General features: G+C 38.1%; 1 protein-coding gene across 1 annotated transcript; it reads left to right on the top strand.

Moving 5' to 3' along the window:
* Positions 1 to 722: 722 nt before the first annotated feature.
* Positions 723 to 59,923, top strand: GABRA2 (gamma-aminobutyric acid type A receptor subunit alpha2; the record flags this gene model as incomplete). Its single annotated transcript, XM_081999160.1, has 9 exons — positions 723 to 1,676; positions 4,256 to 4,371; positions 29,390 to 29,457; positions 40,649 to 40,869; positions 43,249 to 43,331; positions 46,267 to 46,410; positions 47,192 to 47,344; positions 55,369 to 55,571; positions 59,615 to 59,923. Exons 1-9 carry the CDS (start codon positions 1,606 to 1,608, stop codon positions 59,921 to 59,923), a joined length of 1,368 nt encoding a protein of 455 aa, XP_081855286.1. The 5' UTR covers positions 723 to 1,605.
* Positions 59,924 to 72,089: the final 12,166 nt, after the last annotated feature.

A 72,089-nucleotide genomic window follows, 5' to 3' on the forward strand; every position in this document is an offset into this window, starting at 1 on the left:
TGGTATTTAATTATTTCCAAATTAACAATGAAAAACGAGGGTACAGTAAATATAAGCCCTTGTCTTTAATTGTCAAGCCCGTCCTGATCTACTTGCGCTGGAAAAACCTAAAATCGATGGGAATGAACCCTAACAGCGGTCCAGTCACTGCCAAAGCAGGACGGGGGATGAGAAAGGAGGGCAACGCGCTTTAGAAGACCAATACAACCGCCCCTAACGCAATCTGAGCGGAAAGCAGGAAGGTTTGTTTTCTTGTCCGCCTGCACCCTGGGCTCACTTTAAGTGACGGACTTTTCTTCTCTCCGCATTACAATTAGACTGTGCCAATGGGCAAGCGGGGAAACGAATGCTAATGAGGCAGCCCCAGCGCGAGGGTGGGAGCCGGCTACCGGCCCTTCTCCCCCCCCGCGGAGGGGTTGCGCCCAGTCGCGCGCGCACTTGCAGGAGGTGACAGAGAGGCTGAGACGGGCCACGGGAAATGCGGTTTCTGGCTCTGGGGGGCGGCTTCTCGCCCGCTTCGCCGCTCGCGCGCCGGCGAAGTCACCGCGCCCGCCCGCCCGCTCCGCGCCGGCGGTGAGGCCGGGGCCGCCGTTCGGCCGGCTGACTCGCATCTCACGGGCACTCCGCCTCCGCCCCCGCCGGGCAGCCCCGCGCCCGCGGAGCCGGCACGCGCGCCCCCGCCCGCCTCCGCGCACCGGCACGCGCGCTGCCCGCCGCCCCCCGCGCGCCCAGGCACGCGCGCGCGCCCGCCGCTCGGGAAGCAGCTCCGTCCCGGCCGCGCTCGCCGCCGCCGCCCCGCGCTCCCCGCCGCCTCCTGCCCCGCTCGCCGTCGGCGACCTCCCTGCCCCCCCTCCCCGCCCCGGCCGCCCGCTGGTCCCAGGTAGGGTCCCCGGGGGTCCCCGCCCGCCGCGGGCAGCGCGGGCCGGCGGCGTCGCCCCCGGCGGCCGCGGCGTGGTTCCCCACGGCCGTGGGCAGCGCCTGCCCGTGGCGGGGCTCTGCTGCCGTCCGCAACTTGTCGCCCTGCGGGGGCTGCCCGCCCCACGCCCCCCGCGGCGGCGGCTGTCGCCGGCGTTTTGCCGAGCAGCTGTCAAACGTGTTGGGCGCCCGGCGGCGGCGGGGGCGGCTCGCCCGCGGTCCCCGCACCGAGCCCCCGCGAATGGCATGACTTCCCTCCCCCTCCCCCCCCCCGCCCCCGCCGCCCGCCCGCCCGCCCCCCCCGGCTGCGGTGTGCCGTGGTGAGGCGAGGAATGGTTAAACCCCGGTCTTTTTATACATACGTTTTTTGATTTTTTTTTTTTTCCCTTTTGTTCCTTTTCGTCTTGGGGCGCTCAGCTTACGGAAAAGGGAAGCATCTGATGCGTCTGCTCGCATGCCACTTTTGATCATACGTTGCCTCTTTGCACAGAGCAGGATCGTTGGGAAAGATGGAGATACAATAAGTTGCTAGTAGTGAAAAGTGCTGCAGAAATCCGGTGGTTTCCTTTCTCCACTGAAGTGACATATTTTTCCTCGGGTTAAGTTGAAAGCACTGCTTGGCGGAGATTGACTGTAGCTGAAAGTGGGTTTGTGTTTTTCTTGCACGGTTAGGTTTTGCGAAGAGCAGCGATGAAGAGGAAGCTGGCACTCTCCAAGATGCAGTTGGTTCTTCTCGTTTTATTGGTGTGGCTACCAACAAGGTGAGAGGATGTTTAATTTTGTTGTTCAGCTCAAACATGCCTGTTACGATCTGCTGAGGGTACGCTTGTGTGGGAGGTTATAAAAGTATACTATGTAGTAATGTAATAAAAAGATCTTAGCTGTTTGAATGCAGTATTACATAGTTTCCAGAGCAAATGCAGCAGGAGAAGGTAGTCTAGGGACCATATGAGCCTAATCTCTTCTCCTTAAACAGTTTGTGAATTGATGCTTTATTTCACCATTTAAAAAAATAATTCCTTTAAATGCCTTATTGGATCTTAAAGATTTATTGGAGTTACTGTATCACTGTGATTCTGTACCATACAGAACAGTTAAGATGGAGAAATAGATTTTCATGAAGTCAGATAGCAAATCAGTGTCTCTAAAATAATGCTCACATATTTTTTAATACAGGCATGCCTTTTTTTTTTTTTTGGCCTTTTTTTGGTTAGCATAACAGAATTCAAAATAATACTTAAGCTTTAAACCTCTAGGTGGAGATAGCATACAACTTCACAATCATATAAAATAAAAAAAAATAGCCTCATTTATTAATCAACTTTTCTCATGTCATTTAAAGTTCTCCATTTCTAAAGTGACAGCATAAGAGCAAGTGATTTTAATCATGTAATAGTTTTGTGTTGCCCACAGTCCCTAAACATGCAATTAATTTAATTAACCCAGCTTAATTGTAGTTTGTAAGTTCAGTTTACTTGCTTTGGTTATGACTGCAGTAGGTCGTGCCCTAATAAGGTAAGGGTTGTAAGCTACATAATGCAACTTCCCTATGATTTAAAAAGTCTGCATTTATTTTTGCCTATTTCCTGGTGAAAAAAATGTTTCCTGAAACTATGTTTCCTGTTTCACTTTATGCCTAACTATGGTGCAGTATTAGTTGAGTCACAGTGGGCCAGATTCTGCAAACCCTACTCAAGTGAGTAATCTCACTGACGTCAGAGGGACTACATGTGTAATTAAGGAGTTTACGCCCGAGTAAAGTTTGCAGGATTCGACCCTAATTTGATAGAATTGTGTGATCTAATTTTTTAGTGTTATCTTGACTTAAAAAAACTGTTACATCTCAAAAAGAAGCTTAAAAAATGCAGAGGCTTACAGCACAGGAATGCATTTTTAATATAAAAAATGAACCATCTGGTAATTATAATTAAGAAAAAACTCACACGTCAGTAAAATCACACATGACATTTTGGTATGTGCTTTATGAGTTATATGATTTTGGTCGATTCTATGGTTTGTGTAATGGAAAGCACAGACTGCAATGATTTACATTTAAATACTTCCTCCATGCTGTTGAATTGGGGACCAACATAAAGACCTGTCTCTAATAATTTTATAGCTTGCTTTAAAGAAAATGTCACCCAAACCTACTTTCGGTTTGGAGGAGGAAGAAAACATGCTCGTTTTTATGGCATAATTAGTCATTCAGAACGTCTTGATCGGTAGTTCATTTAGAGATGATAAACACCCAAACATTTCGAGTTAAAAATTTAGATGGCTGAAAAAAGTATAAATGATAATGCATGTGGCATATGATGCTTTACTTCCTGGATACTAATATTCTGGTATTAAGTAGGTAAGACTGATGACCTCATGCATTTCACATGCATAGTACTTAAAATTGTTGGCACAGTTAACATTTTGCATGCGTAAGGCTTTCTTGCATGGGAATGTTTCCCTAGTGCAACAAACCCTTTGGTCTGGGTGCCCGGGTATCCGGGAGGACTGTTTGGCACCGCAGCTGGCTGGGCAGCAGATCCATGTTCCAGCCCCTAGTGTTTTCCACAGAGGTATGACCCATAAAGGCTGTAACATCTCTTTCTTCATCGGGGAAGTTTGAAACCATCGATAATCTATAGATTCTTCTTGACATTTCATTTATGAATTTTTTCTGCCCAACTTTTATAAGGTTTGTCTGCACCTAGTGGAGCATCAGATGGTGCTTTTTGTAACAAAACAGCATTTTAGAAACATGAAGGCTATCCTGCAGCTTGCTAGTCAGCATCGTTGTTCCCACCCACCGACTGCTGACATCAGAGGACTCCCTGAGCATGATCGCTGGAGTTTTCCCTCATGTTAGTTCTTCTGGCCATGTACGTTACATGACCATTGGGTGGAAGCATATCCACAGGATTTATCCAGAGTATACTTAGGTGAAGACAGATAGGATAGAGCCAGGAGGAGACAGTTTTGTGTGAGGGAACCCGGGTTTGTCAGTCCGGGAGTGACGTGCCATCGAGGCCCGGGAAGCTCTTTCAGGCTTTTGCACCTGCACAGCCAAATTGTTAGTGGAGCTTGAGGTAGCACTCACGGTGCTGCAGTGTTGACTAGAAGTAGAGGCTACTGGAAAATGACTACCTGGAAATGTTAAATAGTATACCATTGACTCTTATGTATTTGAATGTGTTGTGTATAAATTGTGTATTCGTTCTACTCTTAACTACACCCTTCCTGTTAGCCGGCAGTGAGTTAAATATTCAAGGCTGGCCTGCAAAAACTGCGTGTTGAGTGTACATCAAAACATACCTAGCACTCTCTAAAATGTAAAATGTCCATTTAGATCAGTGCTGGCTGACTCCCTGGAAGACGAAGCTAAGAATAACATCACCATCTTTACAAGAATTCTAGACAGACTTCTGGATGGTTATGATAATCGCCTCAGACCTGGATTAGGAGGTAATAAAAACAATTAAAGATTGATTTTAAAAAATCAGTTTTAATGTTCAGATTTTATGCAGTGATATTCTTCCTTCAGGGTTTTTTCCTTTCCTGACAACTGGTATGTATCTTGATAAATTATTTATAACTCTATATTCACCCAGCTGAATCATTTGAAGTTTGAGGAAGATAACATCTATGAATGGAAAGGAGGCACTTTCACACATTTATCTTAAGTAAAAAGAAAAAAAAAAACCCTGGTGATTTAACATAGTAAAACAGAATGAGAACAAAAATAGCATCTAAAGCTGTTATTCCAGTCAGGGAATTTTGGTTGAGCGAGGAATGCAGGCTTGATTCCCTGCAATGCGATGAGTGTATGTTTTCAGAAATCTGCACAAGTGTTTTGTGTGCCGTGTGTAAACTCTACATTTGAGATTCATTCCTCGTCCCAGTAAATTCAACGTATTTTTGACTTCCTTGGAATTAGGTTTTCACTGGTAATTAGCGTTTTGTTTCTGGGTACCCTGCATGTATTTGGGCATTTGAAAAAAGAAGAAAAAAAGGGAATATTGGAGGACAGAGGTCACTGCACTCTTGTGCCATGACTGTCAGTTATTTTTCAAAATGTCAGCTCACATTTTCATTTTAAAGCTGCATGCCAGGTCATGTAAGTATGTAAGCAAGAAATTTAAATAATTTGTTTGGTGTTGGAAGTATTACTGTGCAAAAAGATCTCTGTTATGGGGAGGGGCAGGATGTTCTGTTTTTGATACAATTTTATCTACTATTATTGTTTATCTGCTATTTATACTATCTAACACAAACATTTATGTATCTAATGTAACACTGTTACTATTATTATTCTTCATAATGGTTTTGTAATTGTAATTTTCAACCTGGAGACTGTTTCAGCTTGCTAAAACTAATTCTAGTGCAAAATTCCTGGGAGCCATTCCTGTTCCTGTTGATTTCAGTAAGATCAGGCCCAAAGCTAGAGACCTGCTCTACCTTCCATGGAAATTACTCTAACAACTCTGATCAAACTAGGAACCGGTTAAAGCGCTCAGTTTTTAGCCAACACTCTTCCATTCTGACCTGTGGCTCTGCTGCTGTTCTGGTTCTGGAGAATCCTGACTTGCATCTGACTGACACAGCATAAAGCGGGAGCTGGCGCTGGCTGGCAACAGCTTTCTCGTTATATATTAATCCTAAGCTGGGATATCTTTTCATTTCCATTGCTGGCCTCTGTACAGCGGAGACTTGTGAAATATAAAATATTTAAGGACTTTTTTCATTTAGATGATCCATAAAATGAGACACACAGCACTGTTGATGTGAGAATTTATATAGTGATGTTTTACATGTAGATTTGATTTCTTTGCTAAATACCTGAACTCAAGAATTTAGACATTGTATAAACATACAATGCCTTGCAGATGACTTGCAGAAACATTTCATATCACAAAGCTTGTGTTTAATTGGCAGGGCTTTTAAAATAATGTTTTTTATTAGAAAAAGAATGAAAAATTGTTTTCTTGTTTACAAAAAGAAACGTGCCATTTAATGACAGGAGTTTGCAGTTCCTTCGCATATGAGGTATTCTTTTTAAAATTTATATTGTTGACAACATGACTTTTAAAAATTATTTTTCTAATGGATTTTTATTTTAGATTTTCCATTAAATCTACTTCAAAATACCTTCCTCTTTTTCTTTGCTAAGCTTCCTAGGTAATTAAAATATACTTTGGGAGCATAAAAATTAAAGAATTAACATCTGTTTGGTATTGGCATACATGGCAATCAACCCATGCAGAACATGTGTGGAATGAAACTGTGTCATGCATATTAAACCGTGATGATTCATGATGCATAAATGTTAATCCGCAAGAATACTTGAGTTGTGGATGGATGGATTCTTATTATTTAAAAGAACACTTGTAAAAGCCAGTTGTGATAATCCATGATATGAAATATAACAAACAATGCTTTTCTACATAATGCTTAGTAATTATGGAGTTTCATATTTCAGGAATTTTGTAGCATTTTATTTCTTTTTCTCTATTAACCTGTACTCTGAAAAGAAAAATGGAAATCATTGATCTTTTTTTTAAACACTATGTGCCTAGTGAGTCTTGATAGTTTCTAAAAGTGTTTTTGCATAGACTACTGCATTTTGATCATGCCACATGTCATTAATTTAATATACTAGTCTGAGTTCTGTTCCACTTGCATTTATATGGATCTGAAATAATTCAGTTGAAACCAGTAGAGCATATACTTTGGCATAGCAGCTTGCATTATCCTGACTGAGATCACAATCTGGCCTAACATGCTACAACAGGAATAGTCCGGGGTCTGAGACGGATTCTTTTAAAGTCTCTGAAAGCAAGAGTTTTTCACCAGCCCACTCCCACCTGTTGTGGAAGACATTTTCAGAGATGTCTTACAGCAAAAATTCAGCTTAAAGAAGTCTTAATCTCAAAAATATTTGTAATAATGGAAAGCGTTTTCTCAACACTGGCATTTTAGCTAGTTATTGACCAACAAAATGGAAACGTATAGGCTCCTTCAAAGACTGTATATAAATTCAACTCAGTAATTGTCTGTTTGGGAATTCGTTCTTGAATTTGGGGATAGCTGTATAATTAATTTTAATTTTTGTTGTGAGTGCTTGCAGTATGTAACTTGATGCTTTACCGATACATCAATACACTGCAGAACTGGGTGCTATTTTCTATAGCCTAAGGCAGCTTTAACTTTTACTGGTGATGCAGCTCTGTCCCCATGGCTGTTGGCTATCGGCTGTCCTAGTAGCTGGGATCCTTGAATGATGTATGAACACTATAGTGATGCAATAGCCTGCAAAATGGATGTGGGCAGGCAAAAGAAGACACTGTACTGTCCCCTGAAGCCAGAGACATCTCATATGACTTAGATAATACCCTGACCTGCTGTGTTGATATGGATAGGCATGAGGGTATTCAAGGGGAGATAAATTTTTCTCTGTACTCATTTTATGCTACGCACAAGATTGCATGAACTTTCAGTTCTGACATGAACTATTTTACCCAAGCATTCCATGACATTTCTCTTTAAATATAAGAATAAATTACAAGTTTGGTTTCAAAACAAATTCCCTATGTCATTAGCACTAATTCGTATGAAATACAGCCATGCAAATGACAAGTCATGACGAGTTTGATTGTTTAAGATTTTCTTCAGAATCATGAAGGTATTTTCTTTTATTTGTTTGCTGTAATGTTTGCAAGACACTTAGGGTAGCACTTTTCCATAAATCCTTTGATTTTTATTAGCATATAGAAAAGGAAATTCCCAAAGCAAAGGTCACTAAAACTAAGCAAGGGACCAAAAGAGAAATCAGATCTTCAGATAATGAGACAACAGAATGGTGAAGCTGAGATACAGTTGCGTTCAAACCTGGAAGTGATTGAATTATCTGTCACCTCTGTCTGCTTTCCTCTACCCCATGGACAGACATGATTAAAGGAAAAAGCAACATAGATTAAGGCAATCTCCTCTTTTAATATGTTGATGTTCTTGTGTATTAGGTGTATCAGCAAAAAAACCATACGTATTTTGCCAAAATGGTAGCTTCTTTTTAAAGATGAAAAAGAGGAAGGAAGGGAGAAGGCATGGAGATGGTGCTAGGATTTTACTATCATGTTGGATACTTCAGTAGTCTTACCATCTCCATAAGCTATTCAAGCCTGCATTGCTTTCTTCATGTTTGAAATTGGGCATTTCCAGCACTTATAGAACTTCTGTCTGTTCTACTCTCCAAAATTTATAAAATATCATTGAATACAAGACTTAGAAAATACAAAATTTAGATCTTGAAAAAAACTACAAAGGGAAGTTTCAAGGACAGAGAACTGGACTTCATAGCCTGAAGGACAGATTTTCAACTGCCATATTGACATTGAAAAGAGCTATGCAAATTTATACAAATTGAGGATCTTTCCACGAACTGTGGTCAGTCCCATCAGCTTCAGGAATGGTATTCTCATTGTAACCAAAGAGGTGAATGTTGGTTATTAAAAAAAACAGAGGAAGACCAGACAGTAGGTAGGTGAAAACAAAATGCCACTGTGGTTCCATTTTGAAGGATCCATCTCTCCTGCAAGGTGACTTTCAGATGTTCTGATTGCTTTAAACAAGAATCTCCATTGCATTTCACTTATATCTATACCAAAACATTTTTTTTCACAAAATTTTGTAAATAAATTGAGCAGAAAAACCAAAGAGAACTGAGAAGGAATATTGATGATTATTGCTATCGGAGAGATAGCGAGCACTTGTGGGTATGATCACTGATCTTTGCAGCACTGGATATATCATTGCATAGAATTGGTGTAGTAACGTACAGTATCAGACTCTGTGATTAAAAGTTGTATCATGTTCTCACCAATATGAGCTAAAGGGGAAAAAACATTTTTTCACAGAAAACTCTTGTGTTTTTTTTTCTCCCTCAGATCAGTAGAGCTATATATATGTGTGTGTGTGTGTTTATCAGAGAGTTGTATGTCTTTAGTTGCCAGGAAACAAGGCCATGATCATATGCTGATAATCTGGAATATGTTAAACATAGGGCAGTATATTTATATATCTCTGTGATTCAGAGTTTTTAATTGTTTCTTTTTTTTGTAGCTGTAGCAGTCCCCTAGCTGGGCATTCAAAACTTAGGGGTGTTTGTCAGTCTCACCACACTTAATACACATTCAGAGTATCCTAAAAGAAGGTCCTTCGACTATTTTTGCTCCAGAATGCTACAGGAAAGCTTTCACCACTGTTTTTAAAGGAAAAAGTGCAGTTTCCCTGCCTAGTTGTGGTTGCTTCCTTAGCCTTTCTCTGCTCCAGTTTCACCTTTTGGAAATGGTAATGTCTCTCTGCCAGTGCTAGTGCAGAGCAGTTCAGAGCAGCACTTGCGTTTTCTGAAAGCCCGCTATCTATGTAGTTATGCTGGGATTCAAAAGAGGAAACTGCTGTGTGCTCTTTCTTGGGAATACCTGTGAGGGTCACATGGAATCTGGCCATAATATTGCTTTCAGAGTCGTCGGTGAGAAACTCATTAATTTAAGTTAGAGTTGTGGATAATGTATATTGGCAAAAAATATTCCTTGTGAAAAGTGGAAAAGCAACAGGGAGAAGAATATGAAAATATCAGTTAATTAGTTATACAGGGCATGCAGATGGTGCTAAAATCCAAGAACAGAACTAACTCTGTAGCTATAAGCATTCTAGGCAATGAACCAGTAGGAAAGTGGAAGGGTAAAAAATTCTCAGAAACTGTTGTGACACTGAAGAACAAACCAGGAAAAATGATGTAGGACAGGATAGTGGCTGAGGAGCTAAACGAAGCTTATTTATTTATTTATTGAAAGTCTGTGGATAAATCAACAATGAAGATATAAAATAAAATTAATGTTACAGCTGTCCAGAGTATGGCCATCGGGAGAAGTGTTGCGCTGTGCAAGGTGGCAAAATGCTATGCTTCACAACAGTTAACAAAAATCTAGGAGCTTTACAGTAAAGTTCATATGCCTATAAAGGAGCTTGTCTGGGAGGATCTCGCAGTTCACTGAACATGTATATTCGGTTCTTTCTTTCTTTCTTTTTTTTTTTTTTTTCCCCCCCTGGCAAAGTATCAGCATTTGCTTCTAAGGCTAGAACTACTGCCGATGACGCCAAGGCTGAATTAAGGCTTTGCTTACTTTTATCTTAGCTACAAGGAAGACGTGTAAGCAGATACTGCAGGTTTCTGTGGAGCTTATTTGAGCTCATTGTAAATGATGGTTTAATTTTTCAGCCAGATTTGATGGGCTAAGGCAAACATCGCCTTTTTTCAGTGGTACATTTATTCTGGGTTATTTAGAAACTGGTTGAAATGCAGTGGCCTTGCTGATATTCAAGGTATTATATTGTTGACTGCTTCCCACTAAGACCTCTTACCATGTTATATAAATCTTGCAACGAGTTTGCTATCTAAAATACAGAGCTGCTTCTCGCTCAGGCTGACTAGTTTTAATAGCAAAGTACCAAAGGACTGCTATATTATAGTTCTAAAATTTTTATTAGCCTTGTGAAATGATACAATTTGGGTAATGCCACCTGAATTGGAAATATAATTATTATTTAAGTGGTCTAACTCTGAAACGTTTTCAGAAATATTTAAGTGCATTAGAAATTCATCAAGGATATCTTTGGGGGATTTTAATGGATTTCATGGATTTTTAGTAGTGGATTTTAACAAGCAAAAAGTGAATTTAAAGTGTAGAAATCAATGTATATGTTGCTTACAATGAAAAAAAGTTAGTCATCCTGTAGCAACAAAGACACATTCTGTAATACAAAACTCATAGTATTCTGGGTTACACCAAAAGGTGTGCTTATAAACAGCACCAGGGAAATCCTTTAATGTTTGCTGCTATGATGTAGCCATGGAATACTCATATATTCTTTGTACAGGAGACACACAGAAAATTATGCTTCAAATCTTTTCTTTAATAAGCTATACCAAAGAAAGAGTGCTAACTAAAGAATGTAAGAAGGAAGCTATAGACATCTCTTATTCAATTGTATAATAACCTCTGCTCTTATTTAATTGTATAAATCGTACTGTTCCAGTATTTAAAGGGTGGCTATGAAGAAGATGGAGACTCTCTTTTTACAAGGAGTCACATGGAAAAGACGAGGGGTAATGGGTACAAGTTAATCCTGGGGACATTCTGACTGGACACAAGAGGAAAATTTTTCACAGTGAGAACAATCAGCCATTGGAATAATCTCCCCAGGGAAGTGGTGGATTCTCCAACATCGGACACTTTCAAGATTTGGCTAGACAGGGTGTGGGGCCATCTTGTCTAGACTGAGCTTTTGCCAAGAAAGATTGGACCAGATGATCTTTGAGGTCCCTTCCAACCTGGTGTTCTATGATTGATGGTTCTAAAGGTATTAAGAAAGTTTTGGTGAAGAACTATTAAACTAGCAGTCAATAAAAGCATTGTCACTCTTTGAATTTTTAGTTTTAGATATATAAGATCCAGTCAGTATTTGGGATACACTGTTCTTCACAAAGCTTGAAAAATGGACCTTAGGAATATGTTTGATTTAAGAAAAAATGGTAGTTACATCCTACTGTGGTATGAGTAGTCATCACTGTTTTAGCGATGTAGATTCCTGCTCATGTGACAACAACCAATATTTAAGGAAATAGCCATGCATAACTTTCTTTTAAGACAAATCATTGGCAAGTTTTTGACATTCTATTTTCAATGGAAACTAAAAACTTGGGATTAAATGGACATGCAGAATTCCTTCAGCTTCTTTGTGTAGAAAAGGTTGGGGTTTTTAAACCCTAGTTCTTGCAGCCTGTAATGGCATATATGTATTTAAATACATTTCCTGTATTTTAGCACCCTATAAATAAGAACTGCCATGAGAGACACCTCTTACTATGCATTTATATTCTGCATAGCACAAAAGGCTTCTACTCCATTCAAGGCCTGATTGTGGTAAAAACAATGTAACAATACTATATTTATTTATGAGACATAATCTAAAATGAAAAAAAAAAAACCCACTACTTTTTTTTCCTCTCCTTAACTTTACTAGGCAAGCTCAGAACTATTAGGCCAATGGTGGTGATTTTCAACACAGTCGCAGAGGTTGCTCAGAGAAGTGCTGGCGTCTCCATCTTTGTGGAGACAGTCAAAATTTGACAGAATATGACCTGGGCAACCTGATCTGTCTTCAGGACATCTGTCTTTGTACCTTCAAAAAGTCTTTTTAAAATTGAAGTATTCTAAGATTCTGTGACTTACAACCAGAAAGACATTGAAATAATGGCTGAAGTTTTCCGTCTTCATTGGCTGCTGTGAAAAAATTAATTTTAGAATGTGAGTTCTGGAAGATACAGTTGAATAAAAACACGTGTAGATGAAAGGTTTAGGCTGCCTATGGACAGCAGAATGCATGGTGTTGTACAACTCTTGAGCTTAATATTCATCAACAATCTACTGTGATGAATAGAAGATTTAGGGTAAATGGGAAAGGTCTGGAAAAATGCAGAGGACATATCCTTTTTTGTGGTCTTTACCTAGGATTTTCTAACATTCAGCAAAAGCTGGGGCTTGGCTAGTAGACAAAAAGGTACTCTAGTGACATTTTCCCACTATCATCATGACCTGGGGTCCTGAAAAAGGGTTAAATATGGGAAAAGACAGTATTTTAAAGGAGAGGCACTGTATTTCATGAATCGTTCCCAGTTTACTTTGTCATCATTAGTTGGGCAATGAATTGAAAAGCTGCTGTGTACCCTAGAGCTCAACACCTCCTCAGGAAGGACCCAGGAACCTTTAAACCCTGCCCTTCTGAAATGTTCTGACTGCAAAAAGTCTTCCTTTTTTCTTCTTCTGTTTTCATAGTTGCCTTTTCCCTTTCTAAATACCTATTTCATACCTTCTTCTAGAAAATGCCCTCTTCTTTTACCAAAATTCCGTTAATTTATTTCACTCCATCTAGATATAGCTTTCCCCAGATCCAAACCAGACATGCCATGTAGATGAAGCTGTTTAATTTTGCCCCCTTTTTTTTTGTGGTATGAAACCCAGACTTGCCTTACCTTCCTCCCAGGTACAGTCACCTACATCCAGCTGCCTGAAAGATTTCCTGTCTAATGAAACTGGATTGGAGAGGTTGAGAATGATGTGAAGGCAGCCTCCTGGGTAGGTAGAAAGCAAAGATCCTTCTCTACTCACAGATTGTATGGCTTTCCTTTTGTGCCAGTACAATTTTGTTGGTGTTGTTGAGTGGTCTGAGATAGATCTGGTGCTTCTGGCAGAATTCCTGACTACATATTCCTGCTTCTGTTTTCTTGGAGTGCCACCATTTTGTGACCATTATTAACAATAACCTTTCCAATGCACAATGTAGTGTGTCCAATTTTTAGAATTAGGAGTGTGGAGAGAGAGAGAGGTATTTCATCAACAAGGATCATGCAGAAGGACATTATAATTGCTTGTACATTAACACTGCATCTGCTTTTTTTTTACGGTGTTTTGGTCTGTATTAATTGTTGGTACTAGTAGCTCTTATTAGTGGCTACTATTAGTATCTAACAGTACCTTCCAAAGACTCGAAGCAACAGATACGAAGTGGAACATAACACTGGTTTTCAATAACCTAGCATTAGGGTAATACAAGACAAGGTGAAAAAACACTGTGAGCAAGAAACAGGGGAAAGGGCAGGAAAGCAGGACAAAAGAAATGGAGAGTGAAGATAAAATTCTGATAGTAAACACTGGCCAATTTTAAACAACTGGCCGATAAAGTCAGCTGATTGATAGTTTTTTTCAAATACCCTTTGGAAACTTGAAAGTAGAATAAAGTAAGCAGTTGTATCGTTATGGTATATGCATGTATTTAAATTTCTGACGTTAATGTTTTTCAACGAGTCATCTGTCTCTGAAAGCAGCTATAGAGGATATATCAGATAATGTTTTGTGTTGCTGTACAATTCACTAGCCTGCTAAATTAAAGCATAAGCAGAAGATTTTGAATTAATACTGTCAAAAGTTTAATAAATTTTAATGATAAGAATCAAAACACTTTAATATGCCAAGGTTAATCTCGAAACACAGTTTTATGTCTGTTTTTTCAGGTTAATGCTTGAATTAAATTAATCACAAACTAAAGGAAGTTTGTTTACCACTGTCATCCTAATAATAGTTTGCTTTATATTGCAGAGTCAGTCAGCACTAGTTTTCTGAAATAGTCTGTACATCGGGAAGGTATGATTCTGTTAACCTTCTGGAAGTGATGTTGCTATTTGGGAACCATTTGTGTGATTACTTCGTAGCACATAGCTCTTGATTTACATTCCGTAATTCCTTGCCATATGTTGAGGGCTATTTAATAATTAAAGCAGTTAACTTTGTGAAAGCAGTATAAATCAATTTCCCTCTTACCTGGGATTACTGTGCACATCGGAGGACATGAAACATTTTAGTAAAGATGTATAGCTGCAGTCAGAGATTGGATTCAGTTGCATCTGACCAAATTACATTTACTTTTTAGGTCCATACATACATATCTGGTCCCGCACATGCATTTTTTGTTGAACCAGTAGAGATCATGCGTCCTAATCAGCAATTTGTTTGGGAAAAACATGGATGCCCCATGTTCCATCTACCTAATCTGTGTTTTTTACAAACTATGAGTTAAGTATCTTGTAATCTTGTAATGTTAAAACTAATAGAATTGATTGCAATCCAAACTCAGTGCCGTGGACCAGTGACCTTCACTATGTTCTGACACATATAGTTCAATAAGAGTCAGTTAAAAACTGATGTATGCTGTAAAACCTGCATGTCCATTATATGTACATCATGGCTTTTCTCACAGCAGTGACACTGAAAATGTATCAGATGACTCAAACTACTTTGAAAAAGGGAAGACTTTTATATTTAAGTAAATACAAAAGGTACATGAGGGTGAAGTACCTGGGAGGTATCCACTATTGGTGATGAAACAGATCCATGTCTCCAAGCTCCAGTACAGTGGTCTGTTTTACAGGTCACATAATTTCTACCATAGGATTGACCTGAGTGGAGAGGTTTATACAGAAGATATATTCCCTGGAGAGATGACTTCCAAACAAGTTGCTTTTTGAAACTCCTAAGTTCTTTTAAAGTGTTTAAAGACTGCTTGTGTTTGTGATCTTTCCTGTGAATGTAGTTTCCTGGAGTTACCTATCTGTGTTTAAAACCTCTTTCTGTTTTAATTTAAAAAATTGCATCTTCTTGATCCCTTAAATACCTGAATGTCAGAAAAGTAATGTATCTTCTGACTGAAAGATTGCCCTGTGGCTAGAAGTTGAGCTCTTGGTCTCCATTGCTTGGTCCTGATTCTGTCATCCAAGAGAGGTAATTGTCTTCCAATACATCCCCTGCTTTTTCTTTCTTGTATCCATTCTCAGTTGTCCTAAGATATTAGGTTCTTCGGATCACTTCTGTCAGGAGAATGGGAGTTCTTAGAGCCATCCTTTTCCATTCTTTCAAGTGTGTGAGCCTTTTGGCACAACACCAGAAGACAGAAAGGGAATGGAGGGGGAAGGAGAGTCTGCATTTATCTTTAAGAATTTATAAGTGGGATGAAGGGACAATTCCTGCCCTGAATACACCAATCTAATGTTCTAGATACTTCCTTCTGACTGAAAACCTAAAGGCTACTGTAGATGCCTTTTTGTTCTCATTATTTGAAGTAATTTATATTTTTCACAATTTATAGACTCATTGAATGAGGAATGATAGTCCCTCTGAATGAGAAGAGGCTGACGAGCAGTTGTAGTGTGGAGTATACAAATGAGGAAAAACAGAAGTCTGAACCTTAGATTCAGTGCTGTGTTGATAAAAACCCTCTGCCATCATGAGTGCATGCCGTGACATTTTCACGGACTGTCCTTACAAGTGTTCGTAGTGTTAATTGAGTACCAAACAGTGAACTTCTTTCTACTAGATCTTTAAATGTGAACTTGGGACTGCGTTGCCTCATGCTGTTTCTGAATAAAAGTGAAAATATTTCATCGTGGAAAAATAAATAATTAAATAAAGATGAGAAGGGAGAAATATAAATGGCTGTTGTTTGAGATAAGGGAATGGTCACATCCTTAATAATGCCTTTCCATCTGCTGAGTGCTAAAAGCTGTCAGAGGATTCTTTATTTTTTTACCAGGCATTTTGACTTTAGTTGACCATAAAAAGAATGAACAGATAATCTTGTTTGCTACTGCCTAATATGCTGGTTTTTTAAATAAACAATTGTTTAAAAATAATATTCTGTGGTAGATACTGTCTGCATTTTCACAAAGCCATAGTATCTGCTTAGAGGAATACGTACTTTAAGAAACTGGATTCTAATTAAACTCACATTAGGCATCATTTCAAAGAAAAAAATGCTGGTTTGTATTTTCTGCCTGTAAAAAAAACTGTTAATTAATATTAAAAGTAGATTCTTGACCCAAATATATAGCTTTTCCACATATAGAAGCCTGATGGGTTCTGAAAGCCAGAGGGGAATTCTCTTGTCACAGGCAACCATAAAAGACAAATTTGAGGCTGCTTAATCCAAGCTCTGGGAGCATCCTGGGAGTATGTCTTAGAGGAGATTCTGGGAAACACTGCTGTGTGTAAAGTAGCTTGGAGACATTCAAGTGACTCAGCCGTGGGACTTTTGAGTGCTACAGTACACTTCTTGTAGGCACTTTACACAGCCTTAAAGACCTTTTTTTTTATTATTAACTAGATAACAGAAGAGTAACTGACAATTCTGTAACATGTTAAAATGAGATTTTAAAAAAGATTGCCCCATTACTGTCCATGTTATTTTTTTCTCATTTGGAGGCTACTTGCTTAAGTTGGGTCAAGCCATGAACTCATTGTTTGTCAGGACTCCTGTTTAGCAAGAAGCTTATTATCCATGACCATGGGTTGTCCTGACAAATAAAAATATGTTAGGAATCAAAAAAAAAAAAGGCAGCTTAGCAGCCAGTCTGATTTCTGCTGTGTCTGAAAACCCCTACCTGTACTCCTCCTTTCCCTGCATTTCAGCAACCGTGGGGATCAGGGAATTGTAAAGAAAAAGTGCCTACCTGCCCTTATGCTCTCTGGGTATTTAGGGTGTTAACATACACATGACCTCCAGCTGATTTTAGTAAGTCCATGCTCGCTTTTTTGAGAATATTAGTCTAGATAAAAATTAATTTCCTGTACTTCATAGTTATTTCACTTGGCTTAAAATAGGAACTGCTGGCTGGTTTGATGGAAGGATTAGAATGCTGTCTAGTTTTTTTGAGAGTGTGTCACAATCTTCTGAAATGCTATTACAGAATTTCATACAGAGTTACCTATTAAAATATATTCAAGTTTCCTGCTGCAAAAAATGCATTCAGAGTGCCCGCTAATACACAGCTCTATTAAATAAAGTCCCTACCTTTTTCTAGCGTTGATTCCTGCCATGTTTGAATGCAAAGTACAAGGCTAGCAAAAGATAAAAGAATTGTAGCTCCATTTTTAATGACTGTACGATCCAGGACTGTAGTAAGCAGGCACTATACATGGGCAGTAAAATGAATCTGTCTGAAAGGATCGTAATTTTCAATGATTTCTTAATTCTGTTGATCTCTAGAGGATCTCCATCAGCTTTTAGAACTTGGGAACATGTGAATTTCATACTTTGCTCTGATAGCAGCAAGTCTGGGGAAGATGCTGACCTGTGGTGACAATGTTTGCATCAGAACAAGCGAGACTGTTCTTCCAGAGCTTCATCCTGGTTTCTGTCAGCTCTGGGGTTCCAACTCTTTTTGTCATGGCTGACCGCAGAGACAGACATTCTCCAAAGGCTTCCTCTGAAGTCATCCATCACCAGGGGAAGACTTTTTCACTGACTTCAGGGCGCTCTGGCATGCTACCCAAATCTTCATTAAATAATTAACAAGGGTAATAAGCACTGTGACAGTCTGTTTTAGCTTAGAAAAAGCACCCAAAGGCTGAAATCCTGTATGTATTATGTATGTATTATCACACTTCCTTGGTCACTCCAGTGTGAGTTCTGTGGCCATTTCATATGTCCTTGGTGGGGAAGGACTTTGACCTCTGATGCTTTTCCAGGAAATTATGAGAATTTGGGTTTTTTTGATGTTTGGAGTGGGGGAAAGTACTGAAGGAGAGCTGCCTCTCATAACTTGTACTTTCACTGGCAAATTGGCATGCTACCAGCATAAGCCAAACTGGCTCCTGAAATCTAACCTGGAGAAAATCTAGGCTGAGTGATCTTGCTTAGAAAAGCACCTGGGAGGCCCAGGTAAGAGGAGATGAACAAGCAAATACACTAGCAACTAAAATCAAGTAAGTCAGGAGCTATGGTGCAATAAAGGCATATCTTAAGAAGTCCAAACTTGGCCACTTCATGACTGTAAAGAGAAACTTGAAGCGGATGCTTTTTTAAAATGATACTGCTCTTATGGGGAGGTGTGTTTTGGAGTACAGGAGGGGTTGGCAGAGTGAGTGTATCAAATGGGATGATTTATAAATGCTGTGACTTGGAATAAAGCACAGTGATTAAACCTGAAATTAGCCTAGAAGGGTAAAGCAGAATTTGACAGGGTGTTCCATGACTCTAAGTAGCGAGGTCATAAAATTCAAACATAAAAAAAGAGAAAGACTTCTGAATATAAGTTTCTAAAATCTGAAAAAAATTCGGTAATTGTTCTGCCTTACCTGCCTGTTATGGTTTCCTATCTAATAGCACAAGCCTCTAAGCAGATTAGATGGAAATATGATTGCATGGGAATAAAAACTTTGCCATCCCTACTTGTGTGATGACACCAATTCAGGTTGGTCCAAATAGTTACTGCTCCACTTTATCAAAGTCTGCTCTCTTCCATTTCCAGACTTGTTTGAGTGTTCGTGTTCTCTTTGTCTTCCCCTGTCTCATTCTTTAGAGAGTGTTGGGGCATTCTGGTTCATTTTAGCTTTATCATGTTCATCCAGTTTATCTAAACATTGCAGTAGTCAATTTATTACTCAGCCTGGTTATTATATACATCCTGATGGAAGCTGTAGTGTCTAAGGGTATAAGGTTTAGTGCTGATGTTTTATTTTTCATTTGAATGTCATGTCATTTTGGTTTGCTGGCAAATGTGTTGTGTGTTAGCTAAGTTCATTTTACCTTAACCCTTTAAGTAACCCCTCTCAGTAAGATCACATTTCTTCCAGCCAAACTCAACTATGTTTTCACTTTCGTGCTTATGTTGAACATTTTGTGCAACTCCAACTAAAAATGACTCACATTTGTTGTTTATTTTAGAGCTGGATGCTTTTTTATTCTTCAATTTTTTTTTTTTTTTGGGTGTGTGAGAGTGTAATGAAAAGGGAACAGATTGAAACTTGGTGGATTTCATGATAGTCTGTCTTTATGGGAACAGACTTCATATTACCCATGTGTTTAGATTGCCCTTTCCAATGATTTCATTCAGTCCTTGTTCTTATTTTCTATATTTTGTTTCTCCCTACATAAATTTTAACATCAAGACTACTGTTTATAATTACTCAATTGTCTCAAATGTCTATACAAACAAAGCATCCATGTTATATTAATATCTTTACAATGAACCTGTAAATTGGAGGAATGATCTGTTTAAAATATAGGAAAAAATCGAGAAAGATGTCTAGATAGTTAATTGCTGTCTTAATCACTTGGCAGTTGATACCTCTGAGACAATTGTCAAAATGTTGCTTGAGGTGCCAAAAGTCTATGAGATTCAACAGTAATGACCGAGAGAATCTACATTTCTCATTTTCCCCATGCAAAGAACCAATTAAGTTATGCACTTCTGCGTTGCTGCGAAATCTCTCTCATGTTTAACTACCAGCAGGATTCAAGCTAGACACTGGTTGATTGGTTGGCTTGATGTGATACGGGCTACACCAGTCAGTACAGTAGCCTTCTCATCAAGGATGAAGCGCATTCTAGCTTAAACATCTTATTTATTCTCTACCTGATTTGGAAAAGGGATCTGAATCCATTTCCAACTCTGTTAACTGGATACAGGCCTTTTGATCATTCTGTGAGAGTGGTTTCTTCCACTAGAGATGTTTCACTGTGTGTAAAATACCTCCATAGGTAGCAGAGCATGGACTGAGACTGATGATTTGTACTGCTGGACTGCAGAGCCATTCACAATCGTTGGCCAGTCAGACCCATACAGACTGAGGGCCGAGATTTGGCAGTGCCTACTTCTCAGGACCCCGTGTTGAGTGGCATTGATTGCTTCGAACATCCAGGTCTCCTGTGTGGAGCATGGGGAAAGCTAGGCATGTTGGCACACCTCAGAAATGGTGTGGGCATAGCTTTCACTGTCTGCAAAAGCAGCTCATAAAGCCAATAGACGGAGTGGGGATCTGTTAAGTTAACTGATTAAAAAATGCTGAAGAGAGGCATGCAGCTGAAGCCTTTTCTTACCAATGCAGGTGAAACATCCAAGTTTGGGTGGGGAAACATTAGCAGTCTCCACTTCATCTGTTCACAGTGGCGTGCCCCCTCTAGAGTTCACGCCTCCTTTCCTGAAAAGAGCCATGAGAGTAGCTGGTAGCCTGGGATGGTGGAAACTTGTGGGAGAGAGAGTGCACCTCTTGTCAAGTGCATGCTGTGATTTAAAGCAGAGACATGAACTCAAGTTGCTGTGTCAGGGTCTGCCTTGACTACAAAGGTGAGTTTTTTAAGCTAGGGCATGCTTCCTCAGTTTTTGGAAGGAATTGTTCTGCTTTGTGTAAATAATTAGATATTGAGCAGAGACTTCAATTTATGTGCTACATCCCATGAGTACTGCTGGGCTGTGGAATCAGTCTTTTGCTTGTTTTCCTGCTTTCTCTCTCAAAGTCTTTCTGGCCCAGTAAATTTGTAATTATTTATAGTTTGAGGAACTTGCTGGGACTTGGTTGAGAGCCAGTTCTTTAAGCTGCTTGGCAGCATCAGGATATTTTTGCCTTAAGGTGGAAATATAAGCAGCCAAGGAATTTTAGGTACTGACAGTGTTAGACAGGAATTTGGGACTAAAGGGGATTCAGACAAATAGAAGTGCAATATTTAGTTATTATGATCTGGACCACAGAGACATTCAGATTAACTTTTATTGATTTAAATGGAAGGATGGAGATTAAATAACTTTCTGGAGCTTGTCCAATATACTTCAAGGGATAATTGGGCACCAAAATCAGTCTTTAGTCCTACCCTTGAGTGACTTTCTTAAACTTGTGTAGGAAGCCTATAATAAAGGTAAAACTGCACCTCAAATGTCACTTGTATCCAAGGCTCTTCATTCATAGGACCCTTTGGAAATATGTTTAATTTTGTTACCTGAAGTAATAAGGTTTGCAAATGAAAGGTCCCTTGGTAGAGACAGAGAAGAAAAAGTAGTAAAGATAATGTTTGCGTATGTGATCTGCATTCTTTTCATTTTGATTGAGAGTTAAACCACAAATCTGTCATATGCATATGAAAATTATCTTAGTAACGTGTAAATGTATCACTCAGCACAGAGAGAACTTAATTTTCTGTTTGCTAGCTGGAAACAGTGCTTTTACAGATTGCACCAGTGTCTTTTACATATAGGACAAATCTGAGTAATTACCCTACTGTGGAGATGTATCACATTATTTGAGTTGCAGATATGCCTTTCATATATTCATTTCATATGCCTTTCAATATACATTTCATTCTGTGCATAATTTGTGGGTAACCTATGCCTAAAAAAGACCTTGACTTGGCTGAAAAAACATCTGAAAATGTTTTCCCAAGTAATAATTTTTTGCTACAGAAGAAAAGGATGTTGCCAGTTAAGCTAAACATTTTTCCAGGTTCATGTATGTTTTCTTAATGGTCAAAAAGTCTCACTCATCTCTAAAGATACACCTACTTTTAACTGAAGTTTTGAATTATAGTAAATTCTCACTCAAGTTGGTATTTTCCTGTTATTTTGGACCTGCTATATTCAATTTCAGAATAACAAATACTACTTTTCTGAAATAAAAAAGCCCAATTCAGGAACGGGCTTATATACAGGACATTCAGTTAGTCTAAATGACTAATGGTATTTGTTTCAGGAGTATGGTATTGCTTTCCAGGGTTGCCCAACTTCATGAGTAGGCCTTTGGAGGGTCTCTGGTAGTCTTTACATGGAGTTGGCTATTTAGTATACGATATAATGTCTGTTAATAGATACAAGCTCTTCAGAGGGAAATCAGCTGGGGTCTGTTAGCCTACTGTCGGTTAATTCCTGTAACTTTCGCAGAATATTTTCTCCAGAATATATTCTCGTTTCAGTCAACACCATGAGAAATCAAGTACAGCACCTGGTTCAGGTCTCATTTACACCAAAGTGAATCAAGAGAGGAACTGTTAACAGTTAACACTTACAGGTATTGTTAGGTCTTACTGGTAAGCTTACTCTACATATGCTTCGTTAAAGATGGAGATTTGAAAGAGAAGTTTACTTACGGCTCATATTAAAAATTGTCTTGCAGATATATCAAGGATAGAGTGAGGCTATTGGAAGTGAAACACTGATGTCAAGGAGGGAGGTGAATTTGTTTCTTCTCGCAGTTGGCTTCAATTTACAAATTGGAAGTGTACTTATGTATGCACATGTGGCTCTGAAACTGGTGTAATGTAATAGTGGATAATGAATGAAGACGCTGAGTAGTTGGATGGATAAAACTGTCACATAAAGTACCAAAACCAAATGTAAAGAAGAACTGGCAGAACAGTATTTTGAAATATCTGCATTCCTATGGATTTTGCTGCTCTTACGGCTCCACGTTGTATAACCTCCTCTGATCCCCATTCCCTGCCAGCCAGAGAGTGTCTTGAGCTGTCAAGAGACACACTAAGTAGCTTGTCAGATAAAGGCAGCATGTTGAATTGGAACAGTGTTTGATGGATTAAGACCCTGGATGTTTCACCTGTGCAATTCCTGACTTGTATTATGAATGACAATTTCAAAGCCTTTGGGCAACATTGCCAAGCATGCCCTTGGAGACCATATTACAATGTCAATTCCAGTTAAATAATTTTTATAGCAAAATAATTAAAGTAACATCAAGCTTTTGACAGCATTTCCACAAAACTCAGAAATCCTCAGTTAAGGCTCCCACAGCACTGCAACTTGACCTCCTTTTTTACTTTTTGTTGACATAATTAAAGAGCAGTATTTTAGTTTCACATTTTTTTGCATGCTGTAGCAGCCCTTCAGTTACAGCCTTGCAGTGTTCTCCTGGGTACTATTTACTCTACATTTAAAATAACGTTTGTAAGAAATTGTTTCATGCTATGCATTAGAACAGTGTATGTATATTTTTAAAGCCCTGTCTTACCAAGAATACTTTTGATGCTTTTGGATTATCTCAGACTGGCTTTTATTTTAGCTGCCCAAACCCTGGATTTTCACTTTTAGTTTTACTGACTGCAAATTCAAATTAATAAAAAAAAGTCCAACCCAATCTACTAACCTGCTTTCTTCTGAAGATAGATTTAACACATTAATGGGTAATATAGGCAGCTTCATGCAAATGCACATCTGAAACCTTGCTGATGGTCCATTCTAAAGACTTTGCAATGATCACACTCCTTTCTTCTCTTTGAGTACACCCTCAGTAATTCTGCAGATGACACCAAGTTGTGTGGGAGTGTTGATGTGCTCGAGGGTAGGAAGGCTCTGCAGAGTGATCTGGACAGGCTGGATCAATGAGCCGAGGCCAACTGTATGAGATTCAACAAGGTGAGGTGCTGGGTCCTGCACTTGGGTCACAACAACACCATGCAACGCTACAGGCTTGGGGAAGAGTGGCTGGAAAGCTGCCTGGTGGAAAGGGACCTTGAGGTGGTGATCAACAGCTGGCTGAACATGAGCCAGCAGTGTGCCCAGGTGGCCAAGAAGGCCAACAGCATCCTGGCCTGTATCAGGAATAGTGTGGCCAGCAGGAGTAGGGAAGTGATTGTGCCCCTGTACTCGGCGCTGGTGAGGCCGCACCTCGAATCCTGTGTTCAGTTTTGGGCCCCTCACTACAAGAAGGATGCTGAGGTGCTGGAGCGTGTCCAGAGAAGGGCAACGAAGATGGTGAGGGGTCTGGAGCACAAGTCTTATGAGGAGCGGCTGAGGGAACTGGGGTTGTTTAGTCTGGAGAAGAGGAGGCTGAGGGGAGACCTTATCGCTCTCTACAACTACCTGAAAGGGGGTTGTGGTGAGGTGGGTGTTGGTCTCTTCTCCCAAGTAACCAGTGATAGGATGAGAGGAAATGGCCTCATGTTGCACCAGGGGAGGTTTAGATTGTATATTGGGAAAAAATTCGTCACTGAAAGGGTTATCAAGCATTGGAATAGGCTGCCCAGGGAAGTGGTGGAGTGACCATCCCTGGAGGTATTTAGAGGATGTGTAGACATGGCACTTAGGGACATGGTTTAGTGGTGGACTCGACAGTGTTGTGTTAATGGTTAGATTCGATGGTCTTAAAGGTTTTTTCCAACCTAAATGATTCTATGATTCTATGATTTTATTATTCTTTTAAACATACGTAGAATGAGCTATGCATGTTTTGGCCCTACTCTCTGCGAAGAAAGGATTGTAGATTATTTTGGTGAGAGGAGAGAAGGAATGAGCAAAACACAGATCATTCTCAAATTTGACAAATATTCAGAAAATTTATTTCAGTAAAGGTAATCCTGCCTCAGAGTTCTGCAGGAAAGGGAGAGTTCTCAGGTGTGTCCAACACTGCATGTCTGGCTACCCCACGTTGCAGACAGTGGAGCCCTGTGTACCCCTTCAGAGATGCAGGCAGCTGAGAAGGGACATTTGAAGGAAAGCAGAAAAGTTTTGAAAACTGCCTGTCAGGCAGCAGTTCAAAGGAAGTAATTAAAAATTGAATTGCCTCTGTGGAAATTTCCAGTTTTGACAAATCAGTAAATGCTGATGAGGAACCTTTTCTTCTGACTTTTCTGACCATCTCCATTACTCAACCTGTGATTGATTTAGACTTCAGCCACTGTAAATTCTCTGCCAAGCAGCCTACTTCAGCTGAGCCAGCTCTTCTACTGAGGAACAAGTCAGCAGGACTTCAGACCATCAGAAAGGATATCCCAGCAGCAGGGGAGCTGGTATAATGGAATGGACAAAGGCACTGATACCAACTCTAGCTAATCTCTGAATTCCTCTACTAATTTTTGATGACCTAATGATGTTGACATTTTCCAGTGTGGATACTTAATGTTGGACAGGTGAAGCCAGATTTGGTAAACACCTGTACTGCACATTACTTACACTTAATATAATCCTTCTGCCCCAGCTTCTCAAGCATGGAAAAATGAAGATAATAAAATTATCATCTTCAGAGAAAGGTTATTATAATTAATGTTTGTAAAATCCTAAATGTAATTAAAGCACACAGTAAACCTTCCAGCTAAGTATAGATAAGGATCTATAAATCTTCTGCCATTTGTTATAATTATTGCTTTTTCTTACTTTTTGATTTTTTTTTTTTTTTGGCATTGATATCATAACAGTTCAAGTAAGGAAAGGGAATCGGAAGAAACCAGTGCTTGAGAACCACGTGAAACATGATCTTAATAGTTATTGCTTTTACTACTTCTATAGGATGGGTTTTTCTTCCTCTGTTTATTCTTAACTTTCTTGACTCTTTTTTTTTTTTTTTGGTCAGTTTACCTTTGGCTTCCATCTTCTGAGAAACTGGCCTAAGCTAAGTCAGATAAGGCTTCTCTTTTAACATTTATGCCCAAGGCAAGTTAGAAACGATGCTGTAATAGCATTTTCTGAATTTCAGAAGACTTCATGAGATGACTGCATCTACCTGCCATATTCTTTGCCTGAGATTTTTTTCCCCTAAAAGAAGCATCAGAAATAGAAACTATATCCTTACCCTTTCCTGTTCCTCTTTCTTTGTTTAATCTTCAAAGGCAGTGATTCAGAATAATTTAAGAGCACACAAGTATAAATGAGTCAGACACCCTTCCTCCCAACAGAGGGTTCTTCTTTAAAAGCTAGACTGTTTTTCGAAAGCACTAGGCCTTCATTGATTTAAGCACTTTTGAAAATCAGGCCTTTTAGTTATGTGTTTACATGTCAATTGAAGAAAAAGATTTTTATAATTCTAGTGGCAAAAATTTGTCCTTAATTTTTCTCAAAAAATAGATGCTAGATTTGTTTTGATGTTTTGTTTTGATGTAAAAAAGGAGGATTCATTTTTTTCTTTTCATAGACACTGATTCTGAAACCCTGAGTTCAAATTTGTAATTTAGAGGAATCTCTATTGTAACGCTATGTAAAATAACAAAGAAGAAACAGGCGCAAGGCTGAGGCTGCTGACACTAACAGATGGTAACAGGAATAATTCAAGATTTATTACATTTCAGCTTCTTTTGTCTTTAAGGACCACTTTCCTTGTATGTAGGGTATGAATAGGAACTTATAAAAGATGAAGAATTTTGAGAGAAAATAGAAGGCAGAAATAAAAACCTGCCAGTTCCTCTTTTGTGTACTTTCCTCTCTCTTTTTTTTCCTGTCGTCTTTTGTTCTCTTTTCTTATCCCTCTATTTCCCTCACTCTTATCTCTTGTAACTTTTCAGCTTCCCTCGTCCCTTTCATACCCTGTTACAACATATTCTTCCTACTCCCTTCACTCCCTGCCGTGGCGTGGCTCTTGCCTGAGGACAAGCAGTTTGGTGGAGTGCCTGCTGTCTGGATGGACCCTCACATTGTGGGAGAGCAACTGGTTGCGTTGAAACTCACTGCTGTCACCATTGCCTGGAGCTATGCTGGTTTAAGGCAGTTTTGGCAAAAAAGAAATAAGGTGCATGATTAATTTGCATCCATACCCATTCCTGAGGCTATCAGCGATGAGTTTGCCTCAGGACTTTTTATATTCACTGAAGTGCTTATCTTAATTATGACAATCTGAAATGAAGTGCTTGCAGTTGAAGAGCTGTCAATAGCAAGCCTCTTCTTCCCATCCATCCCCTCTCCACTCCTCAAGTCTTGATCCTTCACTCCAAGGATTTGAAGTGAGTAATGCACACCAACAAGGGGAATCCACAGGCTGTTGTAATAGCATCCAACAGGAGTTGAACGTGGAACAAACATCCAGAAGTTTCTAGAAATAATATGATGGAATATGGGACTTTTTTTAAAACTAATTTTTTAAATTAATTTTTTTAAATTAAAATTTAAAATGCAAGGCAAGCCTGAAGATTCCATGTCCTGTAGTTTACTATATGCAAATTGTAAAATTATTCCCTGTGTCAAATAATATATCAGATGCAAACAACTGATAGCAATAGGGTTAGGTTACAAAAGGACCATGCTTCCAACCATTTTGGGGTGTATGTGCAGATGAAGATTTGCCAAGTAGCTTTTTTTGCCTATAGTAGGGTTCCTTCAGACTATACCAGTATAATTGCAATTAGCCTTGGTTCTCTGCTGTTGGGATACTCGATTGTCAGTCATATTTTTGTAACACCAGTATTTTTCATGGAACTGTAATTAAGATTTTGTGTTGTCATTGTAGTACAGGCCAAATTTTGCAGTACAGGCCAAATTTCAGTTAGTCCCTGCAGCGCTGTTTTACCCCCTGAAGAGTAGCTCTCTTGTCACTTTTCCATTTCATCTCAGCCTGTGCCAGGTAACCATTTGGAGAGAGTCATCTTTTTTTCTAGAGAGTCTCCCACAGGCAACATGCAGTCACTGGTCTTCTGAACTGTACCTGTGGTTTCTGTATGATATTTCAGCCAGACCCATATTTTATCCATGTTGAATACTCAGAAGAGTGCGGATTCAGAACCTCCTGTCGTCCACTGACTTAAAATTAGTTTGTAAGATGTTTGGAGTAGAAATCAACTCAGCTTGTGTATGGATGCTTCATATGGGATTACAGAAGTCTCTATCACACAAATAAACATCTCTGAGGATGTGCAGGGGAAGTGTGCTTTTTGAACTTTCAGTGTGGCACACGGTAAGAGTCATCCTTTATTTATTTATTTAAAAAGCAGAGACTGTCCTGGAAAGAAGATTCTTTTGGGTAGGAAAGGCTTTACAAAGTGCTGTATTCTAATAATCGTATGTCCAGTGTTCAGCTGAGGAAGGAAATTCAGGTTTCTTTAAAGATGAGAGTGCAGGAATGTGCCTCCCCCGTGCTCCAGAAGTTTTCTGAAAGTACTGTATCACCCCATCTCTGCTTTGGGTGCAGCTACATCCCTTTGAAAATACACTGCTCCCCATGCAGCTGCTCATGGAACAGTCTTGCCTTTGCCTGGTGGCTGGTAGAGTATCTGCCATCATGAGTGAGCAGTGCTGATTTCTCCCAGTGGAGGGCAGTGATTATACCGTTGGCCTCAATGCAACTAAAAGTGAAATCTGCCTATGCCACATATTTATCAAAAGGTAGCTTTTAGGAATATAGAAATTATTTTATTAACTATCCATATTAAATGATGATTAAATATGGAAATCGTGATATAACAGCAGGATCACTCATATAACAGGCAGCTGTATTATTTTTAGGAATGGGAAATTCTAGGGTGAGTCGAATTGCAGCTAGTTATGCTCAGATGTTTCTCTTCCAGCCAGCAACTGACTTTAAGGCAGAGAATTCCTCGTGTTGACTATCTTGAATGCAGACGGTAGTTGGCAACTGCTGTAAGAAATTTCCTGCAAGTGTGAGCTATCCCTCTTAGTGAATATCTTTCCATTTTGAGCCTAATTGAAAACTGAAGATAGAAAACTCAGTGATTATTTTTCCCTGCAGTACAATATTTAATATTCTGATTTCATGGCTGTCTGACTACAATGATTAGGAAGAACATTTTCTTATAGTATTTACAGTACCACAACAATGTATCAGGAGCATCATGTATCAAGGGAAGAAACTATTATGTTAAAATACGTGCCACTTAAAAACATACCCAATTAAAAAGTAGGATGCTGTTGAGTGTTACATTTGGTGTAGTCAATAATTGCTTTGTAAGCTTTTTCTTGTTTTTGGCTTTGAAAAAGCTATTCAGGATGAAGAAAACAGCCTTGAACTAAAAAGGATTTAATAGGAATGATCTGCAACAACAGAGATAATACCTCTGCAACAAAGGCATTTTATGTTTAGAACTGTACTACCATGTTAAGTCCAAGACAGCGTGGTTATTTTTGCTGGTGGAGAAATGGGAAATATGTGTGTAGGTGCGGATGGTTGTGTAGTCCTTTAACTGAAACAAACTATTCAGTGGGACAAACTCTTGTCCAATAACCTTTGTGTTAAGTGGGGTAGAGACCCCCAGTATTTACAACAGCATACTGACTAGAAGTAAATAGAGACAGAAACTGTTTCAAAATGTACCATAATTTTGCACAGAGAGTTTGTACTATAAATTTAAAATATTTGCTTGTTTTTTCTTTTCATATCAGATAGTATTACTGAAGTCTTCACTAACATCTATGTGACCAGTTTTGGACCTGTTTCAGATACTGATATGGTGAGTTTCTGAATCTTTTTTGCATCTATGGTAAATGGTGTAAGATATACAGTATTAACTTCCCTTAAACTTGTATTTTGCTTTCACTTATTGTGGACAAATTGGGAATAATTTCACTGAAGTCAGGAAGTGACAAATCCCAGTGGTTCTAAAGATGGAAATTGGTTTCCTCTTGGATGACACTAGAGTGAAAGGCGTGCTGTAGGAGCACACTTAATCTTGGCAACAGTCTGAGGGACCCAACTGGAGTCAGTCTAAACTGAACGTCTTGAAAGATGTAGCTTCAAAGTTGGGTCTTCAGCACGATTGTGTTGTTCTACAGATCTGTCCTTCATAATTTGCGCTATTTAGTAACCATTTAAAGGAAGTCAGCCACATTAAAAAGAAAAAAACCCTGTCAAAATATTGCTCTGGACTACAGTTTTTCATGAAAACAGCAATGGAGGAAAACAGCAATGCCTCTGAGGCAAGGGGTCCTTTGTAGACTCACTGCAAATCATACAAAGATTAGGGAGAACATGTTGCACCGGGGAGAAAGATCTTCAGGGGTATAACATCTCTAAAAGGAAAGAAAGGAGGGACAATCTGAAAATTACTTTAGCTGCCCTTTCCATTCCTGGAAGAAATTATTTCCTGCATGAAATTATTTTTTGAAGTGTTTTAAACATTCATGACTATATATGAGATATATAAAATAATATCTATGTGTAACTATAGGTATTAAAAATTAATATTTTTAAAAGCAGACAATATTTACTTTTTCTATGCAAACTTTCAGGTTATGCATCATACAAAACAGGAAGCATCTTGATGTTACAAGCTAGGTTGCAATGAAATGAAATATTTCACAGTACGGTGTGCATTTTAAAAGTTATTTGCTCACTGACTAACAGGTACTCATAGCTTTGGAGAAGATATTGTGTGGTTTTGTGTTTGCTTTTTATGTGTGATAGTTTCAGTTTTCAAGCTTTGTTTCGATTGTGATGAATACATTACTGAGGCTTCATGTGAAAAGTCATTTCCTAGGAAAAATAGGCATTTATTTTCTTTTTGTTACTGTATATGTTACTTATTCTCTTGAGGTGTTTCTTTCATAATGATGTTAAGTTTCTGCAATGATTCTTATTTTATTACTAACTATAAAAAACAAGTATCGACAGCTATATAGAAAGGTGATATGGACATCTTGACCTTGTTAGTCTAGTAGCTCATGACTTCACAGTGTTTACACTTACAGTATTCCTGTGAAATGGAGAGATACTAACCCAATTTTAAAGATGTGGTACTGAGACACAAGGAGACTTACCCAAGGCTGTGCAAATTATCTGTGCTTAAACGGGCGTTTAATGAAAAGCTCCCTGAGCCTAATCCCTAGCTCCTGAAACACTTTTGACATCAGTGTGTGAATGTGTGGAGCACTCTGTGTGTCCATTTGCACAGACAGATAGGATGGCACAGTAAGGGGTCAGGTCATTTGATGCTACGTCTCTAACAGCTCTGTGCAGAGGTGTTGATCAAAACAGAGTGCCGTGCGTCAGAATGGCAGCTGTTACTGTAATGAGTAGGTCTATTTGTAGATAAGTAGATAGGTAAGTAAAAGCATTTTAACACTTACTTAAATTTCAGGGTTAATCTAGCTTGTCTAGTTGATAATTATAAAATAATTTTGAAACGTATGAGCAGTCAGTTAGGAAATTTCAGCATGTGAGTTTTGAAATAATAGCTTCCAAATTATCACATATTCTGCCAAACATGGAGGTGACATTAGAGTTTTTACCATGAACACTCTTTCATTTAAGTATTACATTACCGAATTGATAATGTAAATTACTATACAGAGGGTTTACTGATATTTTATTCTGTAAACGTTGGAAGCTCTGGAATATTCTCATTTTGTAAGCTTCCTACTTAAAAGGCTTCATTGGAAGAACAAGCTTTACTCTTGCCCATGTCCTCCTAAATCTCTAGAGGATCCCAAACTGAATCTCAGACCTTTTTTGGAAAGTTGGGTCCCAGCCCCTGAGGTCCTCAGTCACATCAGGTTTTTAGGCTGGATGCTGCTGTTGCCCAAAACTCTCGTAGTCATTGCTGCCACCAGGATTCCTTCCCCTGGGATTTTTCATAGCAAAGAAAGTCAGCAGATGTATGACTGCACCCCTTTGCATCATACATTTGTGAGTTTGGGTTTTTTTCCCTTTTGTTAGCATCTTGTGAAGAATAACAGTGCTTAGGAGAAAAGCCTATTGAAAATGGGAAGGGGACTCACTGCCGTTGGAGATGATTAACATGTGTTTATAGTCTGGAACAAGGAAGTGGCACACTAAAAATGATGGGTGGATCAGGGCTATGAACACTGTTGTGGCACAGAAGTGTTGATTCACAAAGTTGATAAAACATCATCCTAACCTTTATTGTTGAATTGGTAGCAGTTTGTGAGGTTTCTGTTTTCCTCACTGAGTATAGTAGTTCCCACTAATGATAATATGGTATCGTGTGCAATCTATGACTTGGTATGATTGACAGAACATACGTTTTTATTCATATTCCCTGTATTTTTCCAGTATCATAATTTTGAAAAAAAACCCCTTAAATCTAAGGGAATTTGATCTCTGACTGCTTTCAGGCTAGCTCAAGTTGTCATTGAAAAAATTTAGGAGGTAAAAGCTGAAGCTGAGATTTTTCTGCAGATGTGTTAAGAGTCAAAGTTTTGATCTTTGTTGTGGATTAGCATTTTGACTAAGCTAAAAAGATGCTACTCTCTGTTCTGCCCAACATAGTCAGCTACCAAATCTTTTGACTCTTGGCCAGAACTCTGTTGCAAGCTGCACTTCAAATGAACTGCTGTGACTAAAAGATGGGTGTACCTTTATTAGCTGCATTATAAAAATGCTGTTGTATGTCAACCACAGTATTTAATGTCAAAGGAAATGCCAATATCCAACAGGAATTTTCAACTTCATTTGCAAGCTAATGAGAATTAAGGCAAGCAAACCAGAACGTGGGAATAAACAGAATTTACTTCCACTGCTCTGTCTTTCTGAGCTGTTACTTCTCTGAAATGTTTAAATTCAGTATTATGCTGCTACGCTTTATAGGCTTCCAACCAGATCAGTGAGACGAATGTATTTTGACATTAGCCTGAGAGGAGAAAAGCTGTGTTGTTTAGAAAAACTAAATAAAATAAAATTGAACAGAACAATTGAAAAACAAAGCATTTCTGAATTTTCTAAAGAGAGTTAGGAAACTGTGATCTAAATGTGTGTTTTAAGAGGCTGATTAAAACATTTATAATTAAATTAAAATCTGCAATATTTTAAGGTTCTGAGATGAAGGATAATTTTGGTTGGAATAAGGTTTGTAGCATAACAAAGTGGAAATTATTTAATGTAAACAATTAAAACTGATTTTTTTTTCAAAATTAATATGAATATAGAAGTATATAGAAGTAATAAATGAGAGATATATTTACTCTTCAAGCAATAGTTACTGTGCGTAAGACAGAGAATATAGCCACTAAGAGCCTTTATATAAGGTCTGCTGTGAAGTCAGTTTTGAATCAGTTTTGCTTGAATATTGAAACCAACAAGCTTTCCGAAAGTTATGTGTTTTAACTTTCAACCTTAGCCTTTTATTGGTTTTGGGGAGTTTTGTGTACTGTGGTTACATCTTTGTTTTCCCCTATTTGTTTGTACACAACATTTTTTCCTAGTTTCTTGCCGGTGTACTTCTAGTTTTTCGCTCTAGAGTCAAGAAACATGAACATTTCTCTGTAGAAATGGTCATACCCAGCTAGTTCATTGCTACACACACTTCCATCTTGTCAGTTTTCAAATAAACTTTCAATAAGCGTTTCTGATTATATGTATTATTCTATATATTATTCTATTATATTCTATATATATTCTGAATATAGCCAGAATAGAAATTTTCAATGAAGGCTGAAGGTCAAATCCCAAAATATCCACAAGGATTGTTACAACATCTCTCTACAACTGAGGATAGCTCTTCAGAGAGAGTGGCTGAACTGGGAACCACATTTCTTTTTCCGTGTTTATTTTTCAGACTTCCTCATTCCATTTTGTATTTCAGATTATTTTTTTCCTTATGAAATGTATTTTTTAGCTGTTTCAAAGTATAATGATCAGCTGTGGTTCCTTAATTGGAGGGAAGCTTTGCAAGGGATGTATAATATGGAAGTCAGGATAGAATAAGGGAATGCTCCAAGATGATTTTTTTTCACAAAGAAAAAAAAAAGTACTGCAACTATTTTACTGTAGCTTTTATTTTAACTCAGTAACAGAAGACTAAAGACTTAAAGGCAAACAGAAACGATAAATACATTTAGTTTTCTTGGGTGTTGGGGAGCATCTACGTTGTCTTTTTATCATTTATATGTTTCTGAAACATCAGTGAATTGATATTCCCTTTTATTATAGTCCCAGGTCATTGCCTTTTCAACTTAAATCCGTAGCCTGAAATTTTGAGGAGGATACCTCATACGATCTTTTGCAGAATTTATTCTGTTGGGAAGATTTGTTCCCCCGTGCAACATCCTGCCAAGTGGATCAGTATTGGAGGTTGATTTGTCAGAGGCTGTGTCCAAGCCCTTCACCGACACTCGCTCTCGGTGTACCTCTTGTTTGGATTCCTGTCGCTGGCACCAGACATCCATGTATTTCAGGGTTGTTCATTCTCCATGTCTGAATAAAAAGTTTGCCTGTAATGAGAACTGTTTGTATTTTCAGTGACATCAGTGTGAACAATATCCTGTAGTCTCTTTTCTAAGTAATCCCTATTTGTATCTTTCACATTCCTCTCTTATCCCTCCTCGGTGCTTATTTTAGACTCAGAGTTCATTCTACATCAGGCCTATGGAAAGAAGGGGAGAGAAAAACATTCAGAGAAGCTCCTTTTCATAGATGGATATGAATAGGAAGGCATTCTCTTCCCTAGATGCTATCACTCAAACTGCTTAAACACAATTTTCCCCAGATTTTTTCAAATACTTCATGTTTAGATTAAATGCTAAGACAAAAATGACTGAAGTTGGCAGACTGAGTGGAAATAAAAGGCTTGAAATGAGCTCTTCAAATAGAGGAAAATCATGCTGCAATTCCCTAGAAAAATATCACATTTTCTTTAAAGTATTAAAGGTCGTATATATCTGGCAGACGTTACTTGTGTGTTTAAAAATGAGTACATGTTCCTTTGAAATGCAGTGATAGGATAGTGTTTAAGTTTTTAACAGGGCCGTTAATGGTGTTGATACAAAATAACCAACAGTGCAGTTTCAAACAACAATCCTCCTCTATAAGGGAGTTTATTCGGAGTATTTGCAATAATTCTCTTCACCAATGTGTAGGATCCACACCTCCCAAAGACCTGAAAGAGCTGTCTGCTCTTTCCTTCTATGTGCTGATGTGTTTTGTACGCATCAGAAGGTAAGTTTTGGAAAAGAACAAGCGTACTCGGTTTATAGATTTGTGCAGTGAGGTTTGAGTTGGATGCACAGCTGGTGAAGTACTTTTACAGAGCCGAGCATCAGTGTTTGTGATTGGAGCATTGAGGAGTTTTTGAGGAGACTTGCGTCCTGAAGTGTTTTAGAGGAGAGAGAGGTAGAAAATGAGATGGAGATGGTGGAAACATTGCCCAGTCTGGTAGACAGGCCTGGGTAAAGCTAAGCCATGGCACAGCGTACTTGAAGAAGTGTGAGGTTTTGCAGGCTGTTCTGCATTGGCCCCTGTGTATGCCATTTGCACCATGCGTAAATCTACCCCACAGAGAATGAAATGACCAAGATTACAAACTAATGGTTTGATCCTCCCCCTGCAAAGCTGATTTCAGCATTCACTCAAAAGCTAGATAGCAATGCTCGGTGAGGAAGTTTGGTGAATTAATTTGCAGAAGTTCCATCACAAGCTTGTACTTATCAAATACACAAAGATTATAACAAGAATGCAGGTACTGAGCAGATTATTTTGCTTTGAATGATTGCATTCTTTGACTCTCCTGACTAAAACTCCTTCTTTGTTTTCTTGGAAGTGGTTTTGATGCTTAGTTGCATATCAACCATGTTGGTGTTCAACAGTACTAGTTGCATACTAATATTGCTACTGTTTTTAAGCTAAACTGAAAGAAAAATTACACATTGCCTTAAGGCAGATATGACAGCAAGAATGTGCTTTTTAAGAACTAAAATAAAAAAATTATACTAATGTAAAAATAAATACTAATATGATGCCCCTATATTAGCCAGATGAGATTTAGGTCCATGAATTTTATGTGTTTATCTCATCAATGTATCAACCACGTTATTTTTGGCTGTCTTTAAGGAATCGATAAGAAGATATGTGCCATCCTCTCTTTCCTTATTTTTAATTTTTTGTATTTGCCTTTTAAAAGTTTTATATTTTACAGCGTTTAAAGTTTCCTGTTGTTTTATATATGTGTATCAGTTAATGGCTTTAACAGTGGTCACGGAAAAGTCAAACTTTTAGAGAGCTGACTGAGAAAAATCTTTACAAGTAGGGAATGAGGAACTCTGGCTTGAGCTATTCACTAGACAAAATGCTATGTTCCAGGGGGTGATGAATAAAATGTTCAGTCTGTTCCACAGAAATACCACTTGCTAATGGAAACTCACAATTTTTGAGATGTTTGGAACACTTCCATCTTTACCCCAGATGCCAAAGACTGCCAAAATCTGCCAACCACTAGCTGAGAGGATGAGAGGGCATTTTTTGCTGTTTGAACTTTTCCCATACCTCTAGCCTTAGCAAAAAAGAAGACTGTGATGTAGTGAGGAGAGATTGGTTATAGTCAGGTCAGCTAAAGCTTCTCCCAGAGATACTAATGTCTTTTTTTTAACTGTGAATGCTGTTATGCCCAACAACTGCATAATAAAGGAAGAATTAAATTCCTTCACCATTTTATTCTTCTGAGCATTGAACTGGCAGAAGCTCAGGCTTCTTAACACTGTAGTAAGAATCTGTCATCTGTCCCTAAAATTTCATGTAAACTGGTATAATACATACTTGAAAAACTATGTTTAATTGTACTGTGTTAGAGTCCCGATGGGAAAGCACCATTTCAGACACAAATCAGGAGGAAACATTTGGTTGTTCAGAAATTACAGGAGCAATTTTTAGTCCTGGAAGTATGCTCTTGTGATTTTGTGGAGGTAACGGCACTATACACCGGAGAGTGGTTTGGTAATGTCCAGAGACAGCATAGTTTTTTTCACATAGAAGAATATCTGCAGATTGTATCAGGTATTAATTTGAGTCTCTTTTTTCTAGAGTCCAGGTTTGCATTTCCAGCAGAATGTTAGTTTTGCGTGAAAAGTAAACATTGTACAACATTTGCCACAAAGTGGTACGTGTATGAAATAGGAAATAGTTACAAAATCTTTACGTAGCGTCTTTTGGTAAAAACTGACTTTTTATCACATTGATTATATTAAAATACATTAATAGATTCATTTGTTTTGTATGGTATCCATCATAGGGATATTTATGATCATAAATAGAATAAATTTGGTTCAGGAGGGAACATGGGATCAGTGCACACAGCACTGGGATGCAAGAGGCATGCATTGTGTTTGCTTTTCATAATCACTCTGTAAATGGATTGGGACAAGTTAATTTCATCTCAGTGCCTTGGTTTCCCCTCATATAAAATTGAGAACACAATGCTTCATTGGAGAAATGTATTGAGGTCCATAGAAAGATAATGTATTTAAGAACTATCTGAGATTTTATTGCTATTGTGGTGAATGGAAGGAGAAGACACTCATGATCATTCACACCAAACCTTGGTTTATTCCCTGCGTCCATCTTCCTAATGGGTTGTTCTGCAAATAAAGATTTCCAGCATGGATTGGATGGACAGCCTTCAAGAAGGAAATCTTAAAAGGTGCAGGAGCAGACAGTCCCCATGTGCCGTAAGAAGAGCGGGCGGGGAAGGCCGAGGACCTTTTGCTGAGACGCAGGGAAAAGAGGAGAGTTTATCACCTCTGGAAGAAGGGGCAGGCAACTCATGAAGAGTACAAGGATCTCGTTAGGTCAAGCAGGGACAAAATTAGAAAGGCAAAAGCCCAGCTAGAGCTCAGTCTGGCTACAGTCGTAAAGGATAACAAAAATGTTTTTACAAATATATTAACAACAAAAAGAGAGGCAAGGAATACTGTGTTCGGTTTTGGGCCCCTCACTACAAGAAGGATGCTGAGGTGCTGGAGCGTGTCCAGAGAAGGGCAACGAAGATGGTGAGGGGTCTGGAGCACAAGTCTTATGAGGAGCGGCTGAGGGAACTGGGGTTGTTTAGTCTGGAGAAGAGGAGGCTGAGGGGAGACCTTATCGCTCTCCACAACTACCTGAAAGGGGGTTGTGGTGAGGTGGGTGTTGGTCTCTTCTACCAAGTAACCAGTGATAGGATGAGAGGAAATGGCCTCAAGTTGTGCCAGGGGAGGTTTAGACTGGGTATTAGGAAAAATTTCTTCACTGAGAGGGTGGTCAGGCTTTGGAACAGGCTGCCCAGGGAGGTGGTGGAGTCACCATCTCTGGAAGTGTTCAAAAAACTTGTGGACGTGGTGCTTCAAGACATGGTTTAGGGGACATGGTGGCGCTGGATTAATGATTGGACTTGATCATCTTGAAGGTCCTTTCCAACCTAGTGATTCTGTGATTCTGTGAAAATTGCAAGAAAGAGATAGGATTACCTGTGGATCAGTCAGAGATTTGTCAGTGGGATCTTTCAAGGCTGCAGCTCAGATTCTCGCCTGCTTATTCCGCTTCCTAAACAGTTGCCATGCATCAGATGTGGTTTTTTTGAAATGTTGCTGTTTTGATTTAGTGGCATTTCATGTCTGCTTTTTTTCTCTTTTATATCTCCTGTAATTCTTTGTTTATGTGTTGGAAGACAGTGAAGAAGTGGGACCTTTGAAATTCTTTGTTACAAAAACTTAAGATTTATATTCTAATCATTTATGTGTAGGGGCTGTTTGTCAACGGCACTTGTAGAACTTATCACTCACTTCTGTTGCGTTTCAGCGGGATTTCAAAGGCTTACTCCGTCAGGCTCTTCTTTCCACTTCTTTATACCTCAAACATCAATCTTCTCATACATAGCAATGATTTACTGGCAAAGCCCCTCAGACAGAAGCCACAAGGAGGTTTTATGGGCAACTGTTTTCCTTGAATTACCCAGTATTTCTAGCCAGATTTCATATATTCCCCCTGCTTCAAGCACACTGTTCCTGCTGCTCTGGTCCTCCATGATTTTATGCGTTTTGTGGCTTTCCCTCATCTATAACTGAACTGATAGATAACTTGGAATTCGTAAATGAGATTTTAAGTTGCATGATATTTTTCAAATAAAACAACATATAAATCAGCAAATAAAACAGGACAATTCTATGTGTTCTATCACAGAGAAATGGGCAAATTGCTTGTCATGAGGCAGTGTCTCTGGCAGTGATGAAAGACAGGTAAAAAATCGGGTATAATGTCAGAGAAATACATGTTTTAGAAGCTCATAAATTTGTATTTCACAGATATGTTTACTAAAATATTATTAGAGATAATAGCAACAGACATTAAAGAAACCCAAGCAAATTAATTTTCAGTGTACTGTAGTGTTACGTTTTATTTAATATTTAAGTAACTACAACTTTAATTAGAAAAATGACAAAATTGTATTGTAGTAGTGTAAGACCTCTTGATACAGCTAAAAATTGGGCTTGTGGTTTTTGTCAGGGTAGTTTATAAGTATCCCATTACACCATTCTGAAAAGATCTTCCCGAGCACCTGTCACAGTTCCTAATGCTATCTCTCCTGCCCCTGCCATGCTCCTTCAGGTGACGGAATTCTCTTTCCTTTATTCCACATGCTCGCCTCAGCCTCTGGCCCTGACCTGGAAAAGGTCCTCGCAGCTCCTGGGCTCCCAGACCGAAGGAGCTGAGAAGGGCTGTCGCGCTCCTTTGTACCACTGGATGATTGACTGAGAAAAAACACAGGCCTTGTTAACCAGCGCACAAGGGAGCCGGCAGAAAGAGATGGGGCTGATAGGTTCCTTGAAATCACTCTTATGTTGAAATCACTCGAATATTTTATATTAGTTGAATTTCATCAGGACTTGTCCATTCAAAGATAATTTACTTGATAATGGGTTACGTAAACTAGCATTTGCAGAGTGATTGCAGTAGTACAGGCTGTTTTAACATATTAATATTTTGAAACCATGGGTCCATTTTGCACCTGTCTGACAAAACTGAATTCGTACCAAGGTAGCATTTACCAACACGCAGAATACAGTTTGCTTCCAACGAAGTTTTTAAGCTCTTCCATTTCCAATTTATATGCTGTGCTGGCAGTAGCAAACCACTCAATCCATTTACAGTTCCAATTTGAACTTAGTTCATGAATTTACATTATCAATGTTTAATCAGTATCTTTTGTTTGTTTGTTTGTTTAGAACAGCAAAAAAACCCAGCAGATTGGATACCCGGTGCTGGGTGAAACAGGCATCTGGTCTAGGTCACCAGTCTGCTTTCACTTGCACCCTTTCCTCCAGACTATATTTCCTTCCCAAGATTAGGCATCAGAGTAAAGTTCAGCAGACAGTGTGCGTCACCTGTTAATCATCAGCTATTGTTCCCTACCTATGGAATTTTGTTAATAAAGTCCATACCGCTACAGGTTCTTAATTTCCCCTTTGAAAAATCGTACTTATATCAGTCTGCCTGGATATCTTGTACCCTTTATGTTTCCATCCTTCCAGTCACCCTCTCTGCTCTTGAAATGCTAGATTTCTCTCCTTCAGGTGCATCTGCTGCAGAAACTATTTAATATCCTTCTGTGTATTTTTTGTTATGTCTTAATGTAAAATAGCTGTGTTTATTGAAATTACCCTTGTCACATACTATGTGCATCAGGTACAGAAATCTAAATATTGGAAGGGTTCGATATGCAAACAACAGCAGTCATGAAGGAGAATGTCATACCCTTAATAAGTTGTCTTTCTGTTTTATTATTCTCAGTATTATACAATTTTGTGTGATGGTTGTTCTCCCTTCACAGTATTTACCAGAGGAATTTTTGCAACCAGAGTTTTTCTGTTTTGGCCCTCAAAAAGCAGATTAACATTTCATTGTGTCAAAAAAAAAAAAAAAAGCATATCCTTATTCCATTACAGGAATACACAATAGATGTTTTCTTCCGTCAGAGATGGAAGGATGAGAGATTAAAGTTTAAGGGCCCAATGAACATTCTTCGGTTGAACAACTTAATGGCCAGCAAAATCTGGACCCCAGACACATTTTTTCACAATGGGAAGAAGTCAGTGGCTCATAACATGACTATGCCAAACAAGCTTCTACGAATCCAAGATGATGGGACTCTCTTGTACACCATGAGGTAAGTCTTTTCATCTGTTCGCTACTCAAGCTATTTCTTGGTGTGATTTTTCCAGATAACAATTAAGTAAGGTTCCAGGAGGACTCTCCTTTGTTTCATTTCTGTCCCAGCAGAAAGAAAGCTAGGAAAACGTACGTTTCGTTTCCAACTCTGTTACAAGTCCGTTAGCTGATTATGAGTTATATCAGTTTTCCTGCATGTTCCTCAGTTTTCTTACCTTTGTAATGTATTAAAAAATACTGACCACCTGCATAAAGTGCTTGGAGACCTTCAGATGGGAATCGCTGTGTAAGAATTTTTAAAAATACTCAAAGTTTACCAACTCCATCTTGGAACGATTAAAATAGCATATGAATTTTGCCTGTTACTGCACCCATTGTACTGACCATGTGAGCCCTTCGGCAAATTCATTGTTAAGATCAGTGAGTATAAAACATAATAAGGAAGAAGAAAGGGTTAGTAAAGCCTCAAATTCTTTCCAGCAAGAACTACAGGGAAAACATGTCTTGCTCTGTAATAACCGTTTCTTCATATCTAGTTACAGTATTTTACTTAGAGTTTTAATTTTTGCATCCTGTTCATTATTAGCAGCTAAGATAAACATTTAGCTGGTAAAATGTACTAAATTTGCTTAGAAAATAATTTACGAAAAATTATAAATATCATGTATGCATAAGCAGCATTTTTATAAAACTAATTTCTTCTTTGATTACTCTTTTTGCAATAATGTTACGTATAGGAGTTTTTTTTAAATTTATCCAAATTTCCAGAAACCCTTAGTTTCTTTCTTTTTCTTTGAGAGTATTTAATAAATTGAATTTGTTGTGAATGTAAGCTTAAAATCCCCAGCCTAAGTAAGACATAAAACGTGAGCTGTAAAGCAAACATGCGCTGTGCAATTTTTTCCATGCAGCCGTACCAGCCTGATTTACTTAAGCCTGATTTACTCTACAACACCCAAACCCTTATAGTATCGAGTGTTCATAGGTAGACTGCTGATGACATTGAATGATGTGGCAGTTGGACAGGTTCAGAAAAGTTTGCTGGAAATAGAGACCCCCATTTACAGTATTTTTGCTTGGGCTCAAATCAATGTTTGAGCTTGTATCTGTATAAACTGACTGAAATTCTCTCCCTCCAGAAGGTATTATAATCATATGCTATAAATAATAGGAAATACTGTTTGAAACCATTACAGAGAATTTTTTTTGAAAACAAGATGGGTCATGTCAGCTAGAATTAGCTAAGCATTTTCATGACTTGCTCATAACTTCCTGACTTGTAGGTATGTTGCTTCTGAGGGTGTGAGATTGATGTGTAATCTTTTCGTTGTCTAGATTTTAAACAGCCATTTTTAATCTGTATCTTTTTAAAATGGTAGTGTGAATTAGATCAGAGGCTCATGCAGTTCTTCCCTTTGCCTTCAGCTATTTGCTGACTTTTGTCTCTCTCTGCCCCTTGACTTCAGGAGAACTTTCCAGGGGAGTGGGGGGATATAAATATGGAATAATTTTGGGTGGAAGGGTGAGAGAACATAATGGGGAATACAATGACTATGAACCACTGAGAGTACAGGAGGATGTAGCTGATGTCTGAGGCTGGATGAAGAGGAGCAAAGACATCCAGAAAAAAATCTCCACCCAGAGGAGACTTACAGGATAGGAAGCAGAAATGGAGCCTTTTAAAAAAATTATTTAATTAGTAATAATGGGAAATAAAAATTTGTCAAAAACTTTCTTCAAACTGTTTTAAATTATCTTTTTATTGTATTAAACCCCATATTTGATACTGGGATATTGCTGGGATTCTTTCACAAAATGAGCAAAAGTGAATGCATTGTTAACATACTGTCATGCTTACACATAAATAAAAGTAATAATCACAATTAACATGGAGAATGAGTAGCAGCAATCTTTTGAAAGAACACAAGTAGGTTTTTTTTCTACATCTTTTATTCAAACTGTAAAAAAAAAAATAAATTCAGAAAACTGTGGAGCACAGTCCTTTGGCAGATTAACTATTTTATGTGCTTTTGTAATGAGCCTTTGAGAGCCATATAATCACACATGTACCTCAGAATACTATGAGCAGAAAATGACTGTTCTTAACAACCTGCAGTTACATAATTTATATTTTCATTTAAATGGCCTTTCCTCATAGTTTTGAGGTCAGGTCTTTCAGGTTTTTGATGTGGTAAGTCAATGCCTTCCAAAGGAACACATAAAAGGGAAGAAGCAAGAGCTGATTTAAATTTTAATTAGTTTAATATAACATTTCGGTTTCATCTCCTAAATCAGCATGAACTCTGTTCATTTCTGTGGAATTGATTTTCTTGTCCTGCTAACTGACTTAAATGCATAGTGGTCTTTTGCCTTTTAGGCTTACAGTCCAAGCTGAATGTCCAATGCACTTGGAGGACTTCCCTATGGATGCTCACTCATGCCCACTGAAATTTGGCAGCTGTAAGTATACAACGAGAAGTATAGCCAGAATTACAGCCTTTGGTTAGTGAACACCTAACATTGCTCACCATCACTTTGCTTCAGTATGTTGTTACATGAGAGATTTAAAACACAAGATGGTACTTTCAAAAAACGTGTAACCTGACACATTGAAACCTCATTTCGCTATCCAGTCTTGTGTCTTCAAATGTATTTTAAAGCTTTCTTGACTCCAGTTAACAACACTATGCACCAAAGTCAGCACTGCATTGATCTACTTTTATGCCGGCAAGCAAACCATACCGATGAATGCAGACCTGGGTCCATGTATCCTGTGTAGAATACACGTGGTGTATTAACGAAAAGCAAATTAAAGACTTCAAAGAATGTTTATTTTCATTTATTGAAATACTTACTTTCTCTTTATTGTTAATGATATTTGTTTTTACATTCCTAGTCAATGAAGGCAACGCCAAATGGCCTCTTGTGATAAAAAATATTACTCATTAGAGCATCTCCGTGTTAGATAGGTGCACTTAGATCTCACTAGTATTATTTTAACAGCAGCATAACTTCATTTACCTATATTACAGCTTTTATTATTCTTCTTCATGAATTAGGATCACATTATATATATTTCTTGCATTTTGTATACTGAAGGGTTTTCTTTTTTTAATTTGGCTGCATCCTACGTTCTCTGCTGGGCCCAGGAAAGGGCATGTCTTTTTGAGAAAACTGGTTAATACCTTTAAATTTTGGCTGATTTTACATTAATTGCAGCCACCACAAATTACAAAACAGGTGATATGCTGCCACTGAGGACATCTCAACCAAATGAACATTGTCAGAGCACTGTGCATACTCTTTCCATAACCCTGACATATCCCCTTTCCTTGGAGTTTGGTGCAAATTAAACCAAGCCTGTGTTTCCACACTAGAGGGAAATCTTAGCTATGGAGATAAAAAGATCATTAGAATTAATAATATTTGTATCATGGAGCCTTTCTCGCCTCCTAAATATTATATTTATAATACGTAATACAGCTTAACTAACTAACAGCAGACACATTAGCTGAAATCACCTACTGACTAATACTATTTACATATATGTGCTCAGCGAGTTGTATTTGATTTATAAGGTGTCGTAGGGAAAAAGACTCATATGTAGCCTTAAAACAACTGAAAAAAACCCTGTAATAATGAAACTGATACTCAGGCTGAAAAGCTACTTTATAATATGACTTCATTTGCATTCATAAGTTGGAAACCCTTCTGACTAGGTATATTAGTCTTTGTTTGAACAGTTTCTTTTTTGTTTTTTTTCTCTTTTTTTTTTTCCCCCCTTACTAATTCATTCTTTGTTCTCTGTCCATAATTGCTGTTTTTTAACAGGAAAATTCCAACCGTGAGCAATGTGATTTTTAGAAAAACTGTCTTTCATTTCGCTCTGTCACCTGTGCTCCAGCCTGTTGACATATCCAGGGGAGACTTACTTCTGTTCATTTTGAACAGCTTCGCACTCATTTTATTTCTTTACCTAGAACTCATTTCTAGACTACTGTGCATTTTTCAGCTTTTATTCTGGGATAGAATTTGAATGATGAAAATAAGCAGGAATCCTGAGGATTTGGGTTTAACTGAGGCAAGTCTGCCAGTCGTGTATATTTGTCACAGCTGTTCACACACTGCTAATCTTGCATTCCTAGGAGGATCATTGGCCTGTATGAATGTCTCGGGTTTTTTGTTGTACACAAGAGAAAAGCCAAACTGAATGTATTGGAGAAGCTGTAGCTTAATAGATTGCCTTTCGTTACCCACATCAAAAAGTCGAGCCCACAGTGGCGGGGATGGGGACAAATCGGCAACTGGCAGTACCGCTGGTTTGCATCAAAGCACAGGTCTTCCTGCAGGAAGCCGGAACGGTAGAAGGGAAGTGTTAAAAATCTCTGCATGCTATCCACCTACTAGATTTTTTTTTTTTAGTCATGCAATTTATGGATAGTTGCATGAAGAAGCTTCTTTCTGGGCCTCCAGAGATTTCTCAAGTGAAAATGTTTGCAGCCCAACAGAAATGTTGCTTTTCTTTTTCACTTCACTACCGTTATGGTATAAAACTTAAAGTGGGCTTGTCTCAGTCAATCAAAATGAACACAGAATTTCTTCCCTCAGTGGTTTACCCTTTTCCTTTCATATTCCATTTGGATAGCAGGGTATTAGACTGGAAAAACTCGCAAGACATACTCAATTTTTTTCTTTCTTATTTACTGAAGAGGCATTAATGATACCCAAAATACAGTGTTAATTTGCTTTAGTTCTAGTTTATTTTGACAGTCCCTAGAATAAATGTGTGTTTGATCATGAACGTGCTGAGAGAGCACTCACAAAAAGGTGCCATGAATAAGGAGTGAATTTAAGAGCATACGCAGGGCAAGGCACAGAGCCACTACAAGTTTAAGGGCATTGTCACTGAACCTGGCTTCCCATATTTAGGTATGAATTTCAGCTAATAATAAAATGGTTAAAATACACTCCCAAAGTGGAAAGTCAGGACAATGGAAAGTCAGAACAATATAGGAATGAATTTTCAAAAATGTTGTGTGTCCTAAATCTTGCAGATTGTTTTTCTTTTCATCTGGTTTACCACCAGTTTTAGGATATCTATAATATCTAATCTCTGACAAGTTATTTTAACAGTGTAGAAGAGATGTTGTTTGTAATTTAATAGCAATAAATTGTGGTTAATAAGATCACAAATGACTGCCTTGTTCCCATGATGCAATAGGCATTTACCCTACAGTAAAGCTATTTTAAATGTCCAGACATTTTTTTTACCACATCAATTTATTTTGGTTTTTTTTTTTTTTAAATAAATAAGTAGCTCTTCTAATTCTATGACTTTTGATGGACGCTGTTTAATTTAAATTGCTGACAAAATATTGTATCTTATTTCCCACAGATGCATACACAACTTCAGAGGTGACATACATTTGGACTTACAATGCTTCAGATTCAGTGCAGGTGGCACCAGATGGTTCAAGATTGAATCAGTATGATCTTTTAGGCCAAACAATTGGAAAAGAGACAGTTAAATCAAGTACAGGTTAGTAAAAGATATTTTGAAGAAAAAGGCACTCACTCGGCTATGAATAACATAGACATTGATTCTGGTGTTAGAAGGCTACTGAAAAAAACTGTTGCAAAATGTGAGCTATTAGGCAGAGTTTACCAACGTACAAGTAACATATAGCAGCACTTTACTGATTCTTTAAAATTAATAAGTAACCTGTGATAGCACAAGTGAACTTCTCCCCAGTGACTGGTTTTTTAATGGTATCTGGAGCCCAGTATTGAATCCTAATATTTGTAACCCAAGACTCGGGTAATTGTTTAATTCATATGATAAATGATACTTTGTGTCTCCTAAATGGTAAAGTATGCTGTTTTCAACCATTTTCTTCCTTCCATCATGTTACTGGCCTGTCCATAATACTGGATTATTCTACCTGACTCTAGACTGTGTTGCTACGTGTGATAGACTACCGTGATTCTGACTGTAGACGAAGTTCTTAGGATGCTTTGAGTGAATGTAGAGAGTTTCTTATGCACAGAAGTCTTCAGGACTGAAGTTCTTAGGGCATACCGCATTCCTCTAACTTCCTGAACACATCCTTCCTGGAGATCAGTGGGAATAAGATGTAGTTTTACTCAGAAACTTTCTTATATTCTGTAGGATGCTGCCTACTACAAAATATGTTCTGTGCAATTTAACCCCAGCACATTTGGTTCTCGTAACTGTACCAAACTTTTTTTGCCAAAGAAATGGATTTTCTCAAGGTCATAACTTTTGTTTCATTGTGTTTTGTTTGTTTGTGGGACCTTAGGTGAATATACAGTAATGACGGCTCATTTTCACTTGAAGAGAAAAATTGGTTATTTTGTCATTCAGACTTACCTACCCTGTATCATGACTGTCATTCTCTCTCAAGTGTCATTCTGGCTGAACAGAGAATCTGTACCTGCTAGGACAGTCTTTGGTGAGTATACTGAGTAGCATTAACTTTGTTTGCAACAGCCGAAGCTGTTAGGAAGCATTTCTGAAGTCTTCTTGGTAAAGACCTTTTTCATTCAAGTTAGTGTGTTTGTAGAATGTGATACTATTTCTAGTCCAAACAGCTTTCAACTGCAGCTTACAGATCTCCTGAGAATCCCGAAGTTTTTGGAAATTAGCACATATGAGAGAACTGTCCAAATATCCTTGACTCTTAAAAGAGGAAAAAGTTTTCACAGAATGGAAAAAGATTATAATGTTTCTATTTAAAAAGTAAATTTAGATTATTTTCTGAAATGTCTTGCTTACCTTGGTATTATCCAAATATTTTGATAAGCACATATCTAAATATATTTGTAAATTAACCAAATTAATTTTGAATTTGTGGAATTATTTGAATGTGTTGAACTTCGCAAGCTTAGGGTTTCTTTTAAAGAACTGCTTTATTCTGGGCAAACCTTTGTCGCTGTAAGGCAGCAAACATCTTCAGCAGCACAAAATAATGGTGTTTTTCTTACATTAAGATTTTGCTTTCTTCTTTATTAAAGGAAAGCAACAAATGTCATTCTTATTTGCATAACTTGAAGTTCTTTTAATTTGTTTGCTTTTAAAGAAAAAGAGACTAGCACAACAAAAAGAAAGTAATGTCTGTATGGAATCAGCTATCAGAAATGCTGCATAAACCCATATGATTACTCATCAGCAAACACCATGCTCTCTTAAAAAAATAAGGTGAATTCAAATGTGTATGAAGTCTGGTGCACAACAAAGCACTTACTGTCTCTCCTGGTAGAGGAAATGCCACACGAAGCATTTTGAAAATTGTGGGTTTGAATAGGAGCCTTACTGGAGTCAGATGAAATGTGTCAGTGGTTTTAGTGGCATGAGAATTCTACCATGTTTTCCCAGGCAGTTATCAGGCAGATAATTTTTTTCTTTCTTCAAAATCTTCTGTGAATTTGTCCATTTCTGCTAATCAAAACGCACCTTCCTGTTTACCAAGTTTGCAAGTACACTGTCAAATCCTTCTGTATCTCTGTCTTTGCCCTTCTCTGTACCGTCCTCCTGTAACTCATTTGCCCAAAACCAGTCTCTCATCTTCTCTTCCTAAAAGGCACTTTCTGTTACTGTGTCATCAGTAACAAGGCACTGGGATAGTTTTCCTGGAATGTTGTGTCCCTTCCTGCATGCCTCTTTCTTGTTCTTGATTTATTTTTTATTTAATTTTATTTTTTTAAAAGAAATAATATCTACATAGCAGCCTGCTGCTTTACTCTGCTGGGGCATTAGCATAACATGGGTAATGAATAGTGTCCTGTTTCAGGATGTCCTGAGCGACCTGGGCAGGATGGGCACAAGAACAGAACCACACCATCCAGTGACATAAAATCTAAAATCTGTTTGCTAAGCACCAAGGAGATAGCAATTTCTATGCTAGTCTTTTATTTCTGCCACACAGCCATGCACCTCATGCACCAGTCAGGACTCCGTTCCCTCCAGGCACCGTGAACCCCAGGGAAGACGACCAGTCCAGGCTCTGCCTGATGGAGCAGCCTAGCCCCTCCGTGCAGCATTTGCATCTCAGGCTTAGCCATCTGCACTGAGCTGGAGGTCCCCCGAGGAGCTGTTTGTTAACATTCTTTTACACTCTAGATGAAATTGTCAGCATAAGCTGCCAATGGCCTCTGTAATCATGTAGCCCCAGGCGAATCTCCCCATCTTTCTCCATACCTACTGGCAGCAGTTGTCACTGGGATTTCTGATACCCTCTGGTCTCCTGCCTAAATGTGTTTACAAAAATGTGAAGTTAGCCACAGTTTCATAACAAAGTTCATCCATTGCTACTTACCGTCTTCTGGCTTGTAATGAATTAACCTTGACCGCTAGAGCTGGGCAGCAAGGTCTCATTTCGGTGGTACTTTCAGGTAGACTCCACCCAGTGACACATGAAGCCCGTACTACAGCTGAGGTAATAAAACAAGCTACTTCCAGCAGGGGATACAAAAATTGCAGGAGATTTTACTTCACATTTTTATTGATCACACTTAATTTTTAGTTTTTATATGGAGTAGTCACTTGCATTGTATAATAAATATATTAATATTACAATATGATTAAGTAGAAAGTATTAGTCTTGATAAAGTGTTTTTCAGAATCAATAAGAAATTTATTTCAAGTACCTTCTTGCGAGCTACGAAGTCCTGGAAAGGGCCAACTACTGGAGTACTCTTCCTTTAAAAGAAACGTAACTCCCAGTTATTCAAAGCACCACTTAGCATTTATCCATGTTTGGAAGAAGTTACTTTTCTTTCCCCTTTCTATTCTCTCGCAATGTAGTTTCAAGTTCTAGGTTAACAGTAAGGGCTCGGTATAATAAGGCTTCTTTTATAGTTGAGCTCTTTAATGCCTTTTCTTTATGGCATCTATTTAATATTGTTGACCTGTGCTATCCCAAATGAATTATGGCTTAATGTTATATTGTTTCAACTTTGCTTTAAAATCTTGGAAGAAGAAAGTTTTATGATTGTTAATTAAATAAATCCTGAATGTGTTTTCTCTAGCAGATAAATTTGAAAAGCATTTGATTGCATTTTTGACGAAAGGGAATAAGCCTGGTTCATAATGCCTTCATTTAGTGCAAGATTACAATCTGTTTCTTTTAGTAACGTGTTTATTGTTACCCATTTAGTGCCAACAATATTAGCAAAACTAATCTTGTGTAGCTTATTGAATTCTTGCTTCATTTTTAATGGGTCATAACATTTAGACACATCACATATATTTGAATGGCAGCATTAGATGCAGGTGACAGAAAAATCAGACTTTAGTTTTCTTACTACTACAGTTATCTATGTGTTTTAACTCACACAGAGTAGGAATGAAAATGTTAAAATTAATTTAATTAGATATATATTCTTTGATATCCGAAGCAGGCAAGAAGAAAAATTAACAGTCATATTATTTTTTAATACATTGTCCACGACGCAGAACTTTAAATTCACATAGCTATGTTCTGTTCTCAAGACTCTGTTCCCTGTGATCCTTTTATTCATATGCTGCATTCCTACTCCTGTTCTTTGCTTATCTTTTTCTGAACCTATATTAATTAATGCATGTTTTGAAGCAAAAAGCCATTTAGACCCGAAATAGACAGACTTTTTAGTTGTGCAGCTACAGAAAGGGGAACCTAAGAAAAGTTCATATTTGTTCTCTGGTTATTTTTACATGGGAATTGAATAACGTTGACCCTTCCTTTTGAAAAATTCTGTATATAAAAGTAGCTTTTCCCTTTTTGTTGAAAAAAAATCTCAACTCTCTCCTTTTACATTATCTTTTGTGCCTTTAGAGATATCCCACCACTCACAACTCTCAGTCTATAATTTCTTAACTGGGATTTTCTGCTAACTGTAGACATAACACTCTAGTGGCAGGCAGTGGGCAAGCATACCTGAAAAACTGTAGCCCTTAGAGACTGAGCTGGCTGCAAACAAACTAATATGTCTTCTCGGCTCAGTGGTGAGCCAAGACACTAGCTCGTGTTCTAATAGTGGCATAGTGACGTGCAACTTTTACTGGAGCCGGGGTAAATAGCACTTGCCATTCAGCTTTGGGAATTAGCTCAGCTGTCGATTGATGGGGAACTCTCTTCCATTGCTCACTGTTGGTACAGGGAAACAATATGAGCACTGACTTTCACAGTATGTATATGTAGCTTGACTGACTGACTGAATGCAACTTTTCTGGAAATAGAGTATGTTATTGTCCTTGGCCTCCCATGCTATTTAAAAAGGGTTCTGATCTTTTGAGTTGTTCTTTTAGTAAGAAGAGTAGACAGAGCACTTGAGCTATTTTCTGCAATCTTTCTCTCAATGGTTGTTCAGACTTACCTGCCGGTGTCTAAGTAGAATCAGTGTTCACTCCTTTTGTATTGTATTCTCAAGTTAATACATATACATTGCATAAGTAAAAAAGAAACAGTATGGTGTGTAGCCAAATGTTATGGTATAATACTTTAAAATTGCACTATCTCCAGAATTTTTAAGCTTTTGTTTAGACCTCAAAGCATTTACTCTTGGAGTGATAAAATGAAGTAGTAATCTCTATCTCTGTAAAAGGGACAACAGTCTTTTCTTTCTGCTATGTTGTTTGTATTTATAAATCTATTCAGGTTTTGGTCCAGGTTGAGTGATATAATTAACTAACAACATTTGCAATTTCTGTTAAGAAAAAAGAGAGAGTGAAATAATAGAGTGATGGAATTAGCTTCCTAATAAAAGAAAGTAATTTATCAATCCTTTTGTGGTATGTTCTTCAGCCGCTATGCATAGCTTTGCAAAGTGCTGTGATGAAAAGATAAAATTGTGGGAGGAGTAGCATGACATTATAAGAAATGGAACACATTTTAAGCATTTTGTACGAATTATTTGCAAAGCTGATGTACCACTCTTGTTACAGAAATTGTCCTTTGGTGACTCATTCAGGCCTTTTACTTTCATTTGCAAAGGAGATGTCCACATTCTAACACAAGAAGTCTAGGACATGATTTAGTAGACTAAAATCTGTTTAGATTAGAAAAATCAGTTGGTACACAAGAGGTGAAATTAGGATCTGAAAAAACTTCTCAAGGTTCAGCCTGACTTTAGCATACAAACACGGGGCATAAATTAGTCATCATAACAGATTTTAACTTCAATATTTATGTGCTAGCTCCTCCAATTTCCATTGTATATTTTTTAATTAGGCATTTCTAGGTTTTTTCAGTTTACCTCCTCTGCTGTTGCATGACAGTTCCCTATACCGTTGAGTAACAGAAACTGTTTGACCAAAGGTGGCTGTCTAACTTTAAACACATATTGAATGGTATCCGTCTATCCTGGAATCCAAAATAGGACAGAGCTGGTATTTTTCACATCTATAAGTTTAGTGCCTGTAAGAAGTGTTGGATTTATAGCTCTGGAGATGGATAACCTCTCTCTAGTGTGCAGATGCCATTTCAAAAGTGGCACCGTAAAAAAAAAAAAAAAAAAAAAAAAATAATCCTAGGGAATCAAATAGCTCGTCTTGGCCTGAATGGATAAATCTGTAGTGATAGAAGATATTTAGCTTTTATAGGCACACATTGCTGAGAACAAAAGTTGCAATGATGTTGAGGCATATTTATTATCGTGTATAAAATGCTTGGTCCCCTTCAGAGAAGGGAAATGCTATCAAAAGGAATTGCCAACGGTTTATTTTTTGGATCCTTTTTAAAGACAAACTGATGGCTGCTTGTGGTCTCTTACAGGACGATACCTGTCCTTGTCCTTCTGGGACCCATTTCTCGGGCACTGGGCTATAGAAGATAGTTCTTGACCTATATATAAACTATGGTCCTTCTACATCATAGTGAGAAAACATGCAGACTTTACATATAGCCTGTTAAATTATTTGGGCTGTTCAGAGTAGTATATGATTTAGAGGACAAGATTGATTTCTTCTAATATTTTGACTACCTCATTGTAAGGAGACAATCTACTCGCTGTTTTTTATATCAATTTTAGTTCATTAGCATTATGAATGCAATGAGGAACGGTTTTGATCTGCTCAGTGTATGGAGTTTATGGGGTTTTTAAGTTAATCTTTGTGAAATAAATGTGTTTTATTTTACAAGTTGACCATATTCTTCCACATTAATAATTTTTCAGTCCTCCTTTCAGCTTTAGCAGTGACAAGGAGACAGGTTATTTCTATTCAATCTTTTTTTCCTAAAGAAGACTTGATAATACTGATTTTTCAAATTAACTATAATGTGCAAAATCATCTGTCTTTTGACTGAAGAATTAGCAAGTGTAAAAATACTAGAGATTCCTAAACTGACAGGTGTCACAGGTGAAATTTTCTGTCCAATTTTTTCCCACTCAATTCAGGTTAAATGACTGTGGTAGCTTGAACATCACTGAATTTATGGAGTGAAGGAATAAATGAAAGTGCATTGGCAATTGTCTGACAATGTGCTGTTTGATTAGCATTTGGGTCACAAAGTGGTGTGGCTTGCTGAACTTTTTAGAGAAATTGTCAACTGGTAGCAAGATACAAGATGTAAATTCATGATGTTTTAATTAAGACTAGAAAAGGTCAGCAGTTAATCTTAAATTAGATTTCTGAAGAAGCCAATGGGGCTTCAAGAAGATTAGTTTGTTCTAAAAGGTTGAACTTAAACAGGAGAGTACCTTAGCAACTGTATATATTTACATGTGGATAAGGTCACCTTATCTCTGAGAAACAATCACTTTACTGATACTTCTGTATAAATAAAATGATTTATCTGCAACTCAGGACCAGTGTTAAAATTTGCATGTGATAATTTTAAATGTAAGATAGACTGCCTTTTCCCTGAGGCGCTGAAAATAATTAAGCCATATGTTGCATAAGTGTAAGGAGAGTGTGAGTTCTTTACAAAATATATTGTCTACACGTTTTGTACAATATAGTATGATGGCTGCTGCTTTTTCATCTTGTAGGCTAGCAGGTCACAACAGTGTCACGGCTGATTCCAGACCAAATTCACTTTAATATACAGAGGCTGAAAAATGGCAATTAGGGAGTTATGTTTGCATAGGTGTCTGGATACCGTGTGACTCAGCAGGATGTTTCTGTGCCATGTTTTCCCTGCTGCCCAAGCCTTTGGAAGCACTTCAAGCACAATCAGCGCTCAACTCAGCGCTGAGGCTGAGTCCACTTAGCTTTGCTCTGTCATCCTTTGTAGGACCCTCAGAGACAGAGGTTCTTTACAGGAGGGATGGAAATTGCAAAGCCCGAAGGGTAGGTGTAACTGCCGCCTCTCTTCCCTCTCACACAGTGGTTAAAAATGCTTCTCTCGTAGCAGAAGGAAAATTTGAGCTGGCTCGATCCTGCAGAACTCGGGTGACAGACTGCTGACAGCGGAGGATGTGGCTGAGGGAGAGTGACATTCCTTTCTCCTGGCAATCCGCTTACAACAATCTCATGAGTGTGTAGTTGTTGAAGCTGTGATGTGCTCTTACTAGTACTTCTGCCATGGCATCGCCTTTGCCTGTCATAATGGAGTGTAGCTTTGCTGATCTGTGCGAAGTATACCACTTTATGCTGCTTTTCATTCTGGAGACGTATTTAATGGCGTGCTACAAAGGGAATAGTTTAGTTTGTCTAAGTGTGATTCAGCCTGAGGTGGGAGAGCTGATTTACTTAAGGAATGGAGACTGCGTTTGTGGCTGTAGGTTTCTGCTTGCTAAAACTGGTTCAGAAAATATGTTCTCTTCCTTTCCTCCCATGTATCTTTTTTCTGATTTTTTGAGATCATAATTCCTGGCTTTCTACTGGGTCACTGCCGCAGTGAAAGAACAACCTTCCTGGATCGTCTAGTTTTTCTGACACATAATTACAGTTATAACAATCAGGCATTTCAAATCAATGTGCTGTTCTAGAAAAAAATCCATGTTACCTGAATGAAAACTTAACCTGTTTATGTCTTCAACTATATCACTGGATGGTTAGTGAGACAGCTACTGAGGGGGGAAAAAAAAAACCAACCCAAACATTATTTCTAATAATAAAGGTCAATTTGTGTGATACTGTCAGTAAAGATGGTTGCCAGACCTGCAGCCACTGCAATGAAGACAGCCACCAAACATTAACGTATTAATCATTATTGCCGTAATGCTGCAAAATATTATGCTTCCATTAAGGAATTGTTAATTTTGTCTCTTATCTGTCCTGATAGCTTAAAAAAAACCCAACAAACCTATCTCCTGTAAGTAAAATCTTCAGCAGATTAAAATAGGGAAGTTTAGACAACAAAATTGAACTAAAATACTTCAAAAGAAACTCCAGATGCAGCCTTTAATATGGTTCTAGCAGTTTGTCAGCAACATAGATAAGCAAATTTTCCATTGTGTTTCACAAATATACCATAATAATTTTTGGTTTGTATTTTTGTTAACGTTCAAAATCCAAGTAAATTTGTTGATATTCTGGTTTTTTGTCCCCTTGCAGGAGTAACAACTGTGTTGACAATGACAACACTGAGCATCAGTGCTCGAAATTCACTTCCCAAAGTAGCGTATGCAACAGCTATGGATTGGTTTATTGCTGTCTGTTATGCCTTTGTATTCTCTGCATTAATTGAATTTGCAACTGTAAATTATTTCACAAAACGAGGATGGGCCTGGGATGGAAAAAGTGTAGTGAATGATAAGGTAAGTCCTAAGGAAATAGCCCTATTTCCACCCAGTTGCACTAAACCAGCTGTAATATATTGTTTTGATAAAATTTGCTATATATAAACAAAAAAACTTGATACTTTAAATCAACAGAATGTAGATCTATTTTCTGTCCTGAACAATAATATATGTGCCCTGATGTAGCTAATCTCACTTGGTCTCAAGAGTCCAGGTTTAGTTATCAAGCACATTGTTTTTTGGTTTGTGTTTTTTTTTTTTTATTTGGAACTATCTAACATGTTTCTTGACTCCTCAGATACAACTGTTTATCTGGTTATTCAGAAAATTTAATCCAGATTATAGTGGTTGATCACTTTTTTATTATTTAATCAAATTGAGTTGGAAAGAAGAAAAAGATTACAGAAAGATATAATGTATAATAATTTTCCTGGTAACTAAGGATCAGAAAAACTGAATACATGTATATGTAAAAGCTATTAATAACAAAATCTAGAAGTTTTGAACATTTTAAGTTATTCTGAAACTTATCCCTAATGTTATGTAGTCATTAAATTTTAAACTAATTTAAGTAGCAGTTGTACAAAATTCTTCTTTGCCTATGATGTATTGATGCTCTGAGTGCGCAGAAACACAGTCACGCCTTAATTTTCTGGCATTAATGGTAGTGTAGGTGTGATAGCATGAAGAAATTTTAACCTGATAGAATTTATGTTTTGTGAACAAAATGAACTGGTGATGTGCCTAAATTTGTGTCAAGCTTTACAGTTTATAATTTTACTAACACAGAACAAATGTTAAAGCTGACTTGTTGTTCTGACTGACTTACTATCTGTAAGTTTGTCCTATCTCAGTCGCTGATTCTACCAATGGAAAAGGATTTCTTCTGACAAAGAATACTCTGATTTCTGTGGTTCTCCTTAAAATTGGATAGAATATTATTTCCTTCCTAGATGATAATAGTAGACGTGAAGCAAAGTTTAATTAACTGATGGTTTCTCAGCGCTTTGAATGTGTAAAGCACAATGCATAAAGAAGCAAAATGTTCAGCTAACGGTAAAGGAAAATGAGAGGAAATGAGTACATTGTTTAGAATTCCCTGTGGCTTCCAGAAGGATGTGAACTATCCACAGCTTCAGGACCTGTTCCCTCATGCTAGCAGTAGATTCTGAACCACTACAAGTTTATCAGCGTGTCATGAGTGAAGCATTTAAGACTGGCACATTGCCCTGGCATTGTAATAATGTAGGGAGCGCTTATAAACTCTCCAATTGTCCTTTGGCTGTTCATTTAAATTAATATAACAGTGTTGTCATATGATCTTAGGAGTGGTGGCTGTTTAACAACTAGATAATATTCCTTCCCTAGGAATGACAAAATTAGACATTCTGTTTCAAGATTTATATATCATTGACATGTCCAGTTCTCTATTTTCTTCAAACTGACTTAACAAAGCGCTGAAGTTTTAACATATTTGTAGTTTCTCATAGAAAAATATGGTTCATCTTTATTTTGCAGGTCTCATTAACAGTATTACAGATACCTTTTAAAAACACACTAAGTGTGTCTGAAAGAAAAGAATGATAGATCAGACTGTTCCTCTCATAATTTGATTTGGTAGTTTCCTCTTATTTTTGTTGAATGCATCTATGCACCTAAAGCCAAGCTTACTCTTCACCAAATGAAGTGAATTATGTTTCCTCAGTGACAGTCATCTGTGGTCATGTTGTATGGAAATTCCTATCTTAAGTGCTGTCAACAAGGAGATTGTCTCACAGGAAAGCAGGTGCAGGGACAAGCTACATATTTGATCAGCTCTTTGTCACACTCCAGTTGATAAGGAACAATACTGAATTCCCACCCGGTCCCAGATTTTCTTTTTACGTGACACCAACTCCTGAGACAAGGTATTTCAGGTACAGCTTCTAACCATGAAGATCTTATCAAGATTTGTAGATGGCCCTGATAAATATAAAATTTGAGCTAATTTAAAAACAAATTTGGCAATTGGGTAGATGGCTTCCAGCAGAAGTAAAAAATTGGAATACATCTGTATCGGAAATGGGACAAGAATTTCCTCACTTGTGCTACTTACATTAGGTTAAAAATCAAACCAAACCAATACAATAGCTGATAGTTTCTTATATGAGACAGAAGTTAACCATTTCTTCATCTGTTTAATTCTGTATGTTGTGGAAGATGTGGGCTGAATCTAATATTTATTTCCCTGCTTCTAACATATACGGAGAGCCTTGCTTCCTGAGAAACTGAAATCCTTCCATTCTTTCCTGTAGGTTATTAGGAGTTTCTTAGTTTGAGATTGCTGCAAAGTAGTGAATCCATTTATAGCATTATAGTCATATTGCAGAGCTAGCCTGTGTACCTATATAGATGTCAAAAAATTCAAGCCTGTACTCAATTACCTACAGATCCTGTATCTATCTATAGACATAGTCTCTCCATTGGACTGCCATTGGGTGAACTTTAGCCATTTGAAAGCATACACAATTCCATAAAAACACAGAATTGCTGAGGTTGGAAGAGACCTCTGGAGGTCATCTAGTTCATGCCCCCGACTCCAAGCAGGGTCAGCTAGGGACAGTTGCTCAGGGTCATGTCCAGGTGGTCTTTTAATATCTCCAAGGATGGAGACTCCACAACCTCTCGGCAACCTGTTCCAGTGCTCAGTCACACTCACAGTAAAACAGAAGGTTTTGTATGTCTAAGTAGAAAATTCTGTATTTCAGATTGTCCTTCCACTGGGTATCACTGAGAAGAATCTGGTCTGGTCCTTTACTCTTTCCCATGAGATATTTATATACATTGATAAGATCCCCCCCTCAGCCTTCTCTTCTGCAGGCTGAACAGTCCCAGCTCTCTCAGCCTTTCATATTTCAGGTGCCTCAGGCCTTCAGTCATCTTTGTGGCCCTTCAGTGGACTCACTCCATTATGTCTATGTCTCTCTTGAACTGGGAAGCCCAGTACTGGACCTAGCACTTTGGATGTGTCTCACCAGGACTGAGTTGAGGGGACTGATCACCTCCCTCGGCCTGCTGGCAACGCTGTTGGTAGCGCAGCCCAGGAGGGTGTTGGCCTCTGTTGTTGTGAGGGCACATTGCTGGCTTGTGTTCAACTTGGTTTCCACCGGGACACCCTGGGCTTTTTCTGCAAACCAGCTTTCCAGCCCGTTAGCCCCAACCTGTACTGGCGCATGGGGGTATTCCTCCCCAGGTGCAGGACTTAAATTTCCCTCTGCTGAACTCCATTAAATTCTTGTCATTCCATCCCACTTTTCATATCTTCTGTTATTTTTGGGGTTCTAATGCTCATTTTCATCATTCTTCTGCATTTTTTTAAACAATAATTTCTGAAAAACAATAGTTCTTGGGCTAGTTCTCAGCTCACTTCTGCAACTACCAGGCTGGAGTCCTTTCTCTTAATTGTAATCTCCTTCTGACATCTCTCTGTGTGTCTATGTATATACATGTAAACACACATATTTCTCCAGAATGTCTTTAAAATGTTGACCATTACTGAAATTCCTTTATTTATTAGAGGCATGTTATGAGATGTTCAAATAATAGTGATGCCAGAATTATATGGGAAAGATGGCCTAATTTTCATTTTATTACGATGCCAGGTAATATTATTTTTTCCAGTCCGCCCATTCACTCCTCCTAGTTCTCCTAACAGAGAACATTTTAAAGATCTTGAAGTTCTGTGGTAAAGAGCCAGATATAAAGCAGCTAGAGAAAGACCAACTCTTTTCCAGTTATCCTTACAATCACAGTAACAGACCTTTCCTCATGTAATTTCAGTAGGGAATTTGATGGTGCAAGAGTCCATGTTTTTAGACCGTTCTTATGTTATCTGTACCTTCTTTTTGGATAGATGGGGAGTGTCTTCCTTATATTTGAATTTATAAGTATGGTATTCCTGGTATTTATTTTAAAATACTCACACATACTCATTTGTTTCTTTTACATTTGCAATGATGTTTTATTAAGTCTATTCTGGCAAATACACATTAAATATTTAACCTCATGCTGTCTTCCAATAGAAAAAAGAAAAAGCATCTGTCATTAAGAAAAACAATGCCTATGCAGTGGCTGTTGCCAACTATGCTCCAAATATTACCAAGGACTCAGTGCTACCAACCATCTCCAAGAGTGCTACAACTGCAGAACCCAACAAGGCAAAACCAGAAGCGAAGCCACAGGAAGCAAAGAAGACATTCAACAGTGTTAGCAAAATTGACAGAATGTCTAGAATAGTGTTTCCAGTCTTATTTGGTACTTTTAATTTAGTGTATTGGGCTACATATCTAAACAGGGAGCCTGTCTTACTTGGCTTTGCGCCATCAACCTAAAAGCTGAATTGCACTGAGGACTTAAAGCATCATTCTAATCAGATAGGTTGTTCGCTATGTACAGTACGACTAATAACTGCTAATCTGTGAACCATTATGTACAGAGTGTATATAGATGTCTTATCTGTGTATCTCCAAAGGAGGGACACAGTGTTAATTCATGGGTCTGTAAACAGATAGCACCCGTGGCAAATATAGCCAGCTCTTTAAAAGTTCTACCCAGGGGAGTTCTGTTAAACTAGGATTTAAATATACAGAATTATATTCTCTCCGTACAATGAAATGAAGATATGATCCTACATAATAATTTAGGAACAGTATTTTTTTAATTTAAAGTTAAAATATTTTTCTATAACGTAACTAATTCTACTTTAATGAAAGAAACTGTCATTTAAAAAAGATTTTTTTAAAAAGATGTAATTGTTTCATACAATAGCAGTACCCATGTACATAACAGAGTATGGAGGTCATCCAGTTCTACTGTTCACAAACATTCTGGATACTAGTTAGGCTGAAGAGGTAGTAAAGACTACTATATGGCAAAAGCCACAAGTTTCTTACTTCTGTCCTGTTTGAAGTTGTTAATGAACTCTTCTAACTGATTTCAGGGAAAACCAAGTGTTACTCAAATTTCCAATATCAACCAACTTCTGCTAGTGAAACTCTTATTCTTTTCACTGTTTTGTTTATTTGATGTTGCTAAGCCAGGTTGTCTGGTTCAGCAGGGTTGGAATTTTTTGCTTTTTGATTTTGTTATTAATTGGATTATTGTCAGGTTCATAAAAGCACTCAGAAATTTTTCAGGGTTAAGTATATCAGTAATATAATACACTCTTTTTCCTTGCTTAATGTTATCATAAAACCTGCCATTAAAATATTTACCTGTATTTGTCCCAGAAAGCATTGTTTTCAAGGGAAACAAGAACCATGATTTAAGTTCAGGAAATTGTCCGTATAATAAAATTTACTGCTGCTTTTGTAAATTGCAACTTTACATTTCGCTGACATAACTTTACAACAACTTTGTATACTAGAAATGGTTTTGCTAAGATTTGAATGTTATTTTTTTAATAAAAGGTCATGCATCATCAGTAGGTATCAACTGTATTTCATATAGACAAATACAGCAAAATTGGAGCTGCCATTTGCAATTTTATATGAACATTTAATACTGATCAGTAAAATTGTTTTTCATCTGAGCCTTTGCAAAGATTCTTTATGCCCCTAAAGGCCTGGTAAATCATGACATAAGTAATAATTGTGTACTGTATTTAGACTTTAGTATACTTGGCCAATGAAAAATATTTCGATTCACACATACATTAGCAGTTATTAGTTGACCTTTAAAAAAAGATACACCTTTATGATGATGTCTTCTAGTAGAGACATATGTAGTCGTATAGTGTCATTTATTGCAGTTTTGTACAGTACTTGAGTATAGTGCATAAAATAGGTATGTTCAGAGTTTAACGAAGTTGTACAAATGTTTCTAAAATCAAATAAAAAGTATCTTAAGACATGGAAATGTGCTAAAACCAACAGAGAAACACTGCTTTCATTTCCTGTTTTATTTTCTTGCTTTTTCTTTGCTTTTAATGTGATTCTGTTTTGTACTTTGTGTGACAGTATAGATGCCAAGGTCACAAATGCATATTATGGATAGAATTAACAGTTAAGACAGAGTAGACATCAGGAAAATAAAGGCATTTCATAAGTTATATATGAAAGGGAGAAGCATGGACAAGGTGTGTATCCCTTGAAGTCCCTCTAATTAAACCATCAGAGTAAACCTTTCTTGACAGCAGTAGTTAAAAAATGAGCACTTTACTCAGAACATGAAAATAAAAATATGCTTATTTTCATATATATTTATATATAAATGTAGATCTTCCATGCAACATGGAGATGTGTGCAATAGTGTGATTAGGAGCATAAGGCTGGAAGGCAAGCAATAAAAAAAGGTTTTTTCGTGGTATTATACATTTTTAAATATTTCATTTATAAAATATAAATTATCCCTTTAATGTCACATGTCCAGGTATGAATAAATATATAAATATGTACATATGTACAAATAATTGTAAATATTAGAACTGTAGAAAAATCCCTTCACTTTTAACTCTGTTTTTTGGCAAAAGGCTCTGACTGTATGGTTTAATGGAGGCCCATGCTAACCTTCTCTTGAACTTGAGTAGCTTGATTATGTTTTCTGTAGCTGGGGTCTCCTTCCTGTGACCTGGTGGGAGTTCTTACCTTCTGTTCACATCAGCAAGATTTAGGGACTCTCCAAACCTCACTGGACTGGGGTATGAGAAACAGAGGTTTATGTTTCACCCTTGGCCACATGCCAGCTACTCCAAACCCTTGACAATGTTTAAACAATGTTGTGTACTGCCCCATGCATGACGCTCCCCACTACAAACATGAGTGTGCTCAGAGGCATGTTGGATTACCTGACAAGGAAGGATTTTGCATCCTTACCCAAAGGTTTTTAACAGTACAAGTCTTCTTCAACAAGAATTCTTCTCTGGAAGATAACATCTGTGTAATTCAGAGCTGCATGCAAAAAGCGTATCTTCAGTTTGCACAAGAAGCCTCATGTTAGTCAGCTCTGCTGCTACTGCTTTTATTGGGTACAACTATTTTTTCATTCACTGACCATTTTTTGTATGCTTGTGTATGCTTAGAGTCAGTCAGACAAAAAAATCAGGTGTTTATCACATGCTAAAGAAGCATTTATTGCACACTAATATAAAAAAGTAGGTGTACTATATAAATTCACTCAGTGAAAAACAATACATTTTAAACATCCACATGCAGTTATCGTGGGCATCAGCAAGGCTTTTGAGTGCGCACGCTCCAGGAGAGTTTCACTTTCACGTTTAGTTCAGTTGGTCTGTATTAAAGCAAACTCCTCCTGTGGGAGGACAGAGTCTGCTTTATTGTTTCACTACTGAAACATTTATAGCGAGTAAACTGACTACACACATGTTGCAAATTTGTAAGACTAACAACTGGATAAGTGAATTTGAATGTGAACATTTAAGTGAACGCAAGCATCGTGCAAGCAACGTTGGAATACAAGAGTTAGGCCTTCTTTCCATTTGACAGTGTAGAATCTGCCTGGGGTTTTAAAGCTGGTCTCACAAATTTATGTGGCAAACACCCAGAAGTTTCATTTAAATTGGGTAAAACTTGCTGGTCTTAAATACTTAAAGTGGGGAGAGAGAGCATGAGTGAGCAAACACAAGTCACTTTCCTATCAAAGACTTGCACATGGAATCTACCAGTGAAACTTTTGGTTGACATGTTAATCTAATTTATTTTTCTCATTATCCTTGGGCCAGGGTGTCATAATTTATGTGACTTCAGAAATGAATACAATGAATACAATCATATAACACCGTGGTAAACTTGAATTGGAATTACCATAATAATTCTGAACAAGGTTTATTAAATAGATTTCCAATGTAGTACTGGGGTATGTACTTCTGGATGTATATGGCCAGTAATGTAACAGTAATTTATAAATCAGCATGAAGAATATAGAGATCAGCAGGGTTTTTATCAGCCATGGTTGACTGCTGGAGACTTCTTAACAGATTGCATTTAAAAGAGTGGCTTCCAAACTTCTCAGTTATGTTGTAGCCAGGGAAATTACCTTCACCTCCCATAGCTGGGTTAATTCAACTTGTAATTGCTGCATTGCTGAGCATCTTTTAAAAAATTATTACGGTAGCTGTTCTGAGGTAGGAGTTTTAGCTTGGGAGACTACTCATACCACTGAACATCACGATAAATGAAGGAGCTAGTCTGCCTGTATAGTCAGCAGAGAGAGTACGAAAGAGCTTCACTAGACACCAAACAGTAGCCTTACTGAATCAGCCTCTCTTCCCAGTGATTACAGATAAGATACGGGGTGGTGAGACTTTTTAAAAGTGGGGTGACCACAAACTGTCTGTGTGAAAGCAACCAGAAGCAGCTGGGAGGAGCTGCAGATGTATGGGGGAAGAAAGGGGCAAAGAGAAGCAGCAAAAGGCTTTTGTTGCTGTGTCAGTGGATTGTGAGATAATTGAGGAAGAAGCCACTGAAGCAGGTAATGTGTATTTTTGTTTCAGCTTCAGTTCTGAGCCTTCATTACCATATGTGAGTTGTAGGAAAGTAACTTTTAGAGCATATGAAATTGATATACTTCTTGCATAAGTCTGCTGAACTTGAGGGATGCGAGTTGTGCCTTTGAAACTGAGAGGCTTCTGCTGACTGCTGTGTGAAAACCATGCAATGTTGTGTACTTCCTCCCACCTGGGACATCTAGGGAGGAGGAGGGAAAAGAAGCTTCAGGACTGAAGCAGAACTTTGTTAATTCCAGGTTTTGTTTTCTCAAGGGGTGTGACTTTCACTTAAGCACAGACAGTCAGCATCCATCCTCCATACCTCTCATTTTTATTCTGGAAGCTTAGTGGTGCACAAGTTTTACCTTGGCCTTTCACAAAATAGATGAAGTCTATGCTTCTGAACATTTCCATTACTAACAAATTTGCATGAAAGATTATTTCAGTACAGGTATGAAGCTATCACCCATCTATGCCCCATTATGTGTAGACACATAATGCTAAAATTTATAAAACAATGCAATGGGTTTTAAAGCAGAGGAAGAAAACATTTTAAAATGAGCCAAAAAAGTTAAATAGCGTAATTTAATAAAAAAAGAGCATGATAAATGTACAGACGTCTGAACAAATCTAAATAGAATCTCTGAATGTGGTATAATTTGATGTCATATATAAAGTTTTTATCTTAAGGACTTCAAAACATTAAAGTAATTAAGTGAATTTATATGAAAATCAGCTCACGCTTCAGCCCCCAGCAAAGTGAGTGGTTCTTTTAAAAAGCGGAATTTTAGGATTCCTTCTGCCTCTTCCCAGTGACAATGTACCTTCTGCTAGAATGCTGTCAGCTTGCAATATAGCCTTAAGTATCTCCTTAACACTACCTTCTCTTAATTTATTTTTTTTGTTAATCAAGGAGACCTCCTCCACCTCATTTCTGTAGATAACCCAAACTCCCTAACAACCAGAACTGTTAACACTAGTCTGAATCCAATTGTTAATTCCAGCCATCTGAGAATCAGAGTGACTTCATCACTTTAGATCTTCAGCAGTAGAAGGTAAAGGCTCAAAAGTTTCTTTCAATGAATGGCAGATGTTAATCACATAAAAAGTTTGTTTTCCTCTACTTTAAACCATTTGATTTTCTAGATTCAGTTCTCTCTAGGTGAATCTTTGAACTCACGTTTTGGAGTATGTGATTACATATTACTGGGAAGAGGCTAAACTTTGAGGGCTTGACCTCTCTGACTAAGATCAGGGCAAAATTTGCACTGAATAAAATAAAGCTGATTAGCACCCTCAGGATATTCATCTGCGCCACTGAAGTCAGTAAGGAATTTTTCCAGAATGGGAGCATGCCTGAGAGTACAACTGGGCTCTCCTTTGAATAGAGGTGCTTAGTTCTTTAATCCGTGAAAATAAGTCCTTAAAAGAATAGCCAACCATACTGAAATGGAGGACTTGATGTCTCTTTCATTCCTGGTATATATTAATGACTTTTAAGAATATTGTGAAAGTGCTGTGAGTTAGGATTAGGTGATAACACTCACAAAAAGGAATTTGGAGGATGTTTTAAAATATGCAAGATGATGTATACTCTTCCTCTAGTGTTGGTGTCTACATAAATATATGAATATATTTTTATTGATGGATGATTTAAAAGTTATATTTTGCTTCCAGATTTGAATTCCTTATATAATATTGTGAATATATCACTTGATCAAGTGGCCTGGAGTGTGTCTTTATGTATTCAAGGTTTTTAATGATTGCATTGAGTGCTTTCATTCATCTAATATTCAAAGAGGTGAACTTCAACAGGTTGAAGTGTTACATTTGCTTTCCAGTACTTCCTCCATCTATCTATGCTGTTGAGTGTGGATGGAAATAGGGTATGGAACAAAATGATGCTTTGATCAACTGCTTTTGATATTCTTTATTAGATGTTCATTTTGCCTGAATTTATCAGTTTATAGGCTACTGTAGCTTAGCATTAGCACGGAATGCAATGTAGTACTTTACATCTATTAGAATACATGCGTATAATATACACCGTATCTATAAACTGTTAAAAAATTAGTTCCTAAGCAGCACTCCTTCACCCTCTCCCCTCCAAATAGTCAGTTTGTTAGGAAACATTTGAAAGCACTTTAATTTTAATGGAAGTGATTACACTAAGTCTTGTTATACTTGATTTTTAAAAAATAGTAAAAAAACCCATGGAGTCTGATTCAGACACTGTTAGCAATTTCTCAGCTGGGCTGGAGTCAGAGAGCATTTATGCATTGTATGACAAATATACTTGAGTGAGTCACTTCTTAGGCGTGAAAATATATAGGAGTTTGAAAATAGATGCTTCCAGTATATTAACAAGAAATAAGGAAACAGGAAGAATGGAACCAATAATTTTAAAGAAAATTAAACACCAATCAAATATGCACAGTAAGAAACTGCATGATAAATGTAAGTATACTTAACCTTGAACATCAACGTCACATAAAATCTTCTGGGTGACAGTTCACTTATTTAGTAGGTTTCATAGTTACAAATAATTAAAGAGAATGATAATATTCCGTAATTTGTGACCTTGTTTTAACTGGAAAAAGTTGTTACTTTTCTAAAATGTAAAAGAAATAACTGGATTTATGTTTGAATGTGTCACTGCTTGCTGTTGAAGAATATTTATTAACCACATGCAAAATATTGCTTAACATTATCTTTTTGTACTTCTTATTAAAGTTAATTTAAATATAGCACATTCTGTATTTTTGTTTTTAATGCTTTGACAGCACAAATGTTTAATTCCCCTCCTGGCTTTTCTCTCAGGATTTGTGTGTGGGTTTTTTGTTTGTGTTTTGGTTTGCTTGTTTTTAAGCAACACGTTACAGCCTCTATGAAGGTGATTTTTTATTAAGGACAGAATTTCCCAAAGGAAGTAAGCAATATATTGGAAAGAAAATATTCCTTAGCTTGGTGAGAGTTTAACAGGGTTTTCTATTTATATAATGAGAATGTCCTCACGTATTCATATTACGCATGGTAATGTTTCATGTTTTCAGAAGGTTATAAAACACATTGCTGCAGGGTATACTCTAACCACCAGTTGATGTGGAATATAAGAAACCTCCTACTAGACAGCTTGGTTCATCAATGGAAGTAGATGGGGTAACAAAGCTTACTCAGAAACAACCCCAAATGTGTATATTGTTAGTAGGGTGTGGGTTTGGTTTTGGTTTTTTATTTGTTTTAAAATTAGTGTTCTGAGTTCCCAGTCTTTCAGTGGAAAGGCTATAAATATTTCAGGAATGGCCCTTTCATTGTCTGTAGAGCTGCAGATTCTCATGACAAACTCATAAATGTTCTTCATGGAAGATGAAAGTAATTTTGCTTATCGGAAGGGATTTGGGGTTCCTTGTATCTGGGCTGGGGCTATGTAGTGCTCTCCCGGAAAACCTGGGAATGCCAGGACAGTGAGTGAGTAATCTATGTTGCAAATAGATAAATATAGTGGAGTTGTAATAATTTACATTAGAAAGGGTCTCTGGATGTCATCTTGTCAAATCCCCCGCTCAAAGCACAGCCTCATTATATAAAGTTGTATGAGGCCTCGTCCAGTCAAGTGTTCAGCATCTGCGGGGATGGAGATTGCACAACCTCCCTGGGTCCCTCTTCCCCCGTCAGCACCCTCATGGCATAAAAACATTTCTTTGTATTTGATTGGAGTTTTCCACGTTGCAAATTGTGCCTGTTGCTACTTGCTCTATTGCTTTGGTCTTCTGAGATGAGTGTCCCTATGTATTGAATCCCAGCTATAGCCCAAAGTGGTTTGGTAGTTCAAATCAAAAACGCTAACATTTGGGCTCAGGTTTCACCACAAGGCTGGCTTTCCTAGGGTTTTCCTTGCAAGATCACTGCTTAGATCCTACTTGCTTGTACCTCAAAAGAGGTATTTGAGCTGGTGGATAGCAAACTCTACCTGCCTCTGTGAATCAGGACAATATCCTTTGCAGGTGTACGATGACTTCTGTCAATTAACAAGATGCAGTAGAAGAGCCTTGCTATCTTACATCCTCACATAATCAAACTGGGTGATTTTGCACTTGCTTTCCCACGGTAAATTTTCAGGTACTGAGGTAATACAAAATACATATTATATCAGGTGAGGAAAACCCTCCCTTTTATACATTGACTACCGTTTGCCATAAGGTAAGCATTACAATGTGGCTGATGGCCTTAATTTTTTAATTTCAAATGCATGTAGGTACTTGAATATAGAGTGCTATAGATGAGGTAGCTGCAACCCTCAACTCAAACAGTGGCGTACCTCCGTGGTGGAACAAATGCGTGATGCTTCATAGCCAAATGTCTGCTCTGTCAGCCTTGGAGCCTCTTGCATGAGAAGCCCTGTAGGAGCAGGATTGCTTCCTTAACACGTGCTGAAGCTGTGTGGAAGATTTGCAGGCAGGCAGCGTTCGGACAGTGCACTCTTCCCTTGGGAAAGGGTCCTGTGCTGGTTACGCAGCCTTTTGGTCTGGAAAGCCCTGTGGTTCGGTGCAAGCATCTGTAACACATCTGCAAATCCTCTTGCTCCTTGTGGCCCTCGGTTAGGGCCTGTTTATGAGCTCCATGGCATACCTTGTAGAGTTCAAGATATTGTGTTGCTTGTAGTTCAAATTATATTAGATGGTTCATCTTGAATTTCAGGCTCATAAACTCTGAGTGTTAAAGGTACCAACAAACATATTCCTTGGTGTTGGAATATTTGTCAGAGAATACAGCCTCCTTCTAACTGTTGTTTCAGTCTCCTGGGTTTGAAGGAAAAATCAAAATATGAGGGATAAAAAAATGTCAAAGTTCACTTGTGTTCTTCAGGTCAAATTGCTATTTACAGCATGTCTCTAACTGTATCCTGCACCAGGACATATGCTCCATCTGCAGATTGGTGCAGGCTGAGCGAGGACATTGCCTTTCTGCTAATGGCCTAGCTTTTTTCTGGGTTGCTTTGTGATAGCTTGAAAGTGTCTTCTCTCTCTCTCTTTTTTTTTTTTTTTTTTTTTTTGTAGCACACCTTACACAATTAATCTAGTCTTGATCCTGAAGTCCCAAAGAGTCTGTATTACTGCATTAGAGACTGACTTTGAAGTACAACACTCTCGGTGAGCTCCAGTTGTACTACTACACTGTCACCAGTATTGTGGCCAGGGAAAAGCCTATGAGCAGCATACAAGTACAATGCATATTGAGCAATATATTGGGCAACGTGGGGCCTTCTTATCCTTATTGCCACTTCATAGCTTGCCATTTCTTTGCCACTGATCCAAAACCAACAGTGGTGCTGAGAGTTTGGCCAGCTCCATGAAACATGGGATTCGCACTGGGATGCTGCCGGCAAGAGGCTGGATACGGTTCTTCCAACACGCTGGTAAGTGTGTTCTTGTGCCTTTTGGGCATTGCTCGCTGCTATTCCAGAGAGATGTAAATTAGTAGCTTTTGAGTGTGTACAGACAGGGTCCAATCTCAGCTGTATGACCAGTACACTTCTTATGTATCGATTCAAAGTATTTGCTTATTAAGAGATTTACTGATTCATTAGGACACTGCAAATAACACTTCCTGGAGCCACTGGATGAATTAGACTTCCTTTTCATTTCTTCCCCTGCAGAGACACTGTTGTAATATAAAGCAAGGCAACATCCTAATGCCAAGGTAAAAATAAGAATGAAGTTATTGGTGACAAAGCAGTCTGTTCTGCTTGTCTCTTTGTACATTTCCTTCTTCACAGATGCAAAAATATGCAGACAAAATATGCTTGGAGGGCAAAATATGTTTGTAATGCTCTCTTATTAACAACTGTCCAAAGATTCCTATTGTTCCAATGGAAAGTGTTTTTCTTTAGTTAGAATATTTTTTTCCTGAATATATTACCAGCATTAAAGAGTATTTTTATGCTCTTATGGAAAGCTGAGGGATTAATAGCAATATAGAAAATGGTCTATAACATAGTACATGTTTTTCAGGAAACTTAATCCAAAAAGCAGATTCTAATGTATGAGAATTTGTTTTTCAACAGTATGCTTTATGTACAGATATGAAGTAAACAGGGGGGCTGAGTAATATTTGCAGACTTGACAAATCGTATGGGAGAAGAGAAGCATTTAAATGGATACAGCATTGAAAACATTTTGAACAGTTGTCCTTTCCGTTTGTAGTGGGTAGGAGCCATAGTAAAAGTGAGAGATGAATATTCATAACATTTTAAATATTGAAAGCAACTCTGCTTTCAATTTCTTTGCAGATCTTTTGAGACCCTGGTATAAATTATTAAATGGGAAGGAATTCAATGTCTATTCTACTTTCCAAAGACTAGCATAATTTTTTTCTTATACTGGACATGAGTGGCAAGTGCAGAGAATGTGACTAAGTTTTATGAATATTACTGTTTTGTGCAGAGTAACTTAAGTGCTGCACTCCTCACCCTCCCTCTGAAGTCAATTGTCAATATTTTGAGATAGCCAGAACTGACAATTAAAATTCCCCTAAGCTGTGGCTTGGCATACTGCTGTTAAACCTTTCTGGTGGAACACATTTTCCTTCAAAATCCCTTTCTGCTCTTCCTTTCTATCACAGCCACTTGACACTAAACAGGTTAGTGTTTACAGAAATGATGGTGATGGGAGTTTAGAGTAACATTGCATTATAAATAGAGTTCAACTGCTTTTACTGTGGGCTGTGCCTGGTGGTCAATGTTTCTATTTTTAAAAAAAAAGAAGTCTGTCAGAATTAATACACTAGAACAAATGTCCAGTAATGAGCCAGTGACTAGGTGGTACTGGGAATATCAGAGACTAGACCCATCTGGTCACCCTGCTATTTACCAAAGGTGAGAATACCTTCACACCTCACACTTAGAGACAGCATAAAAAAAATAGAAAAACCCCAAAGCAGGAGGCTCCTGGAGTGCATTGATGACAGCTTCCTGACACAGGTGATGGAGGAGACAACAAGGGGAGATGCACTACTGTACTTCATTCTTACAAACAAACTGGTTTGGGATGTGCAAGCCTTGGGTGCACTGACCATGAGATGATGGTGTTCAGGATCCTGAGAGGAGGGGATAAGACAAAAAGCAAGATTGCAGCCCCGGACTTCTGGGAGCAGACTGGCCCTGTCTCTGATCTCCCCACAGTGCTAACTCCATACTCAGCCTCAGGCTGCTGAAGGACGTGCTTGAAAGAGTCCCTTGGTAGATGGTCCTGGAGACAAAAGGGGTCCAGGACATCTTGGTTGATTGTCAAGGAGCTCTCCTCCAAGCTCAAGAAAAGTCCAACTTAGCATGCAGCAAGTCAAGCCAAAGTGGCAGAAGGCCTGCATGGATGAACAAGTTGGTCCTGGCTAAACTCAAATACAAAAAGAATGTATACAGGAGGTGGAAGCAGGGCCAGGGACAGTGTCTGAGTATGCAGAGATAGTAATGAGAAAAGAAAAGTCCACCTGGGTTCGAATCTAATGACAGACATGAAAGGCAAAACAAAGGACTGACTTCTATAGGTATCAGCAGCAAAAAGAAGATGAGGGAAAACATGCACCTACTTGTCGAATGGGGCAGGGACCTTGGTGGCCAAGGACATGGAGAAGGCTGGGGTTCTCAATGCCTTCTTTACCTTGGTCTTTGTTGGTAATCCCAGGCCCCCCAGTCCAGTGGGAAATTTGCTGGACTCCAAAACGTGGTATTATCTCTTGTATCAATGCTTTAGCTGTCTCCCGAGCTTTAGCTGTTCTGGTTGGGAATGCCTCTGGCCAACCTGAAAAGGTATCAGTTAATACCAATAAATATCGATACCCCCCTTTTCTTGGAAGTTCTATAAAATCAATCTGTCATTGTTGCCCAGGCCCATTGTCTTTCCCAATCTGGCCCATTTCTGGCTTGGCGGTATTCTTGGGATTAGTTTGGAGGCAAAGATCACGTTGTTGAGTTACCTGTCTCACCATAGTATACAAATTTCTGGCCACACTTTCTCTAATTAAATGTTTATATAGAGTCTCCATCTCCCAATGCCTTT

This window comes from Phaethon aethereus (assembly GCF_964289735.1).
Source record: "Phaethon aethereus genome assembly, chromosome: 4".
Lineage (NCBI taxonomy): Eukaryota > Metazoa > Chordata > Aves > Phaethontiformes > Phaethontidae > Phaethon > Phaethon aethereus.